Genomic DNA, 72,089 nt, shown 5'->3' on the forward strand with positions numbered 1-72,089 from the left:
AACCTAGGTGTCCATTAACAGATGAACGGATAAAGATGTACAATATATATACAATATATGTACTGTATATATACAACATATGCATACAATATACACAATGAAATATTACTCAGCCATAAAAAATAATGAAATTTTGCCATTTGCAACTACATGGATGGACTCAGAGGGTATTATGCTAAGTGAAATACATCAGACAAAGACAAATACTATATGATATGTGGAACTTAACAAACAAGACAAACTAGTGAATATAACAAGAAAGAAACAGACTCAGAGAACTAACTAGTGGTTACCAGTGGTGAGTGGGAAGAAGGGAGGGGCACAAGAGGGATAGGGCATTAAGAAGTAGAAACTACTATGTATAAAATAAATAATCTATAAGGATATACAGACAACACAAGGAATATAGTTAATATTTTATAATAACTATAAATGCAATATAACCTTTAAAATTGTGAATCATTATGTTGTACACCTGAAACATATATAATATTGCACATCAACTATATCTCAGTGAGAAATAATTTGTATACTGGTCCCATAAACTATTAACATATTTTGGCTTTCTTAAGCCATTGCTGACATAGGATAGAAGATTCAGAGTTGACACAAAGGGCCCTATCAATGTCAATGCGGGGTACCTCTTCACAGCTGCTCCAGCAAAGCGCAGTTGCCCCTCCTAACCTTGGACATGGGGTATCTCTTCTCGCCACTCCAGCGCCGCGCAGCATTCAATATCATGGTTATCCAAGTCTATGCCCCGACTGGTAATGCTGAAGAAGCTGAAGTAGAATGGTTCTATGAAGACTTACAAGACCTTCTAGAACTAACACCCAGAAAAGATGTCCTTTTCACTATCAGATCAGATCAGTCGCTCAGTTGTGTCCGACTCTTTGTGACCCCATGAATCGCAGCACGCCAGGCCTCCCTGTCCATCACCAACTCCCGGAGTTCACTGAGACTCACGTCCATCGAGTCAGTGATGCCATCCAGCCATCTCATCCTCTGTCGACCCCTTCTCCTCCTGACCCCAATCCCTTCCAGCATCAGAGTCTTTTCCAATGAATCAACTCTTCTCATGAGGTGGCCAAAGTACTGGAGTTTCAGCAGGAATGCAAAAGTGGGAAATCAAGAAACACCAGGCAAATTTGGCCTTGGGATATGGAATGAAGCAGGGCAAAGGATAATAGAGTTTTGCCAAGAGTTTTGCTGCTGGTCATAGCAAACACTCTCTTCCAACAACACAAGAGAAGACTGCACATGGACATCACCAGATGGTCAACACTGAAATCAGATTGATTATATCTTTGAAGCCAAAGATGGAAAAGTTCTATACTGTCAGCAAAAACAAGACCGGGAGCTGACTGTGGCTCAGATCATGTAACCTTTATTGCCAAATTCAGACTTAAATTGAACAAAGTAGAGAAAACTACTAGATCATTCAGGTATGACCTAAATCAAATCCTTAATGATTATACAGTGGAAGTGAGAAATAGATTTAAGGGACTAGATCTGACAGAGTGCCTGATGAACTATGGATGGAGGTTTGTGACATTGTACAGGAGACAGGGATCAAGACTATCCCCAAGAAAAAGAAATGCAAAAAGGCAAAATGGCTGTCTGAGGTAGCCTTACAAATAGCCGTGAAAAGAAGAGAAGTGAAAAGCAAAGGAGAAAAGTAAAGATATACCCATTTGAATGCAGAGTTCCAAAGAATAGCAAGGAGAGATAAGAAAGCCTTCCTCAGTGATCAATGCAAAGAAATAGAGGAAAACAACAGAATGGGAAAGACTAGAGATCTCTTCAAGAAAATTAAAGATACCAAGGGAACATTTCATGCAAAGATGGGCACAATAAAGGACAGAAATGGTATGGACCTAACAGAAGCAGAAGATATTAAGAAGAGGTGGCAAGAATACACAGAACTATACAAAAAAGATCTTCACGACACAGATAATCATGATGGTGTGATCACTCACCTAGAGCCAGACTTCCTGGAATGTGAAGTCAAGTGGGCCTTAGGAAGCATCACTATGAACAAAGCTAGTGGAGGTGATGGAATTCCAGTAGAGCTATTTTATATCCTAAAAGATGATGCTGTGAAAGTGCTGCACTCAATATGCCAGCAAATTTGGAAAACTCAGCAGTGGCCACAGGACTGGAAAAGTCAGTTTTCATTCCAATCCCAAAGAAAGGCAATGCCAAAGAATTCTCAAACTACCGCACGATTGCGCTCATCTCACACATTAGTAAAGTAATGTTCAAAATTCTCCAAGCCAGGCTTCAACAATATGTGAACTGTGAACTTCCAGATGTTCAAGCTGGATTTAGAAAAGGCAAAGGAACCAGAGATCAAATTGCTAACATCCTCTGGATCATCGAAAAAGCAAGAGAGTAGAAAAACATCTGCTTTATTGACTATGCCAAAGCCTTTGATTGTGAATCACAATAAACTGGAAAATTCTGAAAGAGACGGGAATATCAGACCACCTGACCTGCCTCCTGAGAAACCTGTATAGAGGTCAGAAGGTAACAGTTAGAACTGGACATGGAACAACAGACTGGTTCCAAATTGGGAAAGGAGTATGTCAAGGCTGTATATTGTCATCCTGCTTATTTAACTTATATGGAGTACATCATGAGAAATGCTGGCTTAGATGAAGCACAAGCTGGAATCAAGATTGTCAGAAGTATCAATAACCTCAGATATGCAGATGACACCACCCTATGGTAGAAAATGATGAAGAACTACAGAGCCTCTTGATGAAAGTGAAAGAAGAGAGTGAAAAAGTTGGCTTAAAGCTCCACATTCAGAAAACTAAGATCATGGCATCTGGTCCCATTACTCATGGGAAATAGATGGTGAAACAGTAGAAACTGTGTCAGATTTTATTTTTTCAGGCTCCAACATCACTGCTGATGATAACTGCAGCCATGAAATTAAAAGACACTTACTCCTTGGAAGGAAAGTTATGACCAACCTAGATAGCATATTAAAAAGCAGAGACATTACTTTGTCAATAAAGGTCCATCTAGTTAAGGCTATGGTTTTTCCAGTAGTCATGTACAGATGTGAGAGTTGGACTATAAAGAAAGCTGAGTGCCGAAGGATTGATGCTTTTGAACTGTGGTATTGGAGAAGACTCTTGAGAGTCCCTTGGACTGCAAGGAATTCAACTAGTCCATCCGAAAGGAAATTAGTCCTGAATATTCTTTGGAAGTACTGGTGTTGAAGCTGAACTCCAATACTCTGGCCACTTGATGTGAAGAGCCGACTCATTTGAAAAGACCCTGATGCTGGGAAAGATTGAAGGTGGGAGGAGAAGGAGATGACAGAGGATGAGATGGTTGGATGGCATCACTGACTCAATGGACATGAGTTTGAGTAAACTCTGGGAGTTGGTGATGGACAGGGAAGCCTGGCGTGCTGCAACCAGCCCATGGGGTTGGGGACATGACTGAGCAACTGAACTGAACTGAACTGAATGTCAGTGTAGAGCAATCTATTTTCAGATACTGTGTGAAGTAAGAAGCAACTATTTTTTATCATAATAGGGGGTATAAACTCCATCCCTATCTTTCTTAAGCCATGTGAGTACCAGAATAGAACATCATTGATCTTACAGAGACGGTAACATGAAGATCATCCTTGTCTGTAGTCAGTCAGCAATTTCCACAGATGTCACATACAGACTTTCATATATATATATACTGTGCTATGAGCAAGTAACCAAGTAAAGACTGATACTTCACCCAAGTAAAGACTGATGCTGCATAGGTTTTGCTGGACAAAACAGTAGAACATGTAGGCGGAAAATTCAACCTGAATCAAGTTATTGCTGGTTACTGAACCACTGAATCCGGTGACTGCCAGTTTCTTTCCAAGGAAGAACTGACACTGGGATCAGAGCCTGCTGAGAGTTCATTGTGTATTAGTTGTTTGACTAAGACATAGCTATGCTTCAAGGGTATTTACATTTTGAATCTGTTTAGTAGAGCCCAGCTCAGCACCTCTCATGAGTCCTTAAAGAAAAACCAACTCCCTAAGTCTTTAGAGAGTTGGATTCTTTATTGAAGACTAATGGGAAAAGAAGAGGAGGGTTATATTACATACTATGCTTGAAATCCTCATGAAAATCCTCTTTAGCTATATCTCTCCTCCCTCTGAAGTTCCTCTTTTTCACCAGCCACTTCATCTCTTTCTCAATACTTCCCTTAGCTGCTCCTGTTGATCTACTGTTCCTGGTTTGTCAGGTATCTGCTCTGGTAACCCTCTATCCTTATCTCTCTTCTATCTTATACAGAGCTATTTCAAACTTGTCTTTTTTTTTTTTCTCAGTTTTTAAAAAATTACCTAAAACTTTTTTCATATTACTTTATTGTTTGCCAACTTCTTTGGAAGGTGCCAGAAAATTGTAAAGTTGCAAACTTTCTCTACTTTATATGTGTACTAACATGTATTGTCTGTTTTCTGAATGTCTGTTTAGTAGGTTTCAACAGATCTTTCATACTCTCTCAACAGAAAGAATTTTGAGTTACACATAAGCACTCTTTTGGGTACTATTATAACTGGTTGCATGTCCAGTTGACCTCACTATCAGCGTCAGGTTTTAATGTCCCAGGAGTTGACTGAACCAGATAATAAGACCATCCCATGTCCCAAGTACTTTACCTTTTCTGCCCTCCGATTCATCCCACTGATGAGAATGGCAAGACAGATCAGTTGAAATCATTGTTGCTTAAATTCTACTGCAAGTTTCTAGAAGAGTGGCTTAATTGGTGCTGTAGCAATGCTGGGCAGGCCATACTGGTGGGGAAAGAGGCTAAAATTGGAGAATCCAGTTTAAAAATTCTGTTATTTCTGTGGCCGCTGGAAAGGTGTCCCCTGAAGGGTACCTAAGATAGTTCTCCAAGTTCTGCTATAGGCTGGGTGAGGTATCTTTTTGTTCTGGGCAATTTATTATTTCCCATTTGCTTTTCCACCTAGGAAAGGAGTACTTTGTAAAGAAGATTTGACTAATCTGGTCAGTGGAAAGGCTTTTTAACCTATTTTTTAACCTAATAAAATTCTAGTTTAATAAATCAGCAATACTAAAAATACAAGTATGAATTCATTTTGGAGAGACTGAATACTCATCTGGGCCAATAAAAGGGAAATATTTCAAATATTTTAATATTAAATTAAATACTTATATGTTAAATAGTAAGACAGAGGAATCTGTGTGGCATCTTAGTCAGTTTTGTCCCCACCTTCCCTTTACTTTCTAATTGATGTATTTCAAGGTCATTTATATCTGTTCTTCAGTTTCCTAATATAGGTAAGGAAGATAATACTTTTTCTAAAGTGTTCTTTTAAGAATCAAATTACCATACAATGGAATATTCAGTTCAGTTCAGTCGCTCAGTCGTGTCCGACTCTTTGCGACCCCATGAATCCCAGCAGCACGCCAGGCCTCCCTGTCCATCACCAACTCCTGGAGTTCACTCAGACTCATGTCCATCGAGTCAGTGATGCCATCCAGCCATCTCATCCTCTGTTGTCCCCTTCTCCTCCTGCCCCCAATCCCTCCCAGCATCACAGTCTTTTCCAATGAGTCAACTCTTCACATGAGGTGGCCAAAATACTGGAGTTTCAGCTTTAGCATCATTCCTTCCAAAGAACTCCCAGGGCTGATCTCCTTCAGAATGGACTGGTTGGATCTCCTTGCAGTCCAAGGGACTCTCAAGGGTCTTCTCCAACCACAGTTCAAAAGCATCAATTCTTCGGCGCTCAGCCTTCACAGTCCAACTCTCACATCCACACATGACCACAGGAAAAACCATAGCCTTGACTAGACGAAACTTTGTTGGCAAAGTAATATCTCTGCTTTCAAATATGCTATCTAGGTTGGTCATAACTTTCCTTCCAAGGAGTAAGCGTCTTTTAATTTCATGGCTGCAGTCACCATCTGCAGTGATTTTGGAGCCCCCCAAAATAAAGTCTGACACTGTTTTCCCATCTATTTCCCATGAAGTGATGGGACCCGATGCCATGATCTTTGTTTTCTGAATGTTGAGCTTTAAGCCAACTTCTTCACTCTCCACTTTCACTTTCATCAAGAGGCTTTTGAGTTCCTCTTAACTTTCTGCCATAAGGGTGGTGTCATCTGCATATCTGAGGTTATTGATATCTCTCCCGGCAATCTTGATTCCAGCTTGTGTTTCTTCCAGTCCAGCATTTCTCATGATGTACTCTGCATACAAGTTAAATAAACAGGGTGACAATATACAGCCTTGATGTACTCCTTTTCCTATTTGGAACCAGTCTGTTGTTCCATGTCCAGTTCTAACTGTTGCTTCCTGACCTGCATACAAATTTCTCAAGAGGCAGATCAGTATTACTCAGCCATAAAAAGGAACACATTTGAGTCAGTTCTAATGGGGTGGATGAATCTAGAACCTACTACACAGAGGGAAGTAAGTCAGAAAGAGAAACACAAATATCATATATTAATGCATATATATGGAATCAAGAAAGATGGTACTGATGAACCTGTTTGCAGGGCAGCAATGGAGACACAGACATAGAGAACAGACTTGTGGACAGAGTGGGGGAAGCAGAGGGAGGGACAAATTGAAAGAGTAACATTGAGACATCCACATTACCATATGTAAAATGGATAGCCAGTGAGAATTTGCTGTATGATGCTGGGAGCTCAAATCCAGAAATCTGTGACAGCCCAGAGGGGTAGGGTGGGGTGGGAGGTGGGAGGGAAATTCAACAGGAAGGGGACAAATGGATATCTACAGTGGATTCCTGTTGATGTATGGCAAAAACTAACACAATATTGTAAAGCAACTAATCTCCAATTAAATTTTTTTAATTAAAAAGAAAGGAAAAATAAGAATCAAATTATCAGTAGAAGAAAAGACACTAGGAAAAAAAATGAGGTGTTATAAAAATTTAAAGTGATTAAAATTAAATTTATGACAGGAAATTAGTTGGCCTTATGCTCCTATCAGTCATACCTAGCTGTACTGAAAGGGTGGTTGTTGTTGCTTAGTCGCTCAGTTGTTTCCAACTCTTTGTGACCCCATAGACTGCAGCATGCCAGGTTTCCTTATGCTTCACCATCTCCTGGAGCTTACTTAAACTCAAGACCATTGAGTAAGTGATACCATCCAACCATCTCACCCTCTGTCATCCCCTTCTCCTCCTGCCCTCAATCTTTCTTAGCATCAGGATCTTTTCTAATGAGTCAGCTGTTTTCATCAGGTGGCCAAATTACTGGAGCTTCAGCCTCAGCATCAGTCTTTCCAATGAATAATCAGGCCTGATTTCCTTTAGGATTGACTGGGTTGATCTCCTTGCAGTCCAAGGGACTCTGAAGAATCTTCTCCAACACCACAGTTCAAAAGCATCAATTCTTCAGCACTCAGCCTTCTTTACAGCCCAACTCAAAATACGTTAATTTATATAAAATGTATGCCCTTGTCTATGAATATTTACTGTCACAAGCTTAATTCTTGAAAGTGACAAGTCTCTCAGTCATGTCTGACTCTTTGCAACCCCATGGACTGTAGCCCTCAGGCTCTTCTGTCCATGGGATTCTCCAAGTAAGAATACTGGAATGGGTTGCTATTCCCTTCTTCAGGGGATTGTCTAAACCCAGGGATTGAACCCAGGTCTCCTGCATTGCAGGCAGATTCTTTACTACATTCCTGGGGTTTGTAAAATGTCAAGAAATATTTGAATTATGCATATTATTTCCAAGGATAAAAAGTTTTAGTGGGTTTACATTGATAAGTCCATAAAAGTTTCCTGGAATGATTAGAAAGATGTCCACTGAAGCAAACCAAATCAGATATTCTCAATTCAGGATAAATTGTTCTCTGCTCACCATAAAACTAATACTTCTTAATAACACTGAGTAATCTCAGTGCTGAAGTCTCCCTTTTCTTGCACTCATGTCATTCCTCAGCCCTGCTTGAAAATTTGTACTCTTGCTACCATTGATATATCTGTTCTAGAAAGGAACAGGCTGTCGTTTCCAGGACTGTCAAATCAGGAGCTTTCACGAGAACGCAAAGATTCACTCTATTATTGCACATCATAGAACTCATGCTTGTAGCTTGAAAATAGAAGTCTTTGGTGTAGGCATTTGCTTGTTTGACAGTTCTGTCCTAAATTTTGAAACCAGTGGTACTGCAAAGTGCCTGTCTGACAATGGTGTACCAGCGCTCATTCATGCAAAATAATTACTGTTCACGGTTCCTTAGCTGAAGTCAATAGCTCTGTGCAAAACACAACATAATGCAGAGATCTAAAGTTACTAAATCAAAACTGAGAAAAAGAAGAATTTTAAATGGGCTTGGCAGAAGAAAAAAAAGCTTCTACAAGATTTGCCAAGTGCCTTTTCTCAACACAATGGAAGCTTCTAATATTTTTTAAAGGGCCTCCATGATAAGAAATGATGGTTAACTTTTATTAGCATGTCCTGGTAACTGTTATCACAGAACTTCTATGATGTCAAAGAGATAAAAGCAATTATGGACATAGCAAGTGGTGCCCATTGCTTGGTCTCTAAACTTGAGACTATTTTCAGGTCTGCTTCTGTGAATTCAGGTTTTTGTTTTATTTTAATATCTATATCCAACATATTATCCACCCTGAAGGGCTTGATTTAATTAACCTAAGTATGTATATGATTACTAACACACATATGGAATGTTGAACTAGCAAATTTTGGGTTGGCCCTGGTGACTCAGACAGTTAAGAATCTGCCTGCAATGTGGGAGGCCTGGGTTGGGAAGATCCCCTGGAGAAGGAAATGGTAGTCCACTCCAGTATTCTTGCCTGGATAATCCCATGGACAGAGGAGCCTGGCAGGCTACAGTCCATAGGGTTGCAAAGAGTCGGACATGACTAAAGTGACTTAGCACAGAGTTTTTATCCACACATAACACAATTTATTTTCCCATTCTTCTGCTGATGGGCATTTAGGTTTTTCCAGTTTGGGGCAATTACAAATAAAGTAGTGAAGACATTCTCAAGCAATCCCTTTGTGTCTAAATGTCCTCATTTCTCTTGAGTGATACCTTAGAGTGGAAATATTGCATTAGGTCCTGCTATAGGTCCAGAGAAAGAATTCCAACAACTCTAGTCACAAAATTCAATCATATACATGTGTGTGCATGTTAGTTTCTCAGTAATGTCCAACTCTTTGGACCCCATGGACTGTAGCCTGCCAGGCTCCTCTGTCCATGGAATTCTCCAGGCAAGAATACTGGAGTGGGCTGCCATTTCCTTCTCCAGGGGATCTTCCTGACCCAGGGATCAATCCCAGGTCTCCCACCTGGATTAGGACCATAGCCTAAGCCTATGTTTTTGTTTATAGGAACCTACAAGATGGTTTTCCTAGTGTGGATACCCCATTTTTACACTCACAGGCAACATGTGAGAATCCCAGTAGCTTCACACCCTCATCAGTATTTTATCTGTCTTTTTAACTGTTGCCATTCTAATATTTGGGAAGAAATATCTCACTGCGGTTTGACTGCATATCTCTTAAGACTAATGCCATTGGATACTTTTGCATACGTTTCTTAACCATTCATATATCTTCTTTTGTGAAGTGTCTGTTCAAAACTTTTGCAATTTTTCTGTTTTTAATTATATATTTTATCTCCTAATTACTGCTAGAGATAGTCTTTATATATTTTGCATACATGTTCTTTGTTAGATAAATGTATTGAGACTATTTTCTCCCAGACTGTGGCTTGCCTACTCATTTTTTTTTTTTTAAGTCTTTATTGAATTTGTTACAATACTGCTTCTGTTTTATGTCTTGCTTTTTTGGCTGCAAGTCATGTGGGATCTTAGCTCCCTGACCATGGATCAAATTCAAATCCCCTACATTGGAAGGTGAAGTCTTAACCGCTGGATCGCCAGGTAAGTCCCCTATTCATTTCCTTAATGATATCATTTGATGAGCAGAATTCTTAATTTTGATAAACTCCAGTGTATCAATTTTTTTCTCTTACAAATAATGCTTTTTGTGTCTAGCCTAAGAAATCTTTGTCAACTCCTAGGTCATGAAGATATTTTCCTATGTCTTATTCTAGAAGTTTTATAGTATAGTATTAGCTTTTAAGTCTATGATCCATCTTGAATTATTTTTATACGTATGGTGTGAGCTGGGGGTTGAAGTTCCTTTTTTTCCATATGGCTATCCAGTTGTTCCAGCTCCATTTATTGAAAACTTTCCTTTCTCTATTGCATTGCTTTGCTGAAAATCTAGAACTAGTGGTAAAGAACCCACCTGCCAATGCAGGAGTCTCAAGAGACATGGGTTCCATTCCTGGGTTGGGCAGATACCCTGGAGGAGGACATGGCAATCCACTCTAGTATTCTTGCCTGGAGAATCCCATGGACAGAAGAGCCTGGTGGGCTACAGTCCATAGGATCACAAAGAGTCAGACTGGACTGAAGAATGTGGCACTGTGCACAATGTCCTGAAAGTCAACTGACCAACTAAGTGTGATTCTATTTCTAGATTCCTTTCTGCTCTTTTGACCCACTTGTTTATCCTAAACCTTTAGCATATTCTCTTGATTAGCTTCATGAGTTTTATCATTTTTTAGTTCTGTTTTTGTGGCTACTTTTAACTCCAGCAGGTATTAGGTTCAGATTTTATTTTAAAAGTTAACACAATTTTCAAACTCCTCTGGACCTCAGTGACTATAAAATAGGAAAAATAAAAACTCTCTTATAGGGTTGCTGGGAGCGGTGAACAATCTAGTATACCTTTAAAACGGGCTTTCCTGGTGGCTCAGTGGTAGAGAACATGTCTGCCAATGCAGCAGATGTGGGTTCCATCCCTGGGTAGGGAAGATCCCCTGTAAAAGGAAATGGCAACTCACTCCAGTATTCCTTCCTGGGAAATGCCAAGGACAGAGGAGTCTGGTGGGCTAGAGTCCATGGGGTCTCAAAAGAGTTGGACATGACTTAGTGATTAAACAACAACAACACAATACCTTTAAAAAGTGTATTATAATTCTAAAATAATCTTTGTAAGATTAGAATGCTGCTTATTTTTCTTTCACTTTTTGCTTCACTTCATATTAAGACATGTTCTCATGTATATTTACTGAAATATCCAAGAACGGTCTATATCCTTAGTTTCAGATTTGCAGAGGCAGGTACTGCATGGATTAGAGAATAAACAAAGTTCCAAGAGAATCAAAATGAGTGATGGGCACCTGATTCCTTCCCACTTATGCAAAACCTAGTCTAGCAGTGATAGCAATACTTTCTGACATTTTTCATTTGTCTGTTTTTTTTTTTAAGGCAAGAACTATTAGATTTCTAATGCTTTATTCTTCCAGATCGTTCTGATTTGATATCCCTTTTCTTTGTTGTAGCAGCTACTCTTTGCTGAATGACCTTTGCTCTCCCCACCCCACATCAGTGACCTTTTAAACTGTTTTAATATTTACTGTGGAATTACTTGTCCTGAACCTTGGATTGAGTTTCCCTGAAAGATCTCATTATAGGCTTAAAATGGTGGTAAGCAGAAGGGTTCAGAGTTTGAACCCTTCCCTTTACCTAAACTAAAACAAGCTGAAAAATAACTCTTTCTCTTCCTCACTCATCTAAGGGCATGCAACAGATATGAGTAGAAGTGTAAATTCTTTCATAACCTTTTTCCTATTACTACCCTAGTGAGTGAGTGAGTGAAAGTAGTTCAGTCGTGTCCGACTCTTTGTGACACCATGAACTATACAGTCCATGGAATTCTCCAGGCCAGAATACTGAAATGGGCAGTCTTTTCCTTCTCCAGGGGATCTTCCCAACCCAGGGATGGAACCCAGGTCTCCTGCATTGTAGGCGGATTCTTTATGAGCTGAGCCACAAGGGAAGCTATTACTACCCTAGATCATGCCCCAATTATCATTCTCATTTTTAAATTGAAATTCCTCTTCCTTTGGTTTAGCAGCAGCTTCTTACTTTTGGCCACTGTTTTTACTCGATTGCAAACTCCTGGAGCACAATTATTTGATGCCATTTATCTTAGTTTCATGGGCCTTCCCTGGTAGCTCAAATGGTAAAGCATCTTCCTGTAATGCAGGAGATCCAAGTTTGATGCTTGGGTCAGGAAGATGCCCTGGAGAAGAGAATGGCTACCCACTCCAGTATTCTTGCCTGGAGAATTCCATGGACAAAGGAATCTGGCAGGCTATGGTCCATGGGCTCGCAAAGATTTGGACGTGACTGAGCAACTAATACACACGTCTTAGTTTCAAATCTTAGCATCAAACCAAGTGCCCTGTATTCACTTCATAACTATCTATTAAATTAATTCTTTACAGTAAATAGCTGATTATTATAGATTGTTATATATATGTCATATATATAACATATATATATAGCATATATATATATATATAGCATATATATATATAACATATACATATATATAGATTGTTATATATATGTCATATATATAACAGGCAATAATTGTACATGATTTATTGATAGCAGGAACTCAGTACTTATTCACTGATTGATTAATAGTTTGAATTCATTTTATAATTAGAGCACCAGATGAGTGGGGTGATCATTTCAAAAACTTGTTAGAACCGCTCACCTGGAATTCTGCATATTGAATTATTTAAACAATAGCTCTCTGTACCTTTTTCTGTAATGTTATCCATAAGATTAAAGCCATTTTACCTCTTAATAAATGAAAAGAGTCTTCTAAATACTTGTACTATTAAAATCCCCTGACAAGAATTCAGAATTATCTCAAATTCTTATTCCAGTGAGTGTCATAGCCAAGTTCCAGGGTACTTGACCAAGATAGAATAAATATATGTAGTTTTCAAAAGACTCAGACAATGCAAGTGAAGCACTAATGTCTGCTCATGCTAGACTTTCTGATTCTTCTCCTGATATACTTCTGTAGAAAGTGTTCCTGGGCCTGTGATTAATTTCTGCTTCCTAGAGCAAACTGGTAAATCTTACTTCCTTTTTTGATAGAATATGGATTTGTCCATCAAATCTTAAGACAGCTAGTCTTGGGGGCACCTTTTAAAGCCAAAAAGAGGTAAAATGATGTCAAAAAAAGGAAGTACGCTACACACAGCAGGTGGTAAATGTGTAAGAGGTAGGAGCACATGAGAAGTAACATAGATGGAAAACATAAATCCTTAAACATGTTTCAATAAAGCCATGGAAGTGTTGACTTTAAAAAAAAATGCAGAATGTGAGAGTTGTGAGTTATGTTTTATCTGGGGAAAAATGAGGACTGCAGCCTGGGAAAACATCACCTCAGATAGCTCTAAGAAACTGTTGTAAAGAAGCAGGGGAAACGGTCAATATACACGTGATTTGGTGAAGCGTGAGTATATGCAATCAATCACATATTTTTTTTTGCAGAAATTTTCTTAGTCACAAGGAGCAGATGTCACCATGAAGGATTTTCGTGTTTTTCTAGATATGAGAAGATACAAGAATTGGGCTCCTAAAATCACCTCCTGAAAATACATATCTGAAGACCTATTCTGCCAGTACTTCCTGCCCTACCTCGACCTGTCCCCACATCCAGCCAGAGTGCCTCATTTCTGCTCCACTCTGAACTCTTCTTGGCAGGTGTTGAAAATCAGCAGCTGCAGTAGCACCTATTTAATTTTTATAGATAGATGATAAATGCCAATTCAGATCAGATCAGATTCAGATGAGTTGCTCAGTCGTGTCCGACTCTTTGCGACCCCATGAATTGCAGCACGCCAGGCCTTCCTGTCCATCACCAACTCCCGGAGTTCACTCAGACTCACGTCCATCGAGTCAGTGATGCCATCCAGCCATCTCATCCTCTGTTGGCCCCTTCTCCTCTTGCCCCCAATCCCTCCCAGCATCAGAGTCTTTTCCAATGAGTCAACTCTTCGCATCAGGTGGCCAAAGTACTGGAGTTTCAGCTTTAGCATCATTCCTTCCAAAGAAATCCCAGGGCTCATCTCCTTCAGAATGGACTGGTTGGATCTCCTTGCAGTCCAAGGGACTCTCAAGAGTCTTCTGCAACACCACAGTTCAAAAGCATCAATTCTTCGGCACTCAGCCTTCTTCACAGTCCAACTCTCACATCCATACATGACCACAGGAAAAACCATAGCCTTGACTAGACGAACCTTTGTTGGCAAAGTAATGTCTCTGCTTTTGAATATGCTATCTAGGTTGGTCATAACTTTCCTTCCAAGGAGTAAGCATCTTTTAATTTCATGGCTGCAGTCACCATCTGCAGTGATTTTGGAGCCCAGAAAAATAAAGTCTGCCACTGTTTCCACTGTTTCCCCATCTATTTCCCATGAAGTGGTGGTACCGGATGCCATGATCTTCATTTTCTGAATGTTGAGCTTTAAGCCAACTATTTCACTCTCCACTTTAACTTTCATCAAGAGGCTTTTGAGTTCCTCTTAACTTTCTGCCATAAGGGTGGTATCATCTGCATATCTGAGGTTATTGATATTTCTCCCGGCAATCTTGATTCCAGCTTGTGTTTCTTCCAGTCCAGCGTTTCTCATGATGTACTCTGCATATAGGTTAAATAAACAGGGTGACAATATACAGCCTTGAGGTACTCCTTTTCCTATTTGGAACCAGTCTGTTGTTCCATGTCCAGTTCTAACTGTTGCTTCCTGACCTACATACAAATCTCTCAAGAGGCAGATCAGGTGGTCTGGTATTCCCATCTCTTTCAGAATTTTCCACAGTTTATTAAGTGCCAATGGCAAGTGCCAATTTGTAGTTGACTGAAGTTACATCCATAAATACTGTTGTGGGACAAGGAGGCTTGAGATGTTGTTGTCATTCAGTTGCTAAGTTGTGTCAGACTCTTTGCAACCCCATGGTCTGCAGCATGCCAGGCTCCTCTGTTCTCCACTCTCTCCTGGAGTTAGCTCAAACTCATGTCCTTTGAGTCAGTGATGCCATCTAGCCATCTCACCCTATGTTGTCCCCTTCTACTCTTGCCCTCAATCTTTCCCAGCATCAGGGTCTTTTCCAATGAGTGGGCTCTTCACATCAGGTGGCCAAAGTATTAGAGCTTCAGCTTTAGCATCAGTCCTTCCAATGAATATTCAGGACTGTGATCTGCTTTAGGATTGACTGATTTGATCTCCTTGCAGCCTAGATACTGGTATTGGAATAACTACACCTTTCTTAAACACTCCCCTTAAGTCTTTACAAAAGCTATACTAAGCTGATTGTATAAGAACTGACCCAGTTTAATTTCTTCCTCTGAACCCTTTCTGTTCAGAGTGGGGAAGCAAATTGTCCAGGATCTCTGACTTGGAAGACTTTCAGGTAATCTACACCAAAGGTTACATTGTTGTCAGTGCCAGCCTTTCGAAGCAGGGAAAGCAAAGTTCAACAGAAGTATCAGCGACTTCTCATCAGGTTCCTTCCTTGCCCCGCCCCCTAGATTTAAACCTTCTCTAAGGCTTTCAGTGGTTTCAACACTGAAACCTTTAAAAACTGTTTGCAACTGCATACACTTGAAAGGTCCCCAGGCGCTGCAGCGGGCAAGCTGCCTTTGGAGCTGAGAGCTTCCGCCCGCGGGGAAAAGAAAGAGTTCAGAAAGCGCAACCGATGGGCGGAGGTTACTCCGGGAGAGAAAATCAGGCGACTTAGGGGAGGGGTTTGGCAAGGTCGACCCTAGTGCTTTCAGCGACCCGGAGCCAAAAGCGGAAGAAATTAACCAGAGGGGGCGTGGCCTCTGTGTCCCGCCAGCCCCGCGCAGTGAAAAGTCCCACAGCTCCCGTGCGACGCGCTTCTGGGACCGGCTCGTGGTCTTTCTCCTGCTCGGATTCACAGCACCTGCTCGGGAGTGGTGTGTAAGTAGAAGGTGAGAAGAGAGAGGGTGGCGCCGGGGGGGGGGGGGGGGGGGGGCGCCGGGGTGGCAGGTGCAGGCTTGGGGTATCTCTGCCGACCTGAAACTTGTTTGCACAGAGTAACTGCTAAAAGTTTGCTTTTCAATCCACTACTTTTAAAAGGGAGTTTCGGTCCTTTACCCCCCAACCCCGTAGATAAACTGTCAAACTCCAGGATTAAAACTTGAGAGAATAATTCTTTCTGTGTTTAAGTGATGATTTACCCACTTTGAATTCTCAAGCCAAGGGAGCATCCACTTGGAAAGGGCGCCAGTTGAGCTTTGGAGGAGTAAAACGTGAGCTCATGTAACAACAATCAAGGAATGGCTGCAGTTTAAGAAATTTCTGTTCATGCTAAGGGGGTAAAATCCTGCAGAACTTCTGAGATCCAGGACAAACTGGCCTTTGCATCGCCTGAAAGATAGAACTTGCTTTTCTTGGTTCACTTTGACAGGCCAGAGAAACATCAGCAAGGTAAAAATATAGTAATAATGAACAAAGTGCAGCATGACCTGAATCAGATCCTGTTAGATGAATTAGATACCACAGAGTCAGACACGACTGAAGCAACTTAGCAGCAGAAGAGTCAGTTGACTGGAAAGCTAAGGATCAAACCCCTTGGGAAGGTTCTCAACTGTGGGGGTGGGTGGGGGGAGCCCAGTCTGGAGGTGGAAGCCATGTGGAAGGAGTAGAGGAGAGAGGAGCCCTTCCCTGGGAGTTAAGGCCTCATCTGTGACTGCCATTGCTGGACTTGGGCAGTGGGGGCCAGGGTGCCTGCAGATTCTATCTCCCTGCTGCGGCGTTCTTTGAAATAGTCACAAGCCCTTTTGGTAGTCCTGACACCACTTTTTATTTTCTCCTTTTCCCTCTGCTGTTTACTCTCTAAGAAAGTGCCAAGTGGGCTGTCATCAAACATTATTGAATAGCCTTTGGAAACTTGTCCAGGCCCCCAGCTAACAGGCTTTAAACCAGGCCAGCCCAGTGTTCTCAGGGCCCTAGCCTGCTGTGAATACCAAAGAAGACACACCTTTTGAGTTCTTGGGGAATTAGGCTGGTATTGAGTTTTGCTGTCTTCTGAAGTTTCCAAAGTAAGAGGCCTGTGTGTGTGTGTGTGTGTGTGTGTGTTGACCATCTTTGAAAAATAGCAAATCAGTCCAAATTTGAATATTACTTTCTGTGGCAGGGGCAGTTTTTCTGAGGGTTTGTTTGAGAGTGGAGTTTCTTTAATGCTGAGACTAGAAAAGGAGGTCAGCATAGTTTCCTGAGCATAGTCCCCCTTCCCCCACAGCCCAGCAGCATTCCCCCCACCCCCACCCCGAACATCTGGGCCCTGAAGCATAGGGGGCCATGTCTGCGGTCACTCAGTCTTCTCCATAAATTCTAGAACTCACGAAGAGCAAGGAGACCGCTGAACTGTCTTTTCTCTTTATCTCACGGGCAGTATTCTGTTGCTTTAAGAAGGTCTGAAATCACAGAGTCATGACCACGGGAATGTGTGCTCGCATTTTCTATGTGTTGCACAATATTGATGGAGAAAGGCCGCCATAAATAAGAGAACTCTGCTCTTTTTGGCCAAGAGTCTATAAAGAGAAGAGGACTATTTCTCAGTTAATAGTATCTGTCACTAAACTGTGATAGACAATAAGGGGTGGGGGTGGGATTGTAGGGGGAGAGTGAGGGGGATAAGACAGGAAGGGGATTTGACAGAAAGAATTCCCCAGAAGACCAGGGTAGTCCAGAATTCTCCTTGATGGGAGATAGCCTACAGGTTCAATATTAGAGAAAACTGGGTTCCAGTCTTGGGCCCTCCACTGTGAATTTGGGTCAGATTACTAATTCTACCTCTCTGGGTCTCAGTTTCGTTATATGTTCAAGGTAGAGACAAATATTTGCTCTGACTACTTGAATTTCTCCAAGTTCTCAAGAGAGATAATGCTATGTCCTATGAAAACTCTGAAATTGTATCGTCAATGCCCAGAACAGTGCCAAGGTAAGGGCATATTTATTCACCAAATACTAACCTAGCACTTACCAGATCCCACTGCCTTTCTTTTTTCTTTTTCTTTTTTATTTTTTTATTTCAAACTTTTTATTTTGTGCTGCTGCTAAGTCACTTCAGTAGTGTCTGACTCTGTGTGACCCCATAGACGGCAGCCCACCAGGCCCTTCCGTCCCTGGGATTCTCCAGGCAAGAACACTGGAGTGGGTTGCCATTTCCTTCTCCAGTGCATGCAAGTGAAAAGTGAAAGTGAAGTCGCGCTCAGTTGTATCGGACTCTTAGCAACCCCATGGACTGCAGCCTATCAGGCTCCTCCATTCATGGAATTTTCCAGGCAAGAGTACTGGAGTGGGGTGGGGCATAGCCAATTAACAACGCTGCGACAGTTCTAGGCAAACAGCGAAGGGACCCAGCCACTCATAGGCACGCATCCACTCTTTCCCAGACTCCCCACTTTATGCTCTATTCACTTAATCCTCCCAAGAGTTTTGTGAGGTAGGAGGTTTTATTAACCTCATGTTGCAGGAAAGATTCGTTAATCACAGCTGGTAAATGACAGAACTGGATCCACTACGTCTAGTTCTGGAGTCTGTCTTTGTCCTTTGCAAAGGCACCCCCTCCACATTAGGTGACTGAGTCCCCTTCTCTGGTGAGATGGGTACATATATTCTCTATTATGCCAACCAGTGTTGGACAATGAAAGGGACAACACGCTGTTCAAATAGAATTCATCACTGGAATAATTTCTGTAACTCATCACCAAGTTTCGTGTTTTGCTCTGCTTACTTTTCTTAGAAAATTTCTACTGCATTCCTTGACTACTCAAATCACTGAACACTTTAACTTCTGAATTATTATTACTGCTCTACCGCTCTCCTCTCTCAATGATCTTTCATGAACAAAGCTTCTCGTAACTTCTTTTTGGAGTGCAGTGCAATGGCATGATGCAAGTTCAAGGCAGCTATCAACAAATAAACCTTGAAAAAAAAAGTCTAGATTAGCACCGCCTAATTTTATGTTCTAAATTACTCCTATTTCTTAATGTCTTACCTGTAGCTACCCCACCCTCAGATGTGCTAGGAGTGGACCACGTCCATCCTCAGAGGCGATTTGTGGGCCCACAGAGTGCAGTGTCAGGAGCTCAGTATTGGCCATCTCCCAAAACCATAGACTGGAGGAGCTAAGCCACATTCTTGGGGATTGAGAAATTCTCTCTGTGAAGTACACTTTGTGCATTGTTCACATTTAGAGGAAAAAAAAAAAAATATCCTGCCGTTGACCTTTGTCCCCAACTGCTCAAGATTTTGTATTCTTTTCCCAGCAACAGTCTGAAAGTCTTCCACCTTTTCTCTACTCTTTCAATACCCATGTTTACTGAGAGAAAACCATCTTCTCAACTTTTCTTTCACTGCTAAATGCATTTCATTCTGAGAACATTGGTGAAGACCTACCAAAACCTGTTGACTTTTAAAACTAGGGTTGGATGGTAGCACCTCCTACTTGATAAACTTTTCTTAAGCTGGTTTTTGTTTTTTTGTTTTTTTTAAATTAACCTCCCTGCTGTGTCTGTCCAGAGGCATAGGATTTAGGGATTCCTTATTAAGCTAATTACTCCAAGTGCACTGTGAAGTCGGAGAAGGCAGTGGTACCCCACTCCAGTACTCTTGCCTGGGAAATCCCATGGATGGAGGAGCCTGGAAGGCTGCAGTCCATGGGGTCGCTGAGGGTTGGACACTACTGAGCGACTTCACTTTCACTTTTCACGTTCATGCATTGGAGAAGAAAATGGCAACCCACTCCAGTGTTCTTGCCTGGAGAATCCCAGGGACGAGGGAGCCTGGTGGGCTGCTGTCCATGGGGTCGCACAGAGTCGGACACGACTGAAGTGACTTAGCAGTAGCAGTACTGTGAAGAAGAATGCAGTTTATTGGTGACTCCTCCCCACCCCCATATTAGAACAATAGTAGATACATTAAATGTTGCAAAAAGCAAGGGGTGAAGGCTTCCTGGCAGTCTAGAGGTTGAGACTTTCCCATGTAGGCAGGTGTGGGTTTGATCCCTGTCGGGGTGGGGCACTAAGATCTCAAATGCCTTGGTGGCCAAAAAAAAAAAACCCCATAAAACAGAACCAGTGTTTTAACAACTGGTTCTTTGCCCAGCAACAGTTGGGAGGAAAATCCACAGCAAAAAAAAAAAAATCTTTAAAAATGTTACTAAAAGTATAATATTATCTTGCACTGAGAAATGTGGACTGAAAAAAACATAATGTGAGAGCTATGAGTTCAGTTTTTGTTGAGGCTTATTGAGAACTGTAGCCCAGGAGACAGCCCCTCAGCTAGCTTCTCTAAAGCTGAGGAACTTCTCTAAAGAGGTAGATGGAGAAGTGAGTATATAAATGATTTTGGTAAAGGGGGTATGTGCAGTCAAACCCAGATCTTGGTAGAAGGTTGCTGCTGGTTATGAGGAATAGGTGTCTCCATAAATGATTTTAGTGCTTCTCTAGGTATGAGAAGATGCAAGAAATCTGGCTCATAAAAGTTTCTCCCGGAAAATGTCTAACTATCTGAAAGCCAGTTTTGCCAGTTTTCCTAGAACACAGGGTGACTTCTTTCAGATAAACTCTGAACTCCTTTCAGGGCATGATAAAGATTCTCATAGAATCAGATGGCAAGTGACAGTCTTTAGCTGGCAGAATCTATCGTACTTGCTTTCAAGACTACTGACCTGTGGAGGTGGATTAATTTGCTACTGTGTGTGTGTGTGTGTGTGTGTGTGTGTGAGTGTTTCAGCTAAATGCAGCTGATCCTTGAACATCATGGGGGTTGGGGACCTATCCTATGGGTAGGTGAGAATCCACGTATAACTTATAGTCACCCCCTCCTTATACACAGTTCCTGTATATCCATGGCTCTGCATCTGCAGGTTCAACCAACTACTGATTGTGTACCACTCTGGTATTTAGTATCGAAAAAAATCCAAATATAAGTAGATCCACATGATTCAGATCTGTGTTGTTCAAGGGTTTACTGTACATTTCTATTTGCCTGAACCCAAGGAGGCTATTTTTAGCCTACTTTTCAAACTAGAGATTGCTTAGGAAGCTTTGGGTTTTTATTTCCAAAATGAGACTAATACTTACCTTGTAGCGTACTTGGAAGAAGAAGGAAGATAACTGGTAGAATGGGTGCTGGCACTGGGGCAGGGGTAGGGTAGGTGCAGGGTAGGCATTCAGTCAATGTTAGTTGAATCAGAATTAAGCAGTTTGCAGTTTCTTGAAGGAGACAGTGCAGTGTGGTTGGTTTATGAGATGTGAGATCAGAGACTTGGGTTCCTCTCCCAGTGTAGTTGCTCAATATCTCTAATTTCCATTTTTTTCATCTGTAGAATAGATATACTCATTATCTTTATAGGCTTATAGAAATTATGTAAGGCAATGCACATAAAGTACATGGTATAATATAGCCAAGTCTTATAAAATTAAATATATATGTATTATATATATAATATATATTATAAATATATATTTAGACATATATATATAGACATGTCACATTCAACAGTAACATACAGACAACTGGATGACCAGTAGCAGAGTCTGGAAAGATATAAGGGTTTATAGATTATTGGTAGATGGATAAAATGATTAGAATAATCACTCTAAATAGGTTGTATGCAGGGGTTGAGTTTTAAAGGCAGGAACAGATATGTCTACAAGAGACAACACTGCATGCTAAGCCAGTAAAATGGTGTTTAAGCTTGGGTATGAGAAAAGATGGGCTTCCCAGGTGGCACTAGTAGCAAAGAACCCACCTGCCAATGCAGGAGACATAAGAGACACGGGTTTGATCCCTGGGTCGGGAAGATCCCCTGGAGAAGGGCACAACAGCCCACTCCAGTATTCTTGCCTGGAGAATCCCATGAACAGTGGGGCCTGGCAGGCTATAGTCCATAGGGTTGCAGAGAATTGGACATGACTGAAGTGACTTAGCATGCATGCACACATGCACTCATGATAAAAGATGTGTGTTTATGTGGAAGAAAGAGAAGGTGTAGTAGTGGGGCTGATAATACAACAGAGGAGGTTAAAAAGAATGTCAGATAGTGCAGACTTTCAGCTTTTTCCTAAATTCTTACCCACTTGGATTTGAGTATCATCTGTGTACCTCTTCTTCCTCCTCCTGAGCACTTCTCCAGTTACTCTTCCAACTCTAGATTCAGGGAGTTACATTCCATTTACTCTTGACAGCTTTTTGATGGGAGTAAATATAGAATATGAAGTGACCTGAAGAGTTTTGTAAAGCTAACCCTCCTCCCCTTGTCCCTTCTATGAAAGTATCATAAATGCTTATTTCTCCCCCCACATTTGCAAGCCTTTTATTTTATGTTTTCATTATCCTGTTTCACCCTCTTCACTTGTGTTGGTGTGAATGAGGACCCTGGTCATGGTGATAGTGATGATCATTATAAGGAGATAATAAGCTTTATTGAGGGTTTTCATGGACCTGGCACTGTGCTAGGTATGTTCCACATGTTATCTCACTTAAATCCTGACAATAACCCACTAAGTTGGGAGATGCCAACTCATTGGAAAAGACCCTGATGCTGGGAAAGACTGAGGGCAGGAGGAAAATGGGGGGGACAGAGGATGAGATGGTTGGATAGCATCACCGATGCAATGTACCTGAGTTTGAGCGAACTCCCGGAGATGGTGAAGGACAGGGAAGCCTGGCGTGCTGCAGTCTGTGGGGCTGCAGAGTTGGACACGAGTTAGTAACTGCTGAACAACAACTATTCCTATCTTACCAAAGAACAAATCCAGTTCACAGAGGCTAAATCTCTCAATCAAAGACAATAACCAAATGATGTGACTGGAATTCAAATCCTGGAGTCTGAGATCTTGATTACGACTGAAACGACAAAAGGTTGTGAACTGGATTTATAAAGAAGGGCGGGTATGAGAACTTACGCATTTCTACTCAAACATTAATGGTACTACTATGTACATAGTTTGATGTTTTGAAAGAGATTTATGGATTCTGGTTTGTGTCCAATTTGTGGCTCATCTTAATGCAAAATATGATTTTATTCTAGCTTTAGCGAAGTTAACCTATGTATATTTGCTTGTGATAACCCCTATATTTTCATTTTCACACAGTACTTGTTTGATATGTTCAAGCTTAACAATATAGAACCAGAAAAAACCAGGGATGGGGGTGAGATGAATTGGGAGATTAGGATTGACATATATACACTATTGATACTATGTATAAAATAGATGACTAAGGAATGAGAGCCTACTCTATAGCACAGGGAACTCTACTTAGGGCTTAGTTGTGACCTAAATGGGAAGGGAATCCAAAAGCGTGGCTGTATGAATAAGTATAGCTGATTCACTTTGCTATACACTAGAAATTAATACCGGAAAAGGCAATGGCAGCCCACTCCAGTACTCTTGCCTGGAGAATCCCAGGGACGGGGGAGTCTGGTGGGCTGCCGTCTATGGGGTCGCACAGAGTTGGACACGACTGAAGTGCTTTAGCAGCAGCAGAAATTAATACGACATTGTAAAGCAGCTGCTGTTGCTGCTGCTGCTAAATCACTTCAGTTGTGTCCGACTCTGTGCGACCCCATAGACGGCAGCCCACCAGGCTCCCCTGTCCCTGGGATTCTCCAGGCAAGAACACCAGAGTGGCTTGCCATTTCCTTCTCCAATGCATGAAAGTGAAAAGTGAAAGTGAAGTTGCTCAGTTGCATCCAACTCTTAGCGACCCCATGGACTGTAGCCTACCAGGCTCCTCCGTCCATGGGATTTTCCAGGCAATGGTAAAGTAGCTATACTCTAATAAAAACAAATTAAAAAAAAAGAAAACCATGAATAAGAGCAAAGACTATTTGTATTTCTTGACTTACATAAAAAGAGTAACGTAAATGATTAAAATGGAAAAAAAAAAGAACTAGAAAAAAACATGATACTATTCATTAAAAAAAATCTAAATGATTATTTCTTCTTCAAATAACTCAAAATATCTTCAAGAACAATGTGGTTAATACTGTAGTATAACGATACCAAGTGACCATCAAGTTATTTGGGGGTATTTATGTCTGTTTTTTCCTATCTTATCTAAAATCTTTTTAACATTCCAGACCAAAATAAAAAAAATGGCCAGCCTTTCGCAGCTAATGGAGAATGAAGTATTCATGGCCTTTGCCTCCTACACGACGATTGTGCTTTCAAAAATGATGTTTATGAGCACTGCAACTGCATTCTATAGATTGACAAGAAAGGTAAGACATGGGAGGCAGTATTTTAAGAGTTGGGATTCTGGAAAGCAATTTTCTTTTTTTGTGTGTGTATGTGAAACCCAATGGCATATTGTTGAATACTGTAAATGAATATGCAGTCATTTAGTTCTAGTGGTTCTGATATATTTACAGAATAGGTAGTTTCTCCCAGAAATCAGTAAATGGTTATTTGTTTGTTTTTATTGTTCAGTTAGCATATGAGATTTCTGAAGTATCAGATTTTTCAAGGCAACTTTGTGATACTGAAGTTAATTTTGCTAACTAGAGCTTAGAAAATAGTCACTTTCTAGACGGTGAATTGATATTTTCAGCTCTATTACAGATCAGGGATATGCCTTAGGGCACAGAATCAAGTTCTTATTATCAATAGAGTCTCTATGATTGGGACAAGGCATTTGAATTTTGTGTGGTTATAATTTCTTAAGTGAATAGTATTTCTACCCAGCATTATAACAATTTTTTTTTTTTGATGGAGGCTTGGGGAAGGTGGTAGAGTTTTGAAACATAACCCATATACAGGGGAAGAGCTTCCCTGATGGCTCAGTAGAAAAGAATCCGCCTGCAGTGCAGGAGATGCAAGAGACCTGGACTCAGCCCCTGGTCTAGGCAGATCCCTGGAGGAGAAAATAGCAACCCACTCCAGTATTCTAGCCTAAAGAAGCCCGTGGACAGAGGAACCTGGCAGGCTACAGTCCATGGGGTCGGGAAAAAGTCGGACACGACTGAGTGACTGAGCGCGCAACCTGTATGCAGGTTGGTTTTGCGACAACAGTGACATGGGTAAAGCAAAGCTACAAAGTTAGATGGTTTTTACTGGTGTGACTCCTGTGCCTGTTCACCAACTTCTTTCTGGAAAACATCATTTCTCTCTCTTGGTCCCGGTCCTGAGTTTCTGTCCTCCAGAGCCTTGCTTTATTTAGAAGTCATAGTCCTCCCTAAGGTATTTCCTTATTACTGTCTTGAGGTATCATTCCTTCCCAATGATGTTTGCATTTTAATGGGGCACATATCCACACGGGTAAACCTCTAACAGGGCAAGGTGTTTGAGCCTCTGGCTATAAAGCGGCTGCTACTACCAGGTCTTAACTCAGTGGTAAAGAATCCACCTGCCAGTGCAGGAGACACAAGAAATGAGGATTTGATCCCAGAGTCAGGAAGATCCCCTGGAGCAGGAAATGGCAACCCACTCCAGTGTTCTTGCCTGGGAAATCCCATGGACAGAGGAGCCTGGTGGACTATGGTCCATGGGGTCTCAAAAGAGTCAGACACAGCTGAGAGACTAAACAAGCAACCACCAGATCCTCACTATCCTCTAGAAATGCTGTGGCGTCAAGGACAGCAGAAATGTTGCTTGTCTTAGAAGAAAAGGGGAAGGGAATTCGAATTTGTGAAGTGCCAGTGATCTACGCTAGGCACCGTGACACTCTGTTTGTGTGCCAGGTCATGGAAGCATTTTACATAATTGTTAGCATTATCCTGTGAGAGGAACATTACTCTTCCCATTTTATGGATGAGGAAATCAAAATCAGAGTGGTTCAGTAGCTTTCCCAAGATTACACACCAACCAAGGCTGAGGCTGAGATTCAAATTCAGATTGGTTTAAACTCCTATTTCAAGCACTTTCTGTTGTAATACATTATTTACTTACTCAAAATCTCTTTATTGAACATCCAGTATGTGCCATGCATTTATTTCAGAACCAGACAGACAGATCTGCCCTCAAGAGCTGATCAGTTCTCCTCAACATCTTTATCTGAAATAAATGCTCATGTCGTATTAAGAAAAATACTATAATATTTATGAAGTTTCTCAGCTTAAATTAAGGCTAATTTTATAGTTCATGTTTTTCTTTATTATAAATCATTTAATAGTGGAACATAAGTATTTTTAAATGCATGTTTCAAGTTTCAGGGAATGGGGAAATCATTTCAAAGAGCATAATAATGACAGGAAGGACTATGTGCAAATATGCCCTGGAACATGTGCTTGGTGTTTATAGAAATGCAATTCAACTTCTTATATTTCACTGGATTGTTCAACCTAAAGTTTTAGTTAATTCAGAGGAAAAAGAGGCACACATATCCTAACAAAGTACAAAACACTTTACCTCTCCCCACTCTTTTATGCTGCATGCCTGTTCTCTAGTATCTTTGGCAAATAAACTTATGACTTTCATATGAGCCAATCAGTTGGAAATAACATTCTTCAGGAAAAGTGCATCAACATTACTATTAAAAAATGCCAGTTCACCACAATAATAACTTTTTATTATTGTAATGAGGACTCAGAATTAGGCTTTTTTCTGGTTTTGCTGCCTTTTCACTGTTTTTATTTATTGGTTTTTTATTTAAGTTCTTATTTATGCTTCTCTTTAAAAATTTTTTTACACTCTTATTAAAAATACAGGTTTTAAGAAGAGATGCTTTCTCCTGTGTTTATGTGCTCAGTTGTGTCCAACTCTTTGCTACCTTATGGACTGCCTTCCAGGCTCCTCTGTCCATGGGATTTCCCAGGCAAGAATACTGGAGTGGGTTGCCATTTCCTCCTCCAGGGGATCTTCTGGACCCAGGGATCAAACCTGCATTTTCTGTGTCTCTTATGTTGGCAGGCAGATTCTTTACCACTAAGCTACCTGAGAATCCACATTCTTTCTCCTAACACTGGGTTTGATCTATAGCTCCCAATTTTTTTATTTTTTCACAATGACCAGCTTGGATGCCTGTATTTCTTCTGATAAAATACGAATATCAGGTAGAGTACCTCCCCCACCCCATGTTATTTGGTATTTGAAATAGGTTTTTTTTCTCTTGTTATTTGGAATAGGTTTTTGCCAACCCAGAAGACTGCGTGGGCTTCGGCAAAGGAGAAAATGCCAAGAAGTATCTTCGGACAGATGACAGGGTGGAACGTGTTCGAAGGTAAACCAGTGTCTCCTGAAATGACTCATTTGATCACAGGATGTTGGTCTCAGAGTCAAGTGAGGATGTTGGGGTCTTGAAGAAAAAGAAAAGTCAATCATTTTACCTACTCTGTATAATTATAGAAAATTAGTGATCTAGACGTCTCCAACTATCACTGTGATTGCATGTATTTCCAATTTAGCTTTTCTGTGCACTTTGTTAGGGGTAATGACTTTGTTCTGTGTAGGGATTTATCAAAAGTAATGACAGGTAGGAGGTGAAATGAGGACGGTAGATTCTTGCAGTTTTTGTCCTCTTTCTCCAGAGGTGAGACTGTCAGCTTGGGTAAAAGTTTGAAGAACTAGGTATTTTTGTATAAAATGGAAAGTATGAACTTGGGAAATCTCTACCTATCTTCTCTCTCTCTCCCTCCTTTGTAGATATTATATTTCATGCACAGAGAACTCAGTGAACAATGAAAAGCAATAAGCCAAGATACCATCTACCCAGCTTCCTAGTGATACCACTAATAAACTTATTTTAAAAGCACATTCAATTCTAGTTCTGAAGGTATATTTCTTAATCCTTGTCATAAAGTGAATTACAAACTTTTTCTTTCATCTTTGCTGAAGCTTAATTGACAAAATTGTAAGTGTACAATTTGCAGTGTACAATGTAATTCGATACACATATATGTTTCTAAGGAGTCCTTCCATTGAATTAGTTGACATTAATTAATGAATTTCATTAATTAACACTTCCATCACCTCTCAGATTTCATCTCTCCTCCCCTCTTTTTTGGTGAGAACATTTAAATTCTGCTCTCATAGCAACTTTCAGTTATATGTGCTATGTGCTCAGTTGCTCAGTAATGTCTGAGTCTTTTGTGGCCCCCTGGACTCTTAACCCACCAGCCTCCTCTGTCCATGGAATTTTCCAGTCAAGAATACTGGAGAGGGTTGCCATTTTCTACTCCATGGGATCTTCCCGACCCAGGTATTGCACTCACATCTCTCGCATCTCCTGCATTGGCAGGCCGTTTCTTTGCCACAGTGGCGCCTGGGAAGCCCCAGCTTTCCGTTACACAGTTACACAATACAGTGTTGTCTGCTGTAGTCAGTGTGTTATCCTTTAGATCCTCAGACCTTGTTCATCTTATAACTGACACCTAGTACTATTTTCTCAACCTCTCCAGATTTCCCCCAACCCCTATCCCCTGGCAACGACTACTTTCTGTTCTTGTGAGTTCAGCCTTTTTTCCTTTCGGTAGATTCCATTTATAAATGATACCATACAATATTTGTCTTTCTCTGTCTTAGTGATTTCATTCAGCATAATGTCCTCTAAGTTCATCCAAATGACAAGATTTCCTTTTTTTTTTTTAAGACCGAATAATATTCTAATCTTTTTTGGGATAATGGTAGGTAAGTTCTGTGCTATGCTGCGCTGTGCTTAATTGCTCAGTTGTGTCCAGCTGTTTGTGACCCCATGGACTGTAGCCCACGAGGAACCTCTGTCCATGGGGATTCTCCAGTCAAGAATACTGGAGTGGGCTGCCATGCTCTCCTCCAGGTATCTTCCCAACCCAGAGATTGAACACAAGTCTCTCGCATTGCAGGCAGATTCTTTTAACATCTAAGTCACCAGGGAGGACCTTCCAAACTGTTCTCCATAGTGGCTGTACCGGTTTATATTCCTGGCAGCAATGTAGAAGAGTTCTCTTTTCTCCATATTCTGGCAAGTATTTGCTACCTCTTGCCTTTTTCACAGTAGCCATCCTAATAGGTGTAATGTGATAACTCATTTTAGTTTTGATTTGCATTTACCCAGCTGATTAGTGATGGTGAGTACCTTTTCATGTACCTCTTGGCCATTTGGATGTCTTCTTTGGAAAAATGGCTATTTGGGTCTCCCTTTTTAAATTGGATTATTTTATTTATCTATTAGTTTGGGGCTATGAAATTGTGAGTTCCTTATATATTTTTAATATTAACTGCTTATCAGATATGGGGTTTGCAAATATTTTTTCCCATTCCATAACTTGCCTTTCAATTTTGTTGATGGCTTCTTTTGCTGAGCAGGAGCTTTTTGATTTGATGTAGTCCCACTTGTTTATTTATTTATTTTTTTTTTGCTTTTGGTGTCAAATTCAAAGATATCATTGCCAAGACCAGTGTCAAAGAGCTTACAACCTTTATATTCCCTCTAGAAACTTTATGGTTTCAGGTCTTATGTTCAAGTCTTTAATTCATTTTGAGTTGATTTTTGTGTACGGTATAAGATAGGGTTCAGTTTCTTTTGCATGTGGAAATCTAGTTTTCCTGACACAATTTACTGCAGAGGCTGCCCTTTCCTGCTGTATATTCTTGGCTTCTGTGTAAAAAATTGAGTATACATGCCTGAGTTTATTTTTGGGCTCTCTATTCTGTTCCATTGATCTGTGAGTCTGCTTTTATGCCAAAAAAATACTGACTTGTTGTCTATAGCTTTGTAATGTAGTTTGAAATCAGGAAGTATGAAGTCTCCAGCTTTGTTTTTATTGCTCAAGATTGCTTGGATATTCAGGGTCATTTGTGGTTTCACACAAATTTGGGGACTTTAAAAAAAAAATTCTCAAAAAATGCCATTGGGATTTTGAGAGGGAGTACATTGAATCTGTAGATTACTCTGGGTTGTGTGGACATTTTAACAGTGTTAACAATTTTTCCAGTCCATGAGGAGAGAATATCTTTCCATTTATTTATATTTCTTCTATTTCTTTCATCAGTATGTTATGGTTTTCAGTATATAGCTCTTCCCCTCTTTGGTTAAGTTTATTCCTAAGCATTTTATTCTTTTTGATGCTATTTTAAAGTTTGTCTTCCCCAGGTGACTTAGTGGAAAAGAATCCAGTTGCCAAGCAGGAGACGGGTTCAATCCCTGGGTCAGGAAGATCCCCTGGAGAAGGAAATGGCAACCCACTCCAGTATTCTTCCCTTGGAGATCCCATGGACAGAGGAGCCTGCTGGGCTACAGTCCATGGGGACTCAAAGAGTCCGGTACAACTTAGTGACTAAACAGCAACAGCAGTAAAGTTAGTCTATTTTATCCTTCCAAAAAATCAACTCTTCGTTTCATTGATTTTTTTCTATTGTACTTTTAGTTTCTATTTAATTTATGTCTGTTCTGATCTTTGTTATTTCTTTCCTTTACTAATTTTGGGCTTAGTTTGCTTTTCTTTTTTTAGTTTCTTGATATGTCAGGTTAGGTTGTTCATTTGAGATTTTTTTCTTAAATGTGGGTGTTTATCACTATAAACTTCATTCTTAGATTGCCTTTGCTGAGTCCCCATGAGTTTGGTATGTTCTGTTTCTATCTTTATCTGTCTCAAGATATTATTGATTTCTCTTTTTTCTTTGACTTGTTTGTGAATTTTCCAGTTTTCTTTTTGTAATTGATTTCTAGTTTCATATTGTTGTGGTTGGAATAAATGCTTGATTTTGCACTTCTTAAATTTATTAAGACTTGCTTTTTGGCCTAAGATATGATCTATCTTGGAGAATGTTCCATGTGTGCCTGGGAAGAATGTGTATTCTGTTGCTGTTGGATGTAAAGTTCTATAAATGTCTTTTAGGTCCATCTGAGCTAAGTGATCTTTCTAGATGATCTATCCATTGTTGGAAATGAGATATTGAAGTCCTCCATAATTATGGTATTGTTATTTCTCCTTCAGATCCATTACGGTTTGCTTTATATATTAAAGTTTCCTATGTTGGGTGCATATATATTTATCAATGTTATGTTCTCTTAATGCCTTGATCCCCTTTATCATTATATAATGAACTTTTTTGTCTCTTGTTACAGTTTGTTTTGATATAAGTATAGATTTTTCAGCTTTCTTTTGGCTTCTTTTTGCATGGAATATCTTTTTCTACACCTTCACCTTGTGTCTATGTATGACCTTAACTCTTCATAGGCAGCATATTGTTAGGTCTTGTCTTATTTTTGTTCATTCATTCTTGTTTGATTGGAGAGGTTAGCCCATTTTGATTTAAAGTAATTTCTGATGCTTCCCTGGTGGCCCAGACGGTAAAGAATCTGCATGCAATGCAGGGGTCCTGAGTTTGATCCCTAAGTTGGGAAGATCCCCTGGAGAAGACAATGGCTACCCACTCCAGTGTTCTTGCCTGCAGAATTCCATGGACAGAGGGGCCTGGTGGGCTATAGTCCATGGGGTCACAAAGAGTCAGACATGACTGAGTGACTAACACTTTCACTTCACTTCTTGTACTTATTGCCATTTTGTTAATTTTTTTCTTAGTTGTTTTGGAATTCCTTTGTTCCTTTCTCTTTCATTGTGATTTGGTGATTTTTCTCTAAGGGTAAGCTTTGATTGCTTTCCTTTTATCTTTTGTGTATCTACTATGAGTTTTTACTTGGTGGTTACCCTGAGTCTTATGTAAAACATCTTGTTTTATATTAGTAATAGTCTATTTTAAGTTGATAACAACTTAGCTTTTAATGCATGCAAGTGACTTAATGACTAAACAACAACAACAAATCTTAATCCACATTTTCTAACTGATTTATTGAGAAAGTTGAGAAAAGAGCCAAGTTTATATCAAAATGAAGAATATGAAGATGTTCACAAATGCAGGATTGAAGACTAAGTTAATCTTGAGACTATATACCATAAGGGAATCTGCAGAAATCTTTGGAGGGGCTTCAGACTTTCCAGAAAATCAAAAGTGAAAAGGCAAATATGATCTTGATTCTAAAGGGATTAAATGCTGCAGCTGATACCTGAATTAGAGAAATAAATTTTTTTTCAGTCTCCATTTCATTATCTATTTATACTCACCAAATTTTAGAAGTGTAGTCAAATATATTCATGGTGTTTCCTATCTTAACTATTCATCAGAAAACTAAATATCTAAATGTTTAAGTATGGCTGTGAAAACTCTTCACTGCTTCTTTAATTTTATATAATTTTGCTTATCCTGTGAAATGTGTCTAGAATTATACCACAGTGTAGATGTGCAGTAGAAAATACTAAATGAAGATGGTACATAACTTCAGTGTTTCACATGTTAGAAAAATGGATTGGCAATAGAATCTCAATAGAAGAAATTCTTCAGTGGGGAGGTCAGTCAAGATGGTGACATAGGGGACTCCTGAACTTCTCTCTTTACACTCATGTTGTTGTTGTTCAGGGTGTTCAGTGGCTAAGTTGTGTCTGACTTTGTGACTCCATGGACCACAGTATGCCCATGAAAGCTTAGCTAAAGAAATATTATTTGGGGATTTTAGATGCCTTCCACTCTCCCTTCTCAGCCCCTACTTCTGTCTCTCCTTGCCCATGGGATGGTATTTCTAGAGGAGAAAGCCATTATCTAAGCTGATCTTCTCATCAGATTGTGAACAACAAATAAAATTTAGTGAGAACAATTGCCCTTAGTTGTCAAAGGAGTGAGTGCCCTTGAGGAGGTGCAGGGACTGTGTGTACAGCGCCCCCTGGTGATCAGACACTGGCTTTTCAATGTGGCAAGAAAGAATCTCCAAGAAAGAGAAGCTTCTAGTTTCCAGGTGTATTTTTTGAGATCAGATCAGTTCTGTTAACAAAGTGATTTACTAAATCACTTTTGGAGATACTTTTCAGAATAAAAGTTCCCACAATCTCCCCTCTCCATTTTTAACCTAGAATTTTTCTTTTTCATTACTTCTATTTGTAATTATCAAGTTGTTTCTATTAGCATATTTTGGTGACAGGGACTGAATTTGGCTACAAAGGGCATGAAAGTTATGCTTTTAGGCATGCAATATTGAGAAAATATACACTACACATATGGGACCCTTAATATAAAATATAAAGTAATATGTGTTGACATGTCAAGATTAGTAGCCTAAAGTAAGTTATTTATATTTTGGGCATATGGAAATCAATAATGATTAGAAAGCCTTTTACATATGCATTTATTTAATCCTATCCCATATTGTTCTAGAAAGAATTCAAGACTATATACATTGCCCGTGTGTGTGTGTGTGTGTGTGTGTGTGTGCATGTGCACACACTTAGTTGTTCAGTCATGTCCAACTCTGTGCAACCCCATGGGCTGCAGCCTGTCAGGGTCCTCTGTCCATGGGTTTTTCCAGGCAAGAATACTGGAGTGGGTTGCCATTTTCTACTCCTGGGCATCTTCCTGACCGAGGGATCAAACCCACGTCTTTTGCATCTCCTGCATTGACAGGTGAATTCTTTACCACTGAGCTACCTGAGAAGTCCCATGTACATTCCTTACAACAAGATAAAAACCAGGGCAGCTGAAGAAATAAGGTGAAACATTTATAAGAGAAAAAAAAGGGTTTTAGTACTTAGGAAGAGATGTTTCGAATAAGCTACCTTCAATGAAATTTTATTTGAGGATTTTAGATGCCTTCGACTCTCCCTTCTCAGCCCCTACTTCTGTCTCTCAATAGAGAATACCTCTTTATTGAGACTCTTCAGTGGGGTCCAGTTGACACTCACTTGGAATTCTTGAAGGAAGTGGAGGATGGGATAAAACTTAAAGCTAGATGATTCCTTTCTGGCCCCAATGCATGAATGAAGCATTTATTGAGAGATTGCTGTGTGTCTCACTGTCACTCCTTTTATTGGAATGCTGTAAAATGGCTTTAAGACTGACTTCCTGCCCTTGAGGGGTCTATAACTTTTCCACTGAAAAGCAGGCTAACGTGCATGTAGTACTTAAAGAATGATATAAAGCTGTCTCTTGTTAGATGTTAAGTAGTAGGATACAAATATAACTTCCTAGGGTCTTTGGGAATATTTCATAAGGGAAGAAGTTGAAGAATGTTAGGATTTGGAAGGAAAAAAGGAGATGAGAGAACATAGGAGTTTGGAAAAATTTCTTTGCAGGAACTTGAACACACTGCTACATGCTGAGCATAAAGAGCTTTGGGTAAGAGAAAGGAGTCAGCTGGTCTGGTGTGAAGCTCCTTTTGTGGTTGGCCACCCCCTGATAGTTCTCGATGATGTATAGCAACTCTGGTTTAGGTCAGGGCGATGCTGAGATCCGAGTGGTTCTGATAAGCATCTTGAGCACAGAGCAGGGCTGGAGTTAAGGTCAGTCCAGAACAAGCTTGCACCAAGGGGCATCTGCTCAAAAGAGAAAGGACATGGGAACATGGGATGATGGAGAGGTAGAAAGTGCTCATAAAGATGGATGTCCATCTGCTACTAGATTTTGGTAGCCATCTAGGAATGACAGAGAAATGAAGGAAGCTTCCCCTTTAGGATGCTTTCTGTTGTTTGAGTAGAGAAAGGGTTACAGTGGGAAGGTGATACTGAACTACAGCAGATGCTCCCCAGGAGAGGGTTTGTCTGCGGTGGGGTCTAAAAGGAAGAGTGATTGACAGGTACACACTGTTATATTTAGAAAGGATAACCAGCAAGGACCTGCTGTAGAGCACAGGGAACTCTGCTTGATATTATGTGGCAGCCTGGATGGGAGGGGAGTTTGGGGGAGAATGAATACATGTATATGTATGGCTGAGTCCCTTTGCTGTCCAACTGAAACTATCACAACATTGTAAATCGGCTATACTCTGATATAAAAAAAAAAGTTAAAAAATAAAATGAAAAAAGAAGAGCATATAAGATGGCATAAATTAACACACTGTGAGGCTCCGTTGAAAACTGGCCTTACTAGAACAGTGAGGAATACTGTGAGACCATTTTGAGGGTTGAGGACAAGGAAAAAGAACTGAATGAAAGAAATAGAGGGAGGCCAGAAAAAATGGAGAGGCCAGTAAGTTCCAAGGAACCCCTGCCCTTGAATTTCCTCCCCCAAACCTCCACCACTGGAGCTCTTTATCCCTAATTTTCTTTGACTTTCTTCTCTGTTTTCACACTGTATTCTATTTGTTAATTGCTTAATATAGACTTGGGGCTTCCCAGGTAGTGCAGTGGTAAAGAATCTGCCTGCCAGTGCAGGAGACATAAGAGACACAGGTTCAATCCCTGGGTCAGGAAGATCCCATGGAGGAGGAAATGGCAACCCACTCCTGTATTCTTGCCTGGAGAATCCCATGGACAGAGGATCCATGGACAGGCTGCAGTCCATGGGGTCACAAAGAGTTGGACACAACTGAGCAACTGAGCGCAAACATATTTCTACATGGCCTCATCATTATAGGTTCTTTCTCAACTTTAAAAATGTCTGTCCTTTTAGAATGTGGTAAAGGAGAAAAGTAACATGGCCTAGATGGGAGGTGAAGAAATATCTGTGGTCCAGCAGGAGAATTCAAAGGATCCAAACAAATACCCTTGATGTAATTGGTGATGTGAGCTCATCTTTAGTAGAAAATAGTGTTTCTGCCCTTTCTTGCCCACCTCGCTTTCAGTAACCCTTGGGTTGTTCCATAAAACAGAGGGAACAAGAATACTCATACCCTTTCTGTCTTGGCTTTATTTAGGAACATGTGGTTGTTTATTTAAATCTTTCAAAATTGTTATGTATCTAAGTTACTGTTACCTTCTGCATGCCTTTATGTTGTTATTCTGTTTGTCAGGAGAACTTATAGATAATCTACAGAAAACAGGAGAAAGGAAAGGAGATGATAATGGTGATTTTCAGATCAGTTGCTCAGTCGTGTCCGACTCTTTGCGACCCCATGAATCGAAAAAAGTGAAATTCGCTCGGTCGAATTTCAGTCCAGTCAATGGGCTCTTTGTCACCCCATGCACTGCATAGTCTATGGAATTCTCCAGGCCAGAATACTAGAGTGGGTAGCCTTTCCCTTCTCCAGGGGATCTTCCCAACCCAGGGATTGAACCCAGGTCTCTATCTTTCATTTTGAAATACGTATCAATAGCTTGGGTTTTTCTTACCTTGGGCATGGGGTATCTCTTCACGGCTGCTCCAGCAAAGCGCAGCCATTGCTCCTTACCTTGGACGAAGGGTATCTCCTCAAAGCCGCCCTTCCTGACCTTCAATGTGGGATAGCTCCTCAAGGCCCTCCTGCGCCCGCGCAGCCACGGCTCCTTGGATGTGGGGTTGGTCCTCCCGGCCACCGCCCCTGGTCTCTGTTGTGCAGTTGCTCCTCCCCGCCGCCGCCCTTGACCTCGGGCTTAGGGGCGTGGGGTAGCTCCTCCCGCCCGTCACCCCTGGCCTCGGGCTTGGGGCATGGGGTATCTCCTCTCGGCCGCCGCCCCTGACCTCGAACGCGGGGTAACTCCTCTCGTCGCGGCCCCTGGCCTCCGGCGTGGGTTGCTCCTCCCGGCCGCCGCCCCTGGCCCTAACCTCGGGCGCGGGGTAACTCCTCTCGTTGCCGCCCCTGGCCTTGGGCGTGGGTTGCTCCTCCCTGCCGCCACTGGGATATTCCAAATCCTGAAAGATGATGCTGTGAAAGTGCTGCACTCAATATGCCAGCAAATTTGGAAAACTCAGCAGTGGCCACAGGACTGGAAAAGGTCAGTTTTCATTCCAATCCCAAAGAGAGGCAATGCCAAAGAATGCTCAAACTACCGCACAATTGCACTCATCTCACATGCTAGTAAAGTAATGCTTAAAATTCTCCAAGCCAGGCTTTAGCAATATGTGAACCGTGAACTTCCTGATGTTCAAGCTGGTTTTAGAAAAGGCAGAGAAACCAGAGATCAAATTGCCAACATCCGCTGGATCATAGAAAAAGCAAGAGAGTTCCAGAAAAACATCTATTTCTGCTTTATTGACTATGCCAAAGCCTTTGACTGTGTGGATCACAATAAACTGTGGAAAATTCTGAAAGAGATGGGAATACCAGACCACCTGATCTGCCTCTTGATAAATCTGTATGCAGGTCAGGAAGCAACAGTTAGAACTGGACATGGAACAACAGACTGGTTCCAAATAGGAAAAGGAGTATGTCAAGGCTGTATATTGTCACCCTGTTTATTTAACTTATATGCAGAGTACATCATGAGAAATGCTGGACTGGAAGAAACACAAACTGGAATCAAGATTGCCAGGAGACATATCAATAACCTCAGATATGCAGATGACACCACCCTTATGGCAGAAAGTGAAGAGGAACTCAAAATCCTCTTGATGAAAGTGAAAGTGGAGAGTGAAATAGTTGGCTTAAGGCTCAACATTCAGAAAACGAAGATCATGGCATCCGGTCCCACCACTTCATGGGAAATAGATGGGGAAACAGTGGAAACAGTGGCAGACTTTATTTTTTTGGGCTCCAAAATCACTGCAGATGGTGACTGCAGCCATGAAATTAAAAGACGCTTACTCCTTGGAAGGAAAGTTATGACCAATCTAGATAGCATATTCAAAAGCAGAGACATTACTTTGCGAACAAAGGTTCGTCTAGTCAGAGGCTATGGTTTTTCCTGTGGTCATGTATGGATGTGAGAGTTGGACTGTGAAGAAGGCTGAGCGCCGAAGAATTGATGCTTTTGAACTGTGGTGTTGCAGAAGACTCTTGAGAGTCCCTTGGACTGCAAGGAGATCCAACCAGTCCATTCTGAAGAAGATCAGCCCTGGGATTTCTTTGGAAGGAATGATGCTAAAGCTGAAACTCCAGTACTTTGGCCACATGATGTGAAGAGTTGACTCATTGGAAAAGACTGTGATGCTGGGAGGGATTGGGGGCAGGAGGAGAAGGGGACGACAGAGGATGAGATGGCTGGATGGCGTCACTGACTCGATGGATGTGAGTCTGAGTGAACTCCGGGAGTTGGTGATGGACAGGGAGGCCTGGCATGCTGCAATTCATGGGGTCGAAAAGAGTCAGACACGACTGAGCGACTGATCTGATCTGATCTGATCAATAGCTTACAAGTTCTATCAAAATCTCAATTTATAGTCTAGATTCTTAAGCAGTTTTTAACTGTGGAAACTAGAACAGGGTTACCAGATTTGAGAATTAAGCACTTTATAAATATATTTATAAAAATATATATTTTTTATAAATACACACTTTATATAAAAAAAAAATCTTGTCAGTAATTGACGTGTCTTGTGTTCACAATCGTAGCCAGAGGTTCCATGAATTGGAGAAAAAGTTGTGTCTAAGCCATGCTTTCTGTTTTCTAGCTGTGGTATGCAATTCAGATCTAGGATGCATGACTTTCCCTTTATTATTGTCTATCATGTTTGTGTATATTTTGCCCATCACTACTAACTAATTCCTTTTGTAATTTTAGGATAGGTTGGCTGACATTTTTCCCATGTTTGAAAGGCTAGTTATATATTCTGTAATCTGTATGTGGAGAAAATGGAATTCTTGATATTAAGATTGGTAAATTGATTTCTGGTAACCTAGTGGCTTGGGTGAATGGGCAAGGGTGGTATCAGTGACCATTTTGTATCCTAGCACAAGTGAGGGGAGTCTTAAGAAGGATACTAACCCAAAGGATTTTCTGCTTTTGGGAAGAAGAATTTTTATAAGAGGAATCTTGAATTGCTGTTGTACAGACCTCAGAAGAAAAAATATTTTATATGTATAAAAATGATGGGAGTTTTATTATGTAGACGCACTTTTGATATTCTTGGAAGTGCAGAAAGCCTTCTTTCTTATATATTGAGATACACTGAAAATAAAAGAAACAAAATAATGAGTCATTCTAAATAACATCCAAGTGGATAGGGAATCAAGGGAATTTGAGAGAAATAAAATGAATCTTACTTTGCATGTTGAAGATCCATTAACACTTCTATTTAGTTTCAGAAGAGAGGGGAAAGTGAATGTATTTCTGCTGATTTTGAAATTAGGGTTTTACAATTCATCTTTTTTTCCACAGAGCCCACTTGAATGACCTTGAAAACATTGTGCCATTTCTTGGTATTGGCCTTCTGTATTCCTTGAGTGGTCCAGACCTCTCTACAGCCATCCTGCACTTCAGACTCTTTGTCGGAGCACGAATCTACCACACGATTGCGTATTTGACACCCCTTCCCCAGCCAAATCGCGCTTTGGCTTTTTTCATTGGCTATGGAGTTACACTTTCAATGGCTTACAGATTGCTGAAGAGTAAACTGTACCTGTAAAGAGAATCATACAACTCATCATCCAATGATTTTCTAAAAATTCTGTACTTCCAATTTATAATGAATCCTTTTATGATTTTAAGCGGGAGGGAAGCAGAGAAATTAAGATAGAGAAAACCCAATCTGCATATTAATGCCACCAATAGCCTTTATTCTTATTTTGTATTTACACAGGACATTTAACATAATTTTTAATTCCTTTGTCTTATTCATAAAGTACTTTGTCATAAATTTTGATTATAATTTGTAACATTTGTTCAACATATCATATTTTAAATCTTTAAAAAGAGTAAGTACATGTATGTTAAACCTGTATTTCAATATTGATGAAATGGGTATATGAAATAAAGAATTCAAAGGATAATTTCATTTAGTTTTATCTTTCTCAAAATATTTTCAGAAGTTTCAAGCTACAGAAAAGTAGTACCATGAACTTTTATATATGTTTCACCTAGATTTACGACTTGTTAACATTTTGCCATATTTGCTTTAGTTCCATCACTCAATGTTTTTTCTGAACAATTTGAAAGTTGTTCAGTTGCTAAGTCGTGTCTGACTCTTTTGGGCCCCATGGCCTGTAGCACACCAGGCTTCCCTGTCCTTCACTATCTCTGGGAGTTTGCTCAAACTCCTGTCCATTGAGTCAGTGATGCCATCCAACCATTTTGAAAGTGAGCTGCTTGTAAGACACTTCACTTTAAATACTTCAACACGTATCTCCTATGTACAGACCAGTCTCCAAATAACCATATCATTATCACACCAAAGAAATTTAACTAAGATGGTATAGATGAACCTATTTGCAGGGAAGAAATAGAGATCTCACTTGGTGCTCTGTGATGACCTAGATGGATGGGATCGGGGTGGGAGGGAGGTCCAAGAGGGAAGGGATATTTATGTATACATATAGTTGATTCACTTTGAACAGCAGAAACTAATGAGACACTTTAAAGCAATTATACTCCAATTTAAAAAAAAATATAACTCTAATACAATAGTATTATTTAACATATATAGTGAGTAGGGGAAGTTGCTCGGTCGTGTCTGACTCTGTGACCCTGTGGACTATACAGTCCATGAAATTCTCTAGGCAAGAATACTAGAGTGGGTAGCTGTTCCCTTCTCCAGGGGATCTTCCCAACCCAGGGATCGAACCCAGGTCTCTCACACAGATTGTTTATCGGCTGAGCCACTAGGGAAGCCCATTTTAACATATATATTTAACATACATAGTTCGTATTTAAAGTTTCCCTAATTTTCCCAATCATGTCCTTTATAACTATTTTTGATCTAGGAATCAGACAAGGACCTTACACTGCTTTTTGTTATCATTTCTATTTACTTTTCAATAAAATGGATGAGTTTATTTTATTTTATTTTTTTGTCTTTTATGACACTAGCATTTTTTGATGAGTTTGAGGCTGGTTTTACAGAGTGATCCTTAATCTGATTTGATTTTGTCTATTATTTTCTCATTCTTGGGTTCAGATTAAACGTTTGGTAGTGTGTTCTTCAGATTACAGTACATTAATAGACATGTGTCAGTTTGTCCTGTTAGTGGTGATCAGTTTAGGAAGGTAGTATTGGTCAGGTTTATCCATTGTAAAGCTATCTTTTTAACTTTATAATCATATTTGAGTGGTAAATTGAAACTGTGCAAATCCTGTCTTCCTATAAACTTTTACCCAATGGATCTAGCATCAAAAATGCTCAGTTTTGTTTCCATATAAAAATATATAATCATAAAACATAAATGTTTACAAGCCTATAAAACACTGTATACATCTATACACATTTAGATTTTTTTGTCTTAAATGGAACTATGTGTACGTAAACCTTTTTAATAAATGATGAGCATTTAAAATAATGATATTTTTCTTATACTTGACATTTATATTATTAGTTTTTCTATCTCTTGATTGATCTTAATTCTAAATACATACTTCTTAAATAGTGCTTTTAGTGGCTCTCATAATTGTTCATTTAGGTTTACCACACAAAAGAAGAGTTACTATGTTGTATTATAAGTTTCATAATTTGATTAGCTCTTAAGTTCATGAAATGTTTTGGACAATTGACCATGAGAGTTCGGTACAAGTTTCATTTTACTTCTTTTCCTAATATTAAAAGCAGCTTTGCATATCAGGAAAGCTTTGTGCTGTAAATAATGGGAAAGACCATGAATTCAGAAGTGAAAAGTTCAAAATTTAAGGATTATCTCTACCTGCATAAACACACACACATGCACACACCCAACCCTCTGGATTTGGGTAACCTATTACCCTGTCCAATATGTAGTTCCCTTATACTTTTGAGAGTTTTTAAGGTCAAATGATCTATGTACATGAAACATATGAAGAAAGGATATTCTAAACAATAAAGTGTCTTCCATATGTAAATTATTTGGGTAATCTATCAAGCACAAAGATTCAGTTAGCTGAGTTCTATATGAGATACTTGTTTAACCATCATCACTTCTATAACTGTTTTAATAAATTTTCTACTTCCCTGGTATTGCTTCTCAGAGTAGCATCAGAATGCACTGTGGTTGTTATAATGGGTATGCACTCAGCTGCTAATATTTGATAGCCATTACTTAATGACTATCAGGAAAAAGAAAGGACATTTAAGTTACATATTCGGAGAGGTATAAGAACTATATATATGTCCAGAACATGCCTAAGAAGAAATGAAAATGTCTAGAGATTACTAACTTCCATTACCAAGTCTGAATAATAGTTTTAAAGATAATTTAAAGTGGTTTCTAACTGTATATTCACGCAGAAGAGGAGCTGTAGGTGTTGGAGAATTTATTAGTGAAACTTTTAATGGGAGAGAGTAGATGAAGGGTAAGAATATTTACTGGTTCAATGTCCCCTGCACCAAAGAATCCCCACCTGATCACACGACACACTGGGCTCTGGGGTTGGGGGGTGGAGTCTGTGCCATACATGGCTTTGCCTTGTGATGGGACAGAGGTGGAGAAGAGATTGCACAGCTGTATTAACACTGTTAACCTGTGAGGGGTGTGATGAACATGCTCACGTTTCTACCACTTAAATAGAACTCTTTTAAAGCAACAATTGTGTTTCTTTATCTTTGTATATATATTTTGATTCATGTACATGGACTTACACATTTGTATTCACATACCCCATTCTTGGACTCCACACAGACACACACACAGTTAATATTATACCACCACCATCACCAGTATTAAATTAACCATTATGGATATACTTAGTAATTAGGTAACAAGTTACTTTTTCAAATTTCACCAATCCCTTCACTCACATCATGGTGTCTCGTTACAGACCCTAAACAAACTCTGCAATAAGTAAGTGAAGATCTTTCTGCAGAAATCAGAAGGTATTTATCTGTAATTCTTACAGTGATGGGAGTTTTAAGAGAGAGAGTGAGTGACTCTCAAATGGGGCTGGAGGATGGGGCAGGTTTTATCAGAATCTCTACAGCTAGCATCTACACACACAAGATATATATAATCTATGTTATTTAGGACATATTCCCTATGGTTATTTCATGTAGTATTATATAGAGTAGAACCACCTTATATAGGTGGGGACATCTATCTCTATGACGTTCTTCTTTGGCTTGGACATGTTGAAAGCAGGTTGTGGGACATCAGAATTTTATATATATTAAAGGGCTCTCTGGTTTCAAAAGACTGAGCAAACCTTATCTTATCAATGCCAAGTGGGTGAGTCCCTCTGTTTTGAAAACTTATTACTTTATCAGGGTATCAATGTGACTAGGCCCTGAGAGGTAGGCTTATAAATGAAACTTGAGTGTAAGTCATAAAAGCAAAGAATTCATAGAAACTCAGTCCTGTAACTTCCTCATGATCAAGTGGTCTGAAACTCAGGGATTAGTCCATTCTGGCATTGTGGTTAAGCTGCTTTGGAAAGTAAATTATGATCAGAAATAACCTGTTGAATTTCTCTGGGGGAGCACTGCCAAAGGTACCAAAGTTACTCCATGACCCAGTGCTCTGCATATTGTAAATAGGCTTATGTGGCAAAAAAAAAAAGGTTTGTGTGGTCTGGTGAGTATGGATTTAGACCAGAGTTGGATGAGTCAAATATTCAGTGGCATAAGATTAGGCAATCTGATACGTCCATTTCAAATGGATCTTCGCATACATAGATCCATTTCATAAAGATGATGTCATGAGTGGTACTAAAAATATTCACAGTCCATTGGCTACAGTACCGCACATTCATCTCCACACCTGGACCAGTCTTGTGAGTGGGATTGAAAGACCCAGTCTAAAGACACAAATTCCTCACCATTGTGGGCACTTAAGTACAGTCTACACTGATCTTTGCATTCTTCTTTTTGTCTGTTTCCTTGGCTGTCTAATCCTTCTTCCGAGTGAAATAGTTCTCTTTGCACCACACTAAAAGTCAGAGTCTACCTCTTGGGTCTTCTTGACCTGAAAGTAAGCAACTGCCCTTATCTATGCTGTGCTGGCCTAAGTGGTTAATTATCAAAGGTCAAATGTTCAACTTCTGATTCCTATTTTTTAGGGGAACCTCAAGAAACACATAGGTGGTTCAGTGGCAAAGAATCTGCCTGCCAATGAAGGAAATGTGGGTTCAGTTTCTGGGTTGGGAAGATCCCTTGGAGTAGGAAATGGCAGTCCACTCTAGTATTCTTGCCTGAGAAATCCCATGGACAGAGGAGTCTGGTGGGCTGTACAAAGAGTTGGACACAACTGAGCAATGGTACATTCCTGCAAGCAACACCTAAGCACTGCTAACAGCTCGGTGTAACATTCAGTGATTCCAAGGCCAGATATTTCTCTAGGCATTGAGAAGAAGGGAATAGCAATTCTGGTGCCCAAAGCATTCAACTTTCATGTCAAGCCTAGGGAATCCAGGATAACCTAAGTTCTAGAAACCATTCACCTGAGGGTTCTCCTTTATAACTACCCCCGCCCCTGCCCCCCCCCCTTTTTTTTTTTTTTTTTGAGTTGCAAAGTTGCTTCACACTGAGTCTTCTTGGAGGCAGATGGTGAGAAGTGAGGCAATTTGCCTTGAAAGTCTCTACAATCCATTTAGAAACAGCAGCACAAAAATCCTATGATCATCTCCCCCCTGCTAGCCTGAAATGTCAGCCCTGTGGGAAGCTGATAGGTGTTCCTGCGATCAGTGGAAGCACCACCTCTACATTCGTATCTTTCAGAGCACTTTATTCACCATACATCCTATGTAAACTGTTGGATTTGACAAGGAAGGGTTGTCAAAGGCAGACTACTGGGAAGGGGCTATGTTGGCTTGAATTTGGCACCAATCTCTCATGCTTGACAGCTCAAGTACAAGATTGTGGATGAGCTATAGGACCTATGAGCCTCCTCAGTCAGCAAGCGCAGGCCCTAAGTCACATTTAATTCAGAAAGCCCTGACAGCCCTGCATGAAACGGAAGCAGTAAAATGGAGAGGTAGGAGCTGCGTGCAAGAGGAGCCATTTAAGTTATTTCCTCCTTACTGGAGTTCCGGAAAATAAGAACCAGGATGAAATAGACTAGGGTACATCATGAAGAGATCTGCGTTAGCAATTTAAAGAAAATTGTCTAAATGTTAAGCCTGGGTGACATGATTTTTTATAGCTAAAAGGGGAGTTAGTGGAGTCAGAGCTGTCTAAAATCCTTCATCTTTTACCCTAAATTATACATATCTGCAGAGAAAGAAATGGCAACCGACTCCAGTATTCTTGCCTGGAGAATTCCATGGACAGAGGAGTGTGGCGGGCTGCAGTTCATGGGGTCGCAAAGTGTCGGACACGGCTGAGCAAGTTTCACTCACATTACACATCTATACCTATTTGTTGCTTTTGTTTAGTCACTCAGTTGTGTCTGACTCTTTTGCAACCCCATGGATTGTGGCCTGCCAGGCTCCTTTGTCTATGGAATTTTCCAGGCAAGAATACTGGAGTGGGTTGCCATTTCCTCCTCCAGGGGATCTTCCCAATCCAGGGATCAAACCGGTGTCTCCTACGTGTCCTGTATTGGCAGGCGGATTCTTTGCCACTGAGACACCAGGGAAAGCCCATCTATATCTGCATCGCTATATAAACAAAACCATCTAAAATAAAGAGAAAAGTAAAGAATTGAAGCAGCTTTATATAGTGAATAGAACATTAGATTTGGAAGCACTTATATTTGAATCTTGACTCTGACACTTTCTGGCTGCCTGAGATAATGACCAAGGTATTTAACTTCCTTAAATCCCATCTTTAATTCTAAAATGGCAAAATTAAGCCTTTACCTATGGTATTAATAATCTTTGGCCATAATAACTCTGCATAACAAATCATCCATGACTCAGGGGCTTTGCAAATGATTTTGCAGGGTTCGACTGACGTTGGCCGAGTTTGCTCATGTATCTTCTATGAGCCACAAGTTGGCTGAGTGGTTTTCCTGGCCATGTGTCTGACTCTCTTGTGTACCTGGCTGGACAGAGGTATTGGCTGGAGCTTGGCTGATTCTAAATGATCTCAACTAGGGTTACTCAACTCTACTCCATGTGTCTCATCTTCTAGTGTGGGGGTCAGCAAACTATGGCTCATTGGCCAAATCCAGTCCATGGGTTGTTTCTATAAATAACAAACATTATTATAAATATTTCCATAAATGTGTTCATTGGAATGCAATTGTGCTCATTCATTTCCATATTTTTTTGTGGCTACTTTTAGGCCACAATGGCAGCTTTGAGTAGTTGAATAGTGACACTAGAGGCCATGTGGCCAACAAAACCAAAAAGATTTACTTATCTGGTCTTTTACAGAAAAAGTGTGCTGACTTTTGCTCTTGTAAGCTAGCCTAGATGTGCCATCATGGCCATGGCAAAGAGTAAACAATAAAATGGAAATGTGTAAACACCTTTTCAAGATTCTGCAAATATCAGATTAGCCAATATGCTATTGGCCAAAGAAAGTCATATGTGTGACTGCAGAATTAAAGTGCTAGGACACAGACTCAGTCTATTAGAAGAATAGCAACATCGTGTGGCCCAGGGACCTGGATGCCTGAAGAGATGAGGAATTTAGTCTATTTATGCAACCAATCTACCACACCTGCCCACTTTAGGATATTATTATGAGGGGTTCAAGTCAGACACATGTAAAACATATTTACTCTACAAAACTATGTGATTAAACAGCATTCATTCTAATGCATCCTAATTTTATCATATTAGTGGTTATAACCTGTTATATACTTGGTGTGATAGGAATAGTTATAACTAACTATGTGGTATGTGAACTTGGCCTTCTTGCTCTCATTTGCAATGTACTCCTTGAGGGGACAGATGGGACAAGGAACAAATATTTGGATAGCCTTATCACCTCTATAATCAAGGTGGTTCCCAAATGGTGCCCAGTCTGTTCTCTTGAAATTATCATCTGCACCCTGCTCCCAACCAAGTGTTTTATCAAAATTAAACAAGTTCGGATTATTGGTGCATTGAGTGTAGCACAGACAACACCACTGGCACAAATTTTTGTGTTAGTATTTGCTGGAATCATTGTATTTTATCTTTCTATGGATTGAACTAATCATGAAAATAAGGGCTGTACTAAATCCTTGTCTGAACTATGTCTATAACTTGATAGCTGATGGAATGTAATTTACTTTTTCTTTATAACTCATCTTTCATGACAATACAGTGTTGAGAACCAAGAACTGGTTCTAATCATAGCTTCCCATTGATTTGCATGAGACACTGGCAAATCACCTCCTCTTTCTCTCTCCATGTCGTCACATTTAAAATCAAGGGATTAAGTTAGAAAAATATTTAAACCTGTCTCTGACTCTAGAAATTCTGTTTGTTCTCGAGGCATGTGTTGGTCTCTTCCTTTTCCATTGATAAAATATGAATAGAGAGTTGTGGGAATAATTATGGTGGGAAGCTTGTAGCCTCTATTAATGGGGTCAAAGCTAGATTTGTGTGTTAAAAAGCATTTTGTGGTTAGTGTCTTAGCGTAATAATCTTTAAATTCATTTTCTCTGAATCACGATTGTGATGCTACCAAATTCAAAGGGTTGTGTGTTAATTTCAGAAATAAAGAAATGCACTGAGTTACCCCCACTTTAGGGCTTCCCTGCTGGCTCAGATGGTAAAGAATCTGACTGCAATGTGGGAGACCTGGGTTCAATCTCTGGGTCAGGAAGATCCCCTGGAGAAGAAAATGGCAACCCACTCCAGTATTTTTGCCTGGAGAATCCCATGGACAGAGGAGCCTGGTGGGCTACAGTCTTTGGGCTCGCAAAGAGTTGGACATGCTGAGTGACTAACACACATACACACACATCCTTTCTTTAAGATTTCCTTCCATTAAATTTTCTTCAGACATTGATCGTGCTATCACTTAAGTAGATCAGTCACTAGTAGAAGTGACTGTGGAACAAACAGATAGAATGCAAGAAGAAAGTGAAATAGAGTTCCTTGGTCTTTTTCACGCTAGGCTCCCAGAATCTTGACTCTAAGAGTTACTTTCTACTTAGTCCAAATATTTATATGCAAAATAGATATTTTATGTATATTACTTAATTTTTTGTGAAAGAAATATATTCTGAGGGCCTCCTATGTGCCAGGTGCTGTTCTAGGCATTTGCTATGCATCAGTGAATAGACACACAGTTTGCCTTCTAGTGGGAAGTCTTGAATTTAAGGATTGTAAAGAAAGCAAAAGGATTTGTTGAACTGACTGAACCCATATTATCATAAGAATTTTCTATGCCAGTGGTAGTCCACTAGGGCCTGTGGGCCCAATCTGGTCTTCTACTTGTTTTTTTTGGCTTACAAGCTAATTTTTTTTTTTTCCTAATGAACATTTGCAATAAATCTGATGATAGAGAACATTAACCTTGAATTCCACTTTGGCAAAATGTTATCCTCTGAATAAAATTTCCTTCTCACTAGTAAATCTGAATTACAAAAATGAAGTTGTTCTCTATCATTATTTTTTTAATTTCATTTTTATTTTTTGAATAAAAGATGTGGAAATTTATTTTATTTGTTATATAAGTTCCTAAGTTCCTACATAGCATGATTGATTTTGCCTTTTAGCTCAGAAAGTCTAGTATTTACTATCTAGCTTTTTACAGAAAAAGTTTCTCAATGCCTGATCTATACAATTGAATACAAAGAATATGAATGGATACAGGAATTTTTCTAGGTCTCTTTCACTAAATAACTGAATTTAATCAAAACAACTTAAAAAACTTTATTTCAGCATCATTTTATATTTAAATTATTATCTATCTTTGTTCTAAATTATTATGTCCTATATGGTATGGTATATGCTGAGGTATTTGGTAATCTTATAAGCAATTGTTTTCTCGTTTGTTAAAGGATTGAGATATTGTTAATTGACCTCTGTGAAAACAAAGCTTTTCATTTTGTGTATGGTTTCTTTGCTGTCCAAAGCTTTTAAGTTTCAGTCCCACTTGTTTATTTTTCCTTTAATCTTCATTACTCTAGGAAGTGGATCCAAAAAGATACTGCTGTGATTTATGTCAAAGAGTGTTTTGCCTATGTTTCCTTCTAAGAGTTTTATAGTATCTGGTCTTATATTTAGATCTTTAATCTATTAAAAAAAAAAAAACAAAACAAAAAGACAACCGACAGAACAGCAGAAAATATGTATAAATGAAGTGACTGACAAGGGATTAATCTCCAAAATATAAGAACATCTCATACAGCTCAATACTAAAATCAAACCAATCAAAAAATGCTGCTGCTAAGTTGCTTCAGTCGTGTCCGACTCTGTGCGATCCCATAGATGGAAGCCAGCCAGGCTCCCCCATCCCTGGGATTCTCCAGGCAAGAGTACTGGAGTGGGGTGCCATTGCCTTCTCTGATGGGCAGATGTAAATAGACATTTCTTCAAAGAAGACATTTGTTGTTGTTGTTCAGTTGCTAAGCTGTTGTCTAATTCTTTGCAACCCCATGGACTACAGCACACCAGTCTTCCCTGTCCTTCAGTATCTCCTGGAGTTTGTTCAAACTCGTGTCCATTGAATCAGTGATGCTATCCACACATCTCATCCTCTGTCATCCCCTTCTCCTCCAGCCCTCGATCTTTCCCAGCATCAGGGTCATTTCCAGTGAGTCAGCTCTTTGCATCAAGTGACCGAAGTATTGGAGCTTCAGCTTCAGCATCAGTCCTTCCAATGAATAGGGAATGGCAAACCACTCCTATATTCTTGCCTTGAGAACCACATGAACAGTATGAAAAGAAGACATATAGATTACCAAAAAGCACATGAAAAGATGCGCAACATTGCTAATTATTAGAGACATGCAAATCAAAACTACAATGAGGTATCATCTCACACCAGTTGGAATGGCCATCACCAAAAAGTCTACAAATGATAAATGCTGCAGAAGGTATGGGGAAACAGAAACCTCCCACATCATTGGTGGAAATGAAAAGTGGTACAGTCACTGTGGAGAACAGTTCTTTAAAAAATTGAAAATATATGATCCAGCAATCTCACTCCTGAGCATATATCTGAAGAAAACCACAATTTGAAAAGATACATGTACTCCAGTGTTCACTGCAGCACTATTTACAATAGCCAAGATATAGAAGCAACCTAAATGTCATCAACAGAGAAGTGAATAAGGAAGATATGATACATACATATAAGGAATGTTACTCAGTAACAAAAAAGAATGAAATAATGCCATTTGTAGCAACATGGATGGACCTAGAGATTATCATACTAAGTGAAGTAAATCAAAGAAAAAACAGATATCATCTAATATCACTTACATGTGGTATCTAAAAAAATGATACAAATGAACTTATTTATAAAACAGAAACAGATTCATCTACTTTGAAAACATATTTGGCAAAACTAATACAATTATGTAAAGTTTAAAAATAAAATAAAATTAAAAAAAAAAAACAACAAAACAACCTTGTGGTTGCCAAAGGGCAAAGGTAGGGGAAGGGATAAATTGCGACCCCATGAAATGCAGCACACCAGGCCTCCCTGTCCATCAACTCCCGGGGTCCACACAAACCCACGTCCATTGAGTCGATGATGCTATTCAACCATTTCAGCCTCTGTCGTCCCCTTCTCCTCCTGCCCTCAATCTTTCCCAGCATCAGGGTCTTTTCCAATGAGTCAGCTCTTCGTATCAGGTGGCGAAAATACTGGAGTTTCAACTTCAACATCAGTCCTTCCAGTGAACACCCAGGACTGATCTCCTTTAGGATGGACTGGTTGGATCTCCTTGCAGTCCAAGGGACTCTCAAGAGTCTTCTCCAACACCACAGTTCAAAAGCATCAATTCTTTGGTGCTCAGTTTCTTTATAGTCCAACTCTCACATCCACAAATGATCACTGGAAAAACGATAACCTTGACTAGACGGACCTTTGTTGGCAAAGTAATGTCTCTGCCTTTTTATATGCTATATAGGTTGGTCATAATTTTCCTTCCAAGGAGTCTTCTAATTTCATGGCTGCAATCACCATTTGCAGTGATTTTGGAGCTCAGAAATTTCCACTGTTTCAGAAACTCAGAAAGAGTTTCCACTGTTTCCCCATCTATTTCCCATGAAGTGATGGGACCAGATGCCATATTCTTAGTTTTCTGAATGTTGAGATTTAAGCCAACTTTTTTCACTCTCCTCTTTCACTTTCATCAAGAGGCTCTTTAGTTCTTCTTCACTTTCTGCCATAAGGGTGGTGTCATCTGCATATCTGAGCTTATTGATATTTCTCTCAGAAATCTTAATTCCAGCTTGTGCTTCCTCCAGCCCAGTGTTTCTCATGATGTACTCTGCATATGAGTTAAATAAACAGGGTGACAATATGCAGCCTTGACATACTCCTTTTCCTATTTGGAACCAGTCTGTTGTTCCATGTCCAGTTCTAACTGTTGATTCCTGACCTGCATACAGGTTTCTCAAGGGGTAGGTCAGGTGGTCTGGTATTCCCATCTCTTTCAGAATTTTCCACAGTCTTTTGTGATCCACACAGTCAAAAGCTTTGGTATAGTCAATAAAACAGAAATAGATGTTTTTCTAGAATTCTCTTCCTTTTTCCATGATCCAGCAGATGTTTGCAATTTGATCTCTGGTTCCTCTGCCTTTTCTAAAAGCAGCTTGAACATCTGGAAGTTCACGGTTCACGTATTGCTGAAGCCTCACTTGGAGAATTTTAAGCATTACTTTACTAGCATGTGAGCAGTACTTTGAGCATTCTTTGGCATTGCCTTTCTTTGGGATTGGAATGAAAACTGACCTTTTCCAGTCCTGTGGTCACTGCTGAGTTTTCCAGATTTGCTGGCATATTGAGTGCAGCACTTTCACAGCATCATCTTTCAGGATTTGAAATAGCTCAACTGGAATTCCATCACTTCCACTAGCTTTGTTCGTAGTGATGCTTTCTAAGGCCTACTTGACTTCACATTCCAGGATTTCTGGCTCTAGGTGAATGATCACACCATTGTGATTATCTGGGTAGTGAAGATCATTTTTGTACAGTTCTTCTGTGTATTCTTACCACCTCTTCTTAGTATCTTCTGCTTCTGTTAGGTCCCTACCATTTCTCTCCTTTATTGAGCCCATCTTTGCATGAAATGCTCCCTTGGTATCTCTAATTTTCCTGAAGAGATCTCTAGTCTTTCCCATTCTATTGCTTTCCTCTATTTTTTTGCATTGATCACTGACAAAGGCTTTCTTATCTCTCCTTGCTATTCTTCAGAACTCTGCATTCAAATGGGAATATCTTTCCTTTTCTCCTTTGCTTTTAGCTTCCCTTCTTTTCACAGCTATTTGTAAGGCCTCCTCAGACAGCCATTTTGCTTTTTTGCATTTCTTTTTCTTGGGGATGGTCTTGATTCCTGTCTCCAGTACAATGTCACGAACCTCCATCCATAGTACATCAGGCACTCTATCAGGTCTAGTCCCTTAAATCTATTTCTCACTTCCACTGTATAGTCATAAGGGATTTGATTTAGGTCATACCTGAATGGTCATGCAAAGATGGGCTCGATAAAGGACAGAAATGGTATGGACCTAACAGAAGCAGAAGAGACTAAGAAGAGGTGGCAAGAATACACAGAACTGTACAAAAAAGATCTTCATGACCCAGATAATCATGATGGTGTGATCATTCATCTAGAGCCAGACATCCTGGAATGTGAAGTCAGGTGGGCCTTAGGAAGCATCACTACGAACAAAGCTAGTGGAGGTGATGGAATTCCAGTTGAGCTATTTCAAATCCTGAAAGATGATGCTGTGAAAGTGCTGCACTCAATATGTCAGCAAATCTGGAAAACTCAGCAGTGGCCACAGGACTGGAAAAGGTCAGTTTTCATTCCAATCCCAAAGAAAGGCAATGCCAAAGAATGCTCAAACTACCACACAGTTGCACTCATCTCACACGCTAGTAAAGTAATGCTCAAAATTTTCCAAGCCAGGCTTCAGCAATATGTGAACCGTGAACTTCCAGATGTTCAAGCTGGTTTTAGAAAAGGCAGAGGAACCAGCGATCAAATTGCAAACATCTGCTGGATCATGGAAAAAGGAAGAGAATTCCAGAAAAACATCTATTTCTGCTTTATTGACTATGCCAAAGCCTTTGGCTGTGTGGATCACAATAGACTGTGGAAAATTCTGAAAGAGATGGGAATACCAGACCACCTGACCTACCCCTTGAGAAACCTGTATGCAGGTCAGGAATCAACAGTTAGAACTGGACATGGAACAACAGACTGGTTCCAAATAGGAAAAGGAGTACATCAAGGCTGTATATTGTCACCCTGCTTATCTAACTTATATGCAGAGTACATCATGAGAAACGCTGGACTGGAAGAAGCACAAGCTGGAATCAAGATTTCCAGGAGAAATATCAATAACCTCATATATGCAGATGACACCACCCTTATGGCAGAAAGTGAAGAGGAACTCAAAATCCTCTTGATGAAAGTGAAAGTGGAGAGTGAAAAAGTTGGCTTAAAGCTCAACATTCAGAAAACTAAGATCATGGCATCTGGTCCCATCACTTCATGGGAAATAGATGGGGAAACAGTGGAAACAGTGTCAGACTTTATTTTTCTGAGCTCCAAAATCACTGCAAATGGTGATTGCAGCCATGAAATTAAAAGACGTTTACTCCTTGGAAGGAAAGTTATGACCAACCTAGATAGCATATTAATATGCAGAGATATTACTTTGCCAACAAAGATTCATCTAGTCAAGGCTATGGTTTTTTCCAGTGGTCATGTATGGATGTGAGAGTTGGACTGTGAAGAAGGCTGAGCGCCAAAGAATTGATGCTCTTGAACTGTGGTGTTGGAGAAGACCCTTGAGATTCCCTTGGACTGCAAGGAGATCCAAGCATTCCATTCTAAAGGAGATCAGTCCTGGGTGTTCTTTGGAAGGAATGATGCTAAAGTTGAAACTCCAATACTTTGGCTACCTCATGCGAAGTGCTGACTCATTGGAAAAGACTCTGATTCTGGGAGGGATTGGGGGTAGGAGGAGAAGGGGATGACAGAGGATGAGATGGCTGGATGGCATCACTGACTCGATGGACATGGGTCTGGGTGAACTCCGGGATTTGGTGATGGGCAGGGAGGCCTGGTGTGCTGCGATTCATGGGGTGCAAGGAGTCAGACACGACTGAGAGACTGAACTGAACTGAAAGGTCTAGTGGTTTTCCATACTTTCTTCAATTTCAGTCTGAATTTGGCAATAAGGAGTTCATGATCCTAGCCACAGTCCGCTCCCAGTCTTGTTTTTTGCTGACTGTATAGAGCTTCTCCATCTTTGGCTGCAAAGAATATAATCTATCTGATTTCGGTGTCAACCGTCTGGTGATGTCCAGGGATAAATTCTTTTCCATCTGAAAAAGAATGGATATATGTACATGTAGAACTGAATCACTTACAACATTGTAAATAAACTATTCTCTAATATAAAATAAAAACTAAACACCAAAAGCAAAACAACAACCAAAAAACAGCTATTACCAGCATGTTTTGAGTCTGTATGTGCTGTCCTTGGCAGTGGGATCTTCTCTCTGAGATAAGAGCTCTTTTTCAAAAATTCTATTGAAGTACAGTTGATTTACAAGGTTGTGCTTGACTTCTGTACAGCAAAGTGACTCAGTTATGTTGTGCTCTGTCTCTCAGTCTTGTCCAAATATTTGCAACCTCACGGACTGTAGCCTGCCAGGATCCTCTGTCCATAGAGTTTTCCAAACAAGCATACTGCAATGGGTTGACTTCCATTATATATTCCTTTTCATAGTCTTTTCCATTATGCTTTATCACAGGATAATGAATATAGTTCCCTGTGCTCTACAGTAGGACCTTGTTGTCTATCCATCCTTTTCATAATAGTTTGTACCTGTTAATCCCACACTCTCAGTCCTTCCCTCCCTTCCCCCCTCTCCCTTGGGAACCACAACTTTGTTTTCTATGTCTGTAAGTCTGTTTTTGTTTAGTTGATATGTTCCTTTGTGTTGTAATTTAGGTGTCACATAAGTGGAATGAGTGATAACATGTAAGTGATATCATATGGTATTTGTCTTCTGAGATCAGTGTTCTTGATGTTACTCTGATGGATATTGAAGTTTTAAAGCCCCTTTGGCTGGAAGAGTCTCCTTTTGCTTGGAATAGATAAATAGAAGAGGAGGGCCTGGCAACCCATTCCAGTAATCTCGCCTAGAGAATCCCTGTGGACAGAGGAGCCTGGTGGGCTACTGTCTGCTGCTGCTGCTGCTGCTAAGTCACTTCAGTCGTGTCCGACTCTGTGCGACCCCATAGACGGCAGCCCATCAGGCTCCCCCGTCCCTGGGATTCTCCAGGCAAGAACACTGTAGTGGGTTGCCATTTCCTTCTCCAATGCATGAAGGTGAAAAGTGAAAGGGAAGTCTATAGGACTGCAAAGAGTTAGACACGACTGAAGTGACTTAGTATAACACACACAGATATATAGAAAATATGACACTTTCAATGTAACTCCATTACATCACTCGCTTCTCAAAAATGGTAGTTAAAATCATTAATGTTTCATCATTTCATACCCAATGCCAAGGAATTTACACTAACAGAGAGCAGAATAAGCTATGGCCAAATGAAACTGAACAGAAAACTCAGAAACAGTTGATGAGGTCTAATTTAACATCTTTGTTTTTTCCTGGGACATTTATGCTCATGGTAGTGATTTTATATTGCATACATATAACATAGTCACAGTTATTGCTTTTAGAATTGCTCCTAGTATCTTTGATGGATTTAAATTTATCACTATTTCATGGAGAAATAGTATACTGCTCCTCTAGGAAAAGCACGACTGCTCTGCCACACAAATGTGAAATTTTCTAATTAAAAAATTACCCCAAACTCTTTATCAAAACCAACGACCATTATGTTTAGAATTCTGAGTTAACATTTTAAAGTATGTTTCAAAGTATGAGTGAGAAAAATTACACAGATTTCCATTTTTAGGAGTCTATTCCAAAGATACACGGATCAAAAATATAAAAGTACTTATGGGACTTCTCTGGTGGTCCAGGGCTTAAGAATCTGCCTGTCAGTGCAGGGCATATGGGTTCAGTCCCTGATCTGGGAAGATTCCACATGTCGAGGGACAAATAAGCCTGTGTACCACAACTACTGAGCCCATGAGCTGTAACTGTGGAAGCCTGTGCGCTCCAGAGCCTGGGCTCTGCAGCAAGAGAAGCCCCCACAACGAGAAACCCGCTCACCACAACTAGAGAGTCAACCCCAAGCCCCACAACTACAGAAAGCTCGTGCACAGAAACGAAGGCTCAGTGCAGCCAAAAGTCATCTTTTAGTAAATAAATATTTTAAAAAGTACTTGTGAACAAGACTGTTCATTGAAGTACCATTTGTAATAGCAAAGTACTGCAAATAATTCAAATTGATTGGGTTTAGAATCAACATTTTCATTTCTAAAAAAGTGAGGTATTAACTGATTTCACATACCCATATCACAGCACTGTAATTATTATTAAAACTACTTAATTAAATATCATCTGCAAATAAAATATAAGGTTTAAATATTTAAGAGATCTAGTATTCTCATTAAAGATAAACAAAAAAAAAAGCATAATAAACATTTTTTTTCAACAAAAAAAAATACTTAAAAGTGTACTTGTGAACAAGCCTAGTCACTGAAGCACTATTTGTAATGGCAAAGTACTGCAAATAATTCAAATACCAATAAGGAATGGTTGAATAATATAATGTATGCACACAATGGATTATTATGCAGGCATAAAGTGAATGAGAAAAATTTAGTGTTACTATGGAATAATCTCCAGGACATAAGAAAATGTGTGTGATTATAAACCAACAAAAAGACAAAGACAAACCATAAAGTTTAAAACTTATATTAATAGCTAAATATAAGAAGAGGAGGGAATAGATGGAAGAGAGAGGGATGGAAACTGTTCTTTTAATTTCCTTTAATTAAATTCTTTTAACTTTCCTTGTTTTGAAGATGCAACTTTGGAAATGTAAATGTTTTACATAGTAAAAAAAAATTAGAAACAAAATGGAATTCCTAAATATTGAAAGCAAAAAGAAAAGAAATTTCAAAGTGTATCCTATTGATGGTACAACCTTTCAGAGAGAAATTATTCCAGGTGATTTTAAGACATCACAGTTGAGTTGTGCATCCCCAGTGGGACAAAATAAGTTTAAAAAAAGGAAAGACTCTCTTCAGTAATGATATAATTGGTGGTAATGTTTATTTTATTCTGAGACCGTCATATAATAGTATGGATAAAGGAAATAAATAATTATATTTATGTCATTGAAATCAGGGTTTGGGGCATGGCAGAGAGTGAAATGGATACGAAATCAGCTGGGTTAGGTAAAAACCCTGTATTCCTAAATTTGAATTGAAAGTATTAGTTTGAAGTTGTGATGTATTTTATCTGAAACAAAACTAAGATGATATTTTCTATCTCTCGCCACTAAAAAGGACTAGCAGCCATATGTAGGAAATGCAAAATGAATCTTGTCACATCAGAAAATAAGAATACTATTCAAGACTATTAACATCATCTCTAAAGGACTTGGGGGCCTAAATGCATTGATTCCCTTAACAAAAGGAGAATGACTTAAGTATTAGTAAGTGTAATAATTGCAATAAATTGTAAGACATCAAAGATTTCTTAACGTGTTAATAAAATACATATATACACATTTACACACAGATGTGTACCTATATATGGTCTTCCCAGGTGGTGCTAGTGGTAAAGAATCTGCTTGCCAATGCAGGAGATGTACGAGACGTAGGTTCAATCTTTGGGTTGGGAAGATCCCCTGGAGGAGGTCATGGCGACCCACCCCAGTATTTTTGCCTGGAGAATCCCTATGGAGGCCTGGCAGACTACAGTCCCTAGAGTCATAAAGATTTAGACACGACTGAAATGATTTAGCATGCATGGACATGCATATAAAATATATATAGGAGGTCACATATACATATAAAATAACCAAGCACTTATCTTGCCTCTCCTACGCAAACTGTATCTCAGCATAAACAATTGCTTATGAGGGAAAAATAGCTCTTAAAAGCCTACCATCTAAGAATTAAAGAAATAATTTATCTTTTTAACACCTTAAGAATTACTGGATCTAAGTAACTATTATCAATGACTGATAACATTACACACACACACACACACACACACACACACATACACACACAAAGACAACCAGGGATTGTCTTTTTGAAAACAAATTTACATTAAATATAAAGGACAAAAATCACCATGAGGATAAATCCAGAAAAATTTAGACTGAGGAAAACCTCATAGGATGAACCATGCATTTCTTCAACAAAAGCTTGAAGAGAGAGAAAAGAAAAAGACAGACAGACAGACATATGGGGACAACCTAAAGATTTAAAGAAACTTGAGAGGTTTATCATATCTCTATGTATGGATGTCATTTGGATTCTATTTCAAAAACAAAGTGAAAATGATATAAAAAAATGGGGACATGGAAGCATGATTGAATATTTGATAAACTCTGCTCAATGTTGTGTGCCAGCCTGGAAGGAAGAGGGGCTTGGGGAAGAATGGATACATACATGTGTATGACTGAGTGCCTTCACTGTTCACCCGAAACTATTACAACATTGCTCATCAGCTATACTCCAATACAAAATGTTTCCAGTGTTAAAAAAATAAGAAATTATAAAAAAGCTGTTTTAGAAAGTTCAAGGATTATCATGTTATTGAATGTACAAAAAAAAGTCTCCATCTTTTAGAAAAATATTTAAAGATGATGTGATAGCTTCAAAACTCAGGGATGGGTTAGAGAGAAACACGAAGGTATCAAGTATCAAGGAAGCAAGTTTGGTCATGAGTTGTGAACTGTTGAAGCTGAGTGGTAGGTACATAGAGAATTATTATACTGTTTTCTCTGCTTTTATTTATATTTAAAATGTACTAAAATAAAATAGTAAAACAGGGGGTAACAGCGAGCAAATTCTTCTAAGACCTAGAACTATGGCTTATCAAAACCTAAATAAGTTGCAGTTGCCTGTTCAACTAATACTTTAACAATATTTTGTCCTCTAGAGAGGAAAATTGGAGAAGGCAATGGCACCCCACTCCCGTACTCTTGCCTGGAAAATCCCATGGACGGAGGAGCCTGGTAGGCTGCAGTCCACGGGGTTGCGAAAAGTTGGACACGAGTGAGTGACTTCACTTTCACTTTTCACTTTCGTGCATTGGAGAAGGAAATTGCAACCCACTCCAGTGTTCTTGCCTGGAGAATCCCAGGGACGTGGGAGCCTGGTGGGCTGCCGTCTATGGGGTCACATAGAGTCGGACACGACTGAAGCGATTTAGGAGCCGCAGCAGCAGAGAGGAAAATATATATAAACTGAATTGTATTAGTGGGTAATTGTGATTATCATTTTTATAAATAAAACTTTTCATTTTGCATGTATTTTAATGTGTGTTTTATATATTTATTTTTTGGTCATGCTGCACAGCTTGCAGGATTTTAGTTCCTCAATGAAAGATGGAACCCATGCCCTCAGCATTGGAAACACAGAGTCTTAATCCCTGGATCACCAGGGAAGTCCCCAAACTTTAGATTATTTTCCAAGTGTGGAGTAGTGAAAGTGTTAGTCGCTCAGTCATATCTGACTCTTGGGACCCCATGGGGTGTAGCCTCTGTCCCTGGAATTCTCTAGGCAAGAATACTGAGTTGGTAGCCATTCCCTTCTCCAGGGGATCTTCCCAGGGACTGAATCCAGCTTTCCTACATTGCAGGCAGAATCTTTACCATCTGAGCCACCAGGAATTTCTCCTTTACAGTTTTGGTTAAGATGTTGCCATGTGGGGCCAATGTTTTGATGTAATAGACTCTGTGTATGTCTGTATATATACAATGGAGATAATGTTTTTGAAATATGCTCACAAATAGTACAATCTCTCTTTTAAACCATGCTTTTTTTTTTTTTTTACCATTACTGTATGTCTGAGTTTTTATCACTCCCAGAAAGAAGAAATTAGGTACCTACTAGAAAGCAGAGGCTCAGAAGTAGGAAGAGGGCAGATCTGACAGGGGAATTCCTCCTGGAAGAGGGGCAGGAGGCAGAAATGTTTCTGGTGCAAAAAGGAAGGAGTTCAGAGAGACTGGATGTAGGATTGGGGTGCTACTGGGATCCCCTGAGGAGACTACACACCTCTGGACTTTATGAGAAGGCCTATGTCATTGGTTTAATAGTGCCCCCACAACCCTGAGGTGTTTTAACCCCTGGAACTTATAAATATGACCTTATATGGACAAAGAGTTGTTGCAGGTATAATTAAATTAATGATCTCAAAATGAGATTATTCTGGATTAGGATGAGATTTAAAACCAATGGCAAAACCTCATCAGAGATGAGAAAGGAAAAGAGACACAGACACAGTACATCCTCTACATACAAACTTCATGCTACAAACTTTCAAAGATATGAACATGCATTCCATCAATGTCAGGTGTGAGTGACATTGTAGCTTACACTCCGTCTCCTACAGCTGACAATCCTTCAGCTCTACCATCTCTCATATCCTCTCCCTCCTCCAGTCAGTAACTCTTCTTGTCTGTTCACTCGATGTCAGCCCCCATATGCCAGTGGTTGTACTGTAGTACTGTACTTTCCAAGGCACTACAGTGTGAGATTTAAAATATTTTCTTTATTTTTTGTGTTTGTTTTTTTATGTATTATTTGTATAAAAAGTATTATAAACCTATTACAGGACAATAGTGTATAGTTGATTGTGTTAGTTGGGTACCTAGACTAACTTTGTTGGACTTACCAAATGCACTCTCAGAACAGAACTTGTTCATAGATAGGGGACTTACCGTAGAAAGAGAAGCAGGTAATGGGAAGATGGAGGCAGAGACCGGAGTTATGAAGTCCAGGAATGCCAAGGAATGACAAGATTGCCAGCAGCTGCAGGAGCTAGGAGAGAGGCATAGAGCAGATTCTCTTTCAGAGCCTCTAGACAGAACCCACCCTGCTGACCACTTGATTTCAGACTCTGGCCTCTAGAGCTGGAAAAGAATCAATTTATTTACCATTGTTTTAAGCGGCTGCATTTGTGACAATGTGCTACTGCAGCTGTATCAAATGAAAACACCCTGCTTCTCATAGGGAACTATGGGAGGAGTGCACCCCACAGGGTGCTCCAGAGTGACCAGATTGGCTCAAGGAGTAGTAACATCAGTGTCACGTGGTTCGGGAGAGGTCCAGAAATTAGAGCTTCAGCTCTCCACTGACTCACTGTCACAAACTGTTTCCTGGAGTTCTGACAGACTCTTGATGGCATTGCTGAAAAACTAGTGGACCCATCAAGAGATCCCTGTCCCGAAGGATGACTCCAGTGAGTGCTGTAGCGGGACCTGTAGGTGGAGAGAAGAGGTATAGACCTAAGACGAAGTTGGTTGGAAAGGATGAAGTAATACCAGACAACAAATGAGCCAACAGCAAACCATGGATTTCACCAGTATGGACATAGAGTGGATTTAGATGGTGGTGGTTTAGTCGCTAAGTCATGTCTGAGTCTTTGCTACCCGATAGACTGTAGCCCACCAGGCTCCTCTGTTCATGGGATTTCCCAGGCAATAATACTGGAATTGGTTGCCAATCCCTTCTCCAGGAGATCTTCTTGACTCAGGGATCAAACCTGGGTCTCCTGAATTGCAGGCAGATTCTTTATTGACTGAGCCACCAAGGAAGACCCATGGATTTAGATAGGACAGTCTAAATACAGTCAGAGAGCAGGGGGATCCAGTTTCAGCTCAGAGAAGTAGGAGCAAGAAGAGAAATACAACACAGGGACTAGAGATCACCTCCCCAGTTTCATCTTCTTCTTGTCCCAAATTTCTGTTCGGAAAGAGGGAGAAACTTAAGTTGTTAGAAGAGTTTCAGCTGTAATACAAATTCAACTGCAATGGGCCATTGTAATCAAGAAGGGTGTTAATGATCATGAATTGGACAACTGCAATAATTTTCTGGTCATTAGCTGGGTGGAAGTAGGTGGGTTGAAGGAAGAACTTCGATGTTACATCAACTGAAAGTGAATGTCGCTCAGTTGTGTCAGACTCTTTGCGACCCCATGGACTGACTGTGTGTAGCCTGCCAGGCTCCTTTGTCCATGGAATTCTCCAGGCCAGAATACTGGACTGGGTAGCTGTTCCCTTCTCCAGGGAATCTTCGCAACCCAGGGCTCCTGCACGGAAGGCAGATTTTCTACCAGCTGAGCTACCAGGGAAGCCCATTCCATTAGATACCTTTAAAAAGCTATATGATGATACATGAGTTGTAGTATAGGGCTTTTCTGGTGAATGACTAAACAACAACACATAAAAAGGCAAAACCCACCAATTATAGACCTTAGATATGTTTCTCACAGTAAAATCTACTATGATTTTTACTAGCTATTAATTTGGACCTAATTGAATTTATTTGCACATCTATCAGCCTGTGTAAGAGTCAGCTTTTGACAACAAAAGTCTGACACAACTTTATTTATTGTAGCTTCAGTCTTTCCATCAAATGCCAGGAGAGATCTGCTTCTTCTAAGGGCTTTGTTTTATCAATCTGGGTGGCTAGCTTTGATTTGGCTTTGTCATCTTGCTGGGGAACTCACAGGTAAATCTCATTAAGAGTTTTGCTGATGCTAATTTATAGATCAGCAAGTTTGGAGGACTGTTTTTAATGTATTCAGTTTATTTTGGACCTTTGCTTCATTTCTGCCTCTCTGGAGTTAGGTCCATTTTACAGCCAACCAGAAAGACAGTACTGAAGTAATTGTTCGTAAAATGATGATCTTCTATCTGTATTCTCTCCTTGGCACTCTTGCCTGAAGAATCTATCTATTGCCTTCACTCTTTGCTTCATTCTGGATGTAGAGACTTGTTAGAGGTGTCCTGACAAGTGGCTGGAGTGTCCAGCTCCATTTCAGGGGCTGGGCATTACGTTGACCTCTGCTTTCCTTCAAACGCAGTGACTAATTTGCTAGAGTGCGAGGTAAAATTCAATAAATGAATCCAAATTCCCCAGGCGGCTTGGGGTTTGGAAATTCTTGGACTCCTTTGGAGCAGGTTGGCGATTTCTCCTTACCACTAGATGTCCCTGTGTGGCTTTTCTTTTGGACCCCAGAGCTGTACTGGATGTCAGTTACCTCTGCTCTGCTGGATGGAAGCAAAGTGCATCGCAGTCTCTGAAGAGGCTGTTTATCGTGGAATATCATCCAAGCTGGGCTTCCATGGTGGCCCATATGGTAAAGAATCTACCTGCAATGTGGGAGACCCATGTTCAATACCTGGGTTGGGAAGATCCCCTGGAGAAGGGAACAGCAACCCACTCTAATATTCTTGCCTGGAGAATTCCATGGACAGAGGAACCTGGCAGGCTACAGTCCTTGGGGTTGCAAAGAGTCGACACGGCTGAAGTGACTTAACACACATACATTATCCACCTGGGACCAGGCACAACTTAGCCCTAGTACACTCATTCAAGTTTAAGGGCATGACAAAGCTGGAGAGTTATCTGAGTCTGCACAGAAATCAGGACTATGTCCACAGAGGTCCCAGTTCTTTTCAACTTGCATTCATTAAAATTTTCCTGCCTCCCAGTGCCCTCTTGGTAACCTAGATCAAAGCTTTAAAAATTATCATGGAGAGCTGGTTAAAAAAAATTTTTTTTTTCACTTATACTCTCTTGCAGACCAACACATGGTCTTACTGTGCTTGACATCACAGGTAACTCACTTGGTGAGTTTGATAACAACCAAAGTGGGTGTTTGCTGTCCAATGAAATGACTGATAATATACTTAAATGTGATGTTGCACAGCAATGTCAGCTGACTGTACAAGGTTTTGTTTTAAAAACATTCCCTTGATTTCTGTATTTCTTTTGTAACAACTGGTACAGCTGTTGACTGGTAACAGCTTGCAGACCGCTGCTGATATGAGGGTCATGCTTTGTGTGGCACTGGACTAGACATCATCATAAGGCTTAGTTCTACAAACTTGAATGAAAACTAATGGGCTATGAGGAACTGGAGCAGCTCAAGGCAGCTTTAGACGACTTGAATAGAGACTCACACAATATGCTGAAAGTTGTTGTCTCTGTCCTTCGGCCCCAGGTCCGGCCTGGATCTTCCACTGAGCTACTGCACTGAATCTCAGATTAGGGCAACATTAAACAAAAAAACTAGCCTTCCCTAGTGACTCAGATGGTAAAGAATCTTCCTGCACTGCAGGAGACCAGGGTTTGATCCCTGGGTTGGGAAGATGCTCTGGAGAAGGGAATGGCTACCCACTCTAGTATTCTTGCCTGGAGAATCCCATGGATAGAGGAGCCTGGCAGGCTACAGTCCATGGGGTCATAAAGAGTCAGACACAGCTGAGCAACTAACACTTTCACTTTCACTTCAAACAAAATGCAATGGGTGATCCCCAAAGACCACAGCAGCAAAAAGGAATGAAAGTTTTTGCAACTTCTGAACCTGTTATCAAGTTCAAACAGTTCTGCAAAGCACACAGAAGACCAGTAAATCTAGAGATGAGCTGTTGGGGCAAGGAATAGTGACTTGATTCAGAAAGCAAGCAGATCTTTGTGTTCCAAAGAACCATCTTGCCTAATTAGAATTCAGGCTTCTTTTATACTAAAAGGGGAAAAAGTAAAGTAAAAAATTTCCTGCTTCTGGTCAGTCTCCAGAGAGGATGTGTTAATTTCTTCATTCCTGTATTCATTCCCAAGTAGGCCTGGTCAGGATGTTTGCTGTGAGCAAAAGGTATAATGCTCCTTACCTGGGAGGCAGTGTTCCCAGAGGTGGAACATTGTGTATAATTTAAACTTACAGGCACCATCCCTTTAATGATCAACATATAACAGAACACAAAAGTTCTTCTTTATTACAAACCTTTTTGCAGAAATTAAGTGAATCTTCTCTGCTCTGTACTTTAAAAGAGAAATAAAAGTGATGAAGGATGGTAAATATCATGTATCTGGATTCATTTTAATAATTAGCCATAGTGACACCTGGGTGGTCAGTCATCTGCTGCTTTATGCTGCAACCAGCTCCAATTACAGCAATAGTGGAAGAATTTTAACTTCACAAACTGAAAAGAAATAGTTTGTTTACTCAGCGCACCAACAGTTTGTGCTCCAACCATCATTTATTAAGCCAGTTATTTGTGATGTAAGAGCACAATTTGCCTTAAAAACAATGTTGAGAATGGTGGTTAATTTTCCTGTTCACTCACAGAAAACCATTTAAACCAGGCAGTAATTGAGTTAAATAAACACTGTTTCTCTCTTTGTTATGATTCCATGGGTCAAGTCAAGCAGCAGAGAACATCGTTATAAGTGTTTGAGATCCCAGTTCCAAATTTTGAGAGAAGAGGTTTCTCTTCTTTCTCAGGATGCCCTGTGGAGAAATAGGATTTGTATAGACTTCCTTGCTCTGGTGGGGATGGACAACAAGATCACATGAGTCCCTCATAGCAGTAGCTAGCAAAGAAGCAGGATGAAGGGTTCTATTAACTGTTTATTTAGAACTTGAAGTATGAAACCATGTTTCCTGAGCAGTTTTGGGACCTTTGTGCAGGGGTGGCTGGGAGTCAGGCATGTGACCTCTTGGAGAAGGAAAAGTCACGTGGATCTAAAAGCACTGAATCAAATGTTATCAACTGGAAGACTAGGATAAAGCCACACAAATGAAAAAGGAAGATGAGAGAAGTGTTCATGTGAGAAGAGAGTTGAAGGACAATATATGCAGCTTTGTCAGCAGGGGATTGAAATTCCACAGATGAAGGCTTATTTTCATATATTCACATTTCGGGGCCTGAAGCCCCTCAGGAGAGGCCCTAAATATGTCCTTCCAGAAAGATGACTCTAGTGTGGACCAACATCTTTAGAGTCTCTGATTGGTAATATAATAGAGGTGGGAAAGATATAGGTTTCATGGAACCAAAAGTGTATGCAGTTTGATGGTGATTTAGGGTGGAAAAAAGCAAACTTAAAAATATAAAATTAGGTATAAAATATATAATTTAGATAAGAAAATAAATAAAAACAATATATCCATTTTAAAAAGCTAACAAGTAGATGTCCCTCAACAGATGAATGGATAACAACATTGTGGTATATAGGTATCAGTTCAGTTCAGTTGCTTAGCCGTGTGCGACTCTTTGCGACACCATGAATTGCAGCATGCCAGGCCTCCCTGTCCATCACCAACTCCCGGAGTTCACTCAGACTCACGTCCATCGAGTCAGTATTGCCATCCAGCCATCTCATCCTCTGTCGTCCCCTTCTCCTCCTGCCCCCAATCCCTCCCAGCATCAGAGTCTTTTCCAATGAGTCAACTCTTCACATGAGGTGGCCGAAGTACTGGAGTTTCAGCTTTAGCATCATTCCTTCCAAAGAAATCCCAGGGCTCATCTCCTTCAGAAGGGACTGGTTGGATCTCCTTGCAGTCTAAGGGACTCTCAGGGGTCTTCTCCAACACCAGAGTTCAAAAGCATCAATTCTTTGGTGCTCAGCCTTCTTCACAGTCCAACTCTCACATCCATACATGACCACAGGGAAAACCATAGCCTCTGACTAGACGAACCTTGTTGGCAAAGTAATGTCTCTGCTTTTGAATATGCTATCTAGGTTGGTCATAACTTTCCTTCCAAGGAGTAAGCGTCTTTTAATTTCATGGCTGCAGTCACCATCTGCAGTGATTTTGGAGCCCAGAAAAATAAAGTCTGACACTGTTTCCACTGTTTCCCCATCTATTTCCCATGAAGTGATGGGACCAGATGCCATGATCTTTGTTTTCTGAATGTTGAGCTTTAAGCCAACTTTTTCACTCTCCAGTTTCACTTTCATTAAGAGGCTTTTTAGTTCCTCTTCACTTTCTGCCATAAGGGTGGTGTCATCTGCATATCTGAGGTTATTGATATTTCTCCCGGCAATCTTGATTCCAGCTTGTGTTTCTTCCAGCCCAGCGTTTCTCATGATGTACTCTGCATATAAGTTAAATAAGCAGGGTGACAATATACAGCCTTGACATACTCCTTTTGCTATTTGGAGCCAGTCTGTTGTTCCATGTCCAGTTCTAACTGTTGCTTCCTGACCTGCATATAGGTTTCTCAAGAGGCAGATCAAGTGGTCTGGTATTCCCATCTCTTTCAGAATTTCCCACAGTTTATTGTGATCCACACAGTCAAAGGCTTTGGCATAGTCAATAAAGCAGAAATAGATATAGATGTTTTTCTGTAACTCTCCTGCTTTTTCCATGATCCAGCGGATGTTGGCAATTTGATCTCTGGTTCCTCTGCCTCTTCTAAATCCAGCTTGAACATCAGGAAGTTCACGGTTCACGTATTGCTGAAGCCTGGCTTGGAGAATTTTGAGCATTACTTTACTAGCATGTGAGATGAGTACAATTGTGTGGTAGTTTGAGCATTCTTTGGCATTGCCTTTCTTTGGGATTGGAATGAAAACTGACCTTTTCCAGTCCTGTGGCCACTGATGAGTTTTCCAAATTTGCTGGCATATTTTGTGTAGCACTTTCACAGCATCATCTTTCAGGATTTGAAATAGCTCAACTGGAATTCCATCACCTCCACTAGCTTTGTTCATAGTGATAGTGATGCTTTCTAAGGCCCACTTGACTTCACATTCCAGGATGTCTGGCTCTAGGTCAGTGATCACACCATCGTGATTATCTAGGTCATGAAGATCTTTTTTGTACAGTTCTGTGTATTCTTGCCACCTCTTCTTAATCTCTTCTGCTTCTGTTAGGTCCATATCATTTCTGTCAGGTCCATATCATTTCTGTCCTTTATCGAGCCCATCTTTGCATGAAATGTTCCCTTGGTATCTCTAATTTTCTTGAAGATATCTCTAGTCTTTCCCATTCTGTTGTTTTCCTCTATTTCTTTGCATTGATCACTGAGGAAGGCTTTCTTATCTCTTCTTGCTATTCTTTGGAACTCTGCATTCAGATGTTTATATCTTTCCTTTTCTCCTTTGCTTTTCACTTCTCTTCTTTTCACAGCTATTTGTAAGGCCTCTCCAGACAGCCATTTTGCTTTTTTGCATTTCTTTTCCATGGGGATGGTCTTGATCCCTGTCTCCTGTACAATGTCACGAACCTCATTCCATAGTTCATCAGGCACTCTATCTATCAGATCTAGGCTCTTAAATCTATTTCTCACTTCCACTGTATACTCATAAGGGATTTGATTTAGGTCATACCTGAATGGTCTAGTGGTTTTCCCTACTTTCTTCAATTTAAGTCTGAATTTGGTAATAAGGAGTTCATGATCTGAGCCACAGTCAGCTCCTGGTCTTGTTTTTGCTGACTGTATAGAGTTTCTCCTTCTTTGGCTGCAAAGAATATAATCAATCTGATTTTGGTGTTGACCATCTGGTGATGTCCATGTGTAGAGTCTTCTCTTGTGTTGTTGGAAGAGGATGTTTGCTATGACCAGTGCATTTTCTTGGCAAATGCTATTAGCCTTTGCCCTGCTTCACTCTGTATTCCAAGGCCAAATTTGCCTGTTACTCCCGGTGTTTCTTGACTTCCTACTTTTGCATTCCAGTCCCCTATAATGAAAAGGACATCTTTTTTGGGTGTTAGTTCTAAAAGGTCTTGTAGGTCTTCATAGAACCGTTCAACTTCAGCTTCTTCAGCATTACTGGTTGGGGCATAGACTTGGATTACTATGATATTGAATGGTTTGCCTTGGAAACGAACAAGATCATTCTGTCGTTTTTGAGATTGCATCCAAGTACTGTATATATATATATATGTGTGTGTGTGTGTGTGTGTGTGTGTGTGTGTGTGTAGTGAAATATCACTCAGTCATAAAAAGGATTGAATTTTGTCAGTTGTAGTGAGGTGGATGAATGTAGAGCCTGTTACACAGAGTAAGTTGTTATACAGAAGTTGTATATCAAGTTGTATATGTTGTTATACAGAAGTAAGTTGGAAAAAACAAAAATCTTGTAAGTGACACATATATGTGGAATCTAGAAAAAATGGTACTAATGAAGCTATTTGCAGGGTAGGAAGAGATGCAGACATAAAGAACAGACTTGTGGGTCATTTTAAGGTGGCCGGGAAGCGGCCCAGAGGAGCAGGCGATGGCCTGAGGAGCGAGGGACAGAGTCGCGAGCCATGCCATGCTGACTGGAGCGCCGCACAGCTGCCGCCGCCGCAGCGCCTCCCATGTGGAAACCCTTTGTGGTGGATGCCGGCTGCCCAGGACTAGGGTTTTATCGCCTTAAACGGTTTTAAACCAATGAAGCTGTATGCTCTTTAAAAAGACAGACAGCCCATCATGGGAACTACAGAGTTTGTGGACAAATTTATGTTGGGATCATAGTGGTGTAATGCCCGCAGATTCCTGCAAGGGCCCCTAAGTTCTTAGAAGACTGCTTTGCCTTTTGAATCAGAGAGGTGCAAAGCTCGATAAAGAATGGCCCATGTGGATAAGCACAGAGTCAAGTGACAGCGATTGGACAGAATTTGCGAAGGTATCTGCCCCCAGAACGGCCCCCTGCACCCCTGCCCCGTGGTGGCGCTGCTGGCTGGTAGAGACTGCACCCGGTGGAGATGCCCATCCTAAAGGACCCGGCCACTGTGGCCTTCTGTGATGCACAGTTCACTCAGGAGATCCACGAGAAAGTTTTAAATGAGGCGGTTGGCGCCATGATATATCACACTGTCACGCTCACCAGGGAGGACCTGGAGAAGTTCAAGGCCCTGGAGTGATTGTGTGGATAGGCAGCGGCTACAACTATGTTGACGTCAAGGCTGCAGGTGAACTCGGGATCGCAGTGTGCAACATCCTGTCTGCAGCAGTGAAAGAGACAGCGGACCCAACCGTCTGCCACATCCTTAATCTGTACCGGCGGAACACCTGGCTGTACCAGGTGTTGCGTGAAGGCACGCTGGTGCAGAGCGTCAGCAGATCTGGGAGGTTGCCTCGGGTGGGGGGCGGGGTGCGCACATCCGTGGGGAGACATTGGGCTTCATTGGCTTCGGTCGCAATGGGGCAGGCAGTTGCGGTTCGAGCGAAGGCCTTTGGATTCAGCGTTCTGTTTTATAACCTCTACTTGCAGGATGGGACGGAGCGGTCTCTGGGCATGTGGAGAGTCTATACCCTGCAGGACTTACTGTTCCAGAGCTACTGTGTCTCCCTGCACTGCAATCTCAACGAACATAACCACCACCTCATCAGTGACTTCACTATAAAGCAGATGAGGCAAGGCGCCTTCCCAGTGATCGCGGCCTGTGGCAGACTGGTGGATGAGGAAGCCTTAGCCCAAGCCCTCAAAGAAGGAAGGATATGAGGGGCGGCCTTCAACGTGCACAAGTCGGAGCCTTTCAGCTTTGCTCAGGGTCCCTTGAAAGATGCACGGAATCTCATCTGTACTCCCCACCCAGCCTGGTATAGTGAGCAAGCCTCACTGGAGATGAGAGAGGCGGCTGCCACTGAGATCCGATGGGCTATCAGAGATCACATCCCAGAGAGCTTAATAAACTGGGTGAACAAGGAACTCTGTCACAACAGCTCCCTGGTCAGTAATAGATCAGCAAGCAATTCATCCAGAGCTGAATGGTGCCACATACAGATACCTGCCAGGCATTGTGGGCGTGGCTCTGGGAGGACTTCCTGCTGCCAAGGAAGGGATCATCCCCAGAGGCATCCTGGTGATCCACAACCTTCCCACAGCGGCACATCCCTCCCAAGCTCCCTCTCCCAACCCGCCCACGAAATACGGGGACAATTGAGAACACCCCAACGAGCAATAGCAGCAAGTGATGAAAGGTAATCATTCAGATACACCTGGGACCAAGAGACAGTGAAAAATAAATGAACTAAGAGAAAAGGAATTTGACAGTATTTTAAACTGATTCTGGACATATGCATCATTGACCTTGCAGTGTTACAACTACAAAAGAGCTAGAAGTCGACGTGGCAAAACTGAAGATGCCGTCTGCTTGCCCAAGCACTGAAAGAGACTAGGATATGATTTATTAACGACCAACTTCTGTTATTGTGTGTTAAGTTTTTCATCTGTGCATCAAATCACAAAGAATAAATAGATTTGTTTCCTTTATCAGTCCCTTGGGCATAGGAGGTCCTGTTCAGATCCTTTCTCTAGAATGTTGCATCAAGAGTTCCAAACATCAAAATAAAATATTAAGAGAATAATAATTTAAAAAAAATTGAACAGACTTGTGGACAGAGCAGGGGACAGAGAAGGTGGGACAAATTGTGAGTAGCATTGACATATATACACTGCTGCTGCTAAGTTGCTTCAGTCGTGTCCGACCCTGTGCAACCCCATAGACGGCAGCCCATCAGGCTCCCCCATCCCTGGGATTCTCAAGGCAAGAACACTGGAGTGGGTTGTCATTTGCACCATGTGTAAAATAGATAGCTGGTGGGAAGTTGCTGTTTAACACAAGGATCTCAGCTCAGTGCTCTCTGACAACCTGGAGGGGTGGGATGAGGGGGTAGGAGGAAGACTCAAGAGAGAGGAGAGTATACTTATGGTTGATTCACATTGTTGTACAGCAGAAGCCAACATGACATTGTAAAACAATTATCTTCCAATTAAAAATAAATTTTTAAAAAGTGTATATGTTCATAGGTTAAAAACATTTTAAAGAAAAGCTAACAAATACAACCATACTTTGGAGATATTATGGGTCTGATTCCAGGTCACTACAATAAAGGGTGTATTGCCATAAAGTGAGTCAAATGGATTTTGGCTTCCTAGTGCATACAAAAACTATGTTTACACCGTACTGTAGCCTATTAAGGGTGCCATAGCATTATGTCTAAAAATGGACATCAGCTCAGTTCAGTTCAGGCCCTTAGTTGTGTCCAACTCTTTGTGACCCCATGAATCGCAGCATGCCAGGCCTCTCTGTCCATCACCAACTCCGAGTTTACCCAAACTCATGTCCATCGAGTCGGTGATGCCATCCAACCATCTCATCCTCTGTTGTCCCCTTCTCCTTCTGCCCCCAATCCCTTCCAGCATCAGGGTCTTTTTCAATGAGTCAACTCTTCGCATGAGGTGACCAAAGTATTGGAGTTTCAGCTTCAACATCAGTCCTTCCAGTGAACACCCAGGACTGATCTTCTTTAGGATGGACTGGTTGGATCTCCTTGCAGTCCAAGGGACTCCCAAGAGTCTTCTCCAGCACCACAGTTCAAAAGCATCAATTCTTCGGTGCTCAGCTTTCTTCACAGTCCAACTCTCACATCCATACGTGACCATTGGAAAAACCATAGCCTTGACTAGACAGACCTTTGTTGGCAAAGTAATGTCTCTGCTTTTTAATATGCTATCTAGGTTGGTCATACCTTTCCTTCCAAGGAGTAAGTGTCTTTTAATT

At 40.4% G+C, this 72,089-nt stretch overlaps 1 protein-coding gene and 1 pseudogene across 2 annotated transcripts; both read left to right on the forward strand.

The window, feature by feature from the left end:
* The first annotated feature begins 15,726 nt into the window (after positions 1–15,726).
* MGST1 (microsomal glutathione S-transferase 1) lies at positions 15,727–39,495 on the forward strand. 2 transcript variants are annotated; one of them, XM_006080570.4, is made up of 4 exons: positions 15,727–15,884; positions 24,053–24,193; positions 27,035–27,129; positions 38,885–39,495. In XM_006080570.4, the coding sequence occupies exons 2-4, from the start codon at positions 24,068–24,070 to the stop codon at positions 39,129–39,131; spliced, it is 468 nt and encodes a 155-aa protein (XP_006080632.4). In that variant the 5' UTR covers positions 15,727–15,884; positions 24,053–24,067; the 3' UTR covers positions 39,132–39,495. The 2 variants fall into 2 exon arrangements, with proteins under 2 accessions (XP_006080632.4, XP_044797137.2); XM_044941202.2 differs by having other exon boundaries at positions 15,739–15,873.
* Positions 39,496–68,525: 29,030 nt separating this feature from the next.
* On the forward strand, positions 68,526–70,943 carry LOC102399998 (annotated as a pseudogene).
* Positions 70,944–72,089: the final 1,146 nt, after the last annotated feature.

Source organism: Bubalus bubalis, chromosome 4 (genome assembly GCF_019923935.1).
Source record: "Bubalus bubalis isolate 160015118507 breed Murrah chromosome 4, NDDB_SH_1, whole genome shotgun sequence".
NCBI classification, from domain to species: Eukaryota; Metazoa; Chordata; class Mammalia; order Artiodactyla; family Bovidae; genus Bubalus; species Bubalus bubalis.

Excerpts from the sequence above, each read along its gene's own strand:
- MGST1 (XM_006080570.4), top strand. The coding sequence starts at position 24,068 with ATGGCCAGCCTTTCGCAGCTAATGGAGAATGAAGTATTCATGGCCTTT. Across the intron at positions 24,194-27,034 it reads TCTATAGATTGACAAGAAAG|GTTTTTGCCAACCCAGAAGA; the intron begins GTAAGACATGGG and ends TATTTGGAATAG. Across the intron at positions 27,130-38,884 it reads AGGGTGGAACGTGTTCGAAG|AGCCCACTTGAATGACCTTG; the intron begins GTAAACCAGTGT and ends TTTTTTCCACAG.